General features: G+C 48.6%; 1 protein-coding gene across 1 annotated transcript; it reads right to left on the bottom strand.

Moving 5' to 3' along the window:
• Positions 1-14060: 14060 nt before the first annotated feature.
• LOC113995248 (helix-loop-helix protein 13-like) lies at positions 14061-16447 on the bottom strand. Its single transcript, XM_027735124.2, has 2 exons — positions 15899-16447; positions 14061-14249 (listed from the first exon to the last, which is right to left on the bottom strand). Exons 1-2 carry the CDS (start codon positions 16347-16349, stop codon positions 14212-14214), a joined length of 489 nt encoding a protein of 162 aa, XP_027590925.1. The 5' UTR covers positions 16350-16447; the 3' UTR covers positions 14061-14211.
• Between the last annotated feature and the right edge of the window lie 49662 nt (positions 16448-66109).

Below are 66109 nucleotides of genomic sequence, written 5' to 3'. Positions count from 1 at the left end.
CCTGTTTTACACTCTGTCGAACTAAACAACATTTTCTTTGGTTACAACACAGCTTTTAAAAATCAGAATTTTAATCCATTCAACTAATTCCTTTTTCTGTATTTTATTTAATTCTTATTTTCACTCACTTTTGGGTTTTCTGCTTTGGGGCCCCTGTGAGGGTGACCTATTAGATTAAGGACTGCAGAAGGATGCTTTCAAAAATTTTAAAAAAAGTCTTAAAAAGGGAACATTTTCTGGAATGGGGGAGGGAAATAAGTGGGAAAAATATTAGTGGGTTATTTGAGCCTCAACAGGGGCAGATTCATGTCCTTTCACTGAGATAGTCTTAATAGAGAGGTTTGTTTTGATGTTTTATGGGGGTGGAAAGGACATGACTCTTCTCTGACTCTTAATTTATCTTAATTTACCTCAGTTCCATGAATTTTCAGAGCTCCAGAAATTACTGTTCCTTGCCACATTCTTCCACTGATTCCAGCTCCTTGCTGAATTGGAGCTGGGGAGTGATCCCGGTGTTTCAAAGGACATTTTGGTCCCTACCATCATCAAGTGGTGACAGCAACCCTGTGATCCCAACTTCCAAATCAATCCGACTCTTCTCTTGATGGAATATTCTCCAACCATCTCTTTGGCTCTCCCTGCCCTTATCACCATCCACGACGCATTGGGGATGGCTCGTGGCTTCCAGGGCCTCAGCAGTTTTTGGGAAAGCGTTGTGGGGTGTTCCAGGGAGCTGTGGGAAGGCAGGTAATTTGCTGTTGAGACTCAACGACACGACTGGATCGACAAGGAGTTGGGTTTAGTCTTACAGATAATCTCATCCCCTGTTTTACCAGGATTTGGAAGCCCCTGCTGGGCCTGGTGGAAAGCCTTGAGCTCTGCCAGGTGTCAGGACAGCAGGAGTTTGCAAACATTTCACAATCCGTCTCCGCTCCTGTTGGAATCACTGCTTTGGAAAACTCCCGCTTTTGTTCCAACGAACACCCTAAAAACGAGCGGAAAAGACCCGTTTTGCCCCCCTGGAGTCACGCTGGGGGATTGCTGTGCAGCTGATGAGTGGTGGGTGGCATGTCCCCTGCGGATGGACTCGAGTCCAGAAGCTCTGACCCTCCCATCCCCGCTCCAAAGCGCCCCAGGAAGGAGCAAATCTCGGCGACACGAGGTTCCACCTCACGGACACCTCCGATCCTTTTCCAGGGGCAGGTGTAGAAACTGATGGTGCTGGAATTTATTGCCAGCGATCAACCTGTCATTTGAATATGATTTGAATTTTGAGCAGGTTTTTATTTAAAAAATTAAATCAGAACCCACGCAGGGTGGGGATTTTCTTCTCAACGCCGAGCTTGGCCACGTCTCGTTCTTGCCTTGAGTGTCTTTAAGTTGTCCCCCACACAACAGATTTACAACGAAAAATCCTCGCCTGGGAGACAGAATTTCCTCAGGGAGGATTTGCTTTTGGACAGATGGGGTTAAAAATCACCTTTTTGTCTGTCTGAGCAGATGAGCTTCCAGGGCCTGACTTCCATAGGCAAGGCAAGAAATGTCGAGAGGTTGAAACAAGACCCGCGTTTCTGCCTCCTTCAATTTTTTGTCCTCTCCCTGTTGCTCTTAAAATGGTCACTTTTAAAGACTTATTTATTTTTTTCAACAAAACTAAATTTTCTATGGAAAAAAAGTGCTTTTTAGTTTTGGTTTTTTTCCCCCCCCCCCGCATTTTCAGTCCAAAATCGGGGCCATGATATCAGAAAACACTGTTGGTTGTAAACAAAACTAACCTCAGGTTTTACAAAGCGCTTTTAGAGTGGTGGAAAATCAGTGTTTGGCTTCTGAAAATCCAGAGATTGGGCAGGAAAAAGTCACATTTATTTTTGGGATGGGTGCCTCCAGCTTCATTTTTTAGAACTAGAATTAGAAATCTAACTAGACTTCAAATTAGACATAGAATTCTGATTAGAATTTTGATTAGACTTGGAAATGGAATTATAATTACACTTGGATTTAGAATTCCAATTAGACTTAGAATTCTGATTAAAGTTCTTGTAAGACTTGGGCATAGAATTATAATTATACTTGGATTTAGAATTAAAATTCAAATTAGATTTAGAATTCTGATTAGACTTTGACATAGAGTTATAATTACATCTGGACTTAGAATTAGAACTTTAATTAGACTAATTCTGATTAGACGTCGACATAGAATTATAATTATACCTGGACATAGAATTAGAATTCTAATTAAACTGAGAATTCTGATTAGACTTGGACATAGAATTATAATTACACCTGGACTTAGAATTAGAATTCTAACTAGACTTAGAATTCTGATTAGACTTGGATATAGAATTATAATTATACCTGGACTTAGAATTAGAATTCTGATTAGACTTAGAATTCTGACTAGACTTGGACATAGAATTATAATTAGACTTGGACATAGAATTATAATTACATTTAGACTCAGAATTAGAATTTGAATTAGAATTCTGATTAGACTTAGATGTCTGATTAGACTTGAACATAGAATTATAATTATACCTGGACTTGGAATTAGAATTCTACTTAGAATTCTGATTAGCCTTGCACATAGAATCATAATTATAGTTGGACTTAGAATTCTAATTAGACCTAAAATTCTAATTAGACTTCAAACTAACATCCTAAGCAGCCGTTGGAGTAGGAGAGGGGCTCGGCATTTCCCGTGCGAAGGCTGCGCTTTTCAGGCAGGTCGGGGCACTTCTCAAGCTGCAACTTCACCTCTGACCCAGTGAAGGGATGTATTTGAGCCTGGCTTTATTTAGGGTCCCGCTTAATCCCACGCTGAGCGTGGCGGGTGTTAAACCCCCGCGGGCCGGGGTGGCCGGGACCTGGCTGAGGGTTTGATCCCTAACTCTGCACCACGACACTCCCCGGGCTCGGGGAGCTGCTCCGAGGGAATAAAGCGCTGCCTTATCAACCAAACGGCCGCGGAACTGGGTAAAGCTCAGTGCTAAGCTTTAATGCTTTCCAGGCTTGTGGTCTCAGCTACCACCGAGCACCTTTTTAACCTGTTTGGACTCTGGTGTTGCTTCTAAAATGCGGGATTTGGGGAGGAATATTTCCTCCTTCTTCCTCCTTGGAGTTTCGGAGTGGGAAGGTCAATGTTTATTTGCACAGGGGTGTTTTCTCTTTCCTTTTTTTTTTTTTTTTTCCCTCCAGGTGTTTTTTTGGCACAGCTGTGATGTGCTTTAAAAGAAAAATCAGTCAAAACAGTGCCAAAGGTTTAAAATTCTGCTGGCGTGGCTCTCACGGGGACCCCTCCCCACGGCACCCCCTCTTGTGCCGCTCCCGGGACGAGCTCCCATTTTCCTCTCAACTCCAGCCCGCTGCATTCCAGAAAATTTGCACAAAAAGTGGCTTTATTCTAAGGGAAAGCTGCTCAGTCAGGTACTGCACATCCTGGATCAATAAAGATTCCAATGAACTGGCTTCCCCTTCTCCGGGAGAGCTGGAGGGGTTGTGTGAGACATCCACGGAAGATCCTGAGGGCTGGTTTACGGTGGAGGTAGGAAAGGGAGGAGAGAGTCTTGGCTGTTTGTTGTCTCTGCAAGGAGATGCACAATATGGACACATCCAAACAGCTTTATATCCACGTGCCTGGATTTATCCAGGCTTTTCCTTGCGAATGTGAAACTTCAGGATCGCAGCGAGCCGCGCGTTAAAGCCTTAAGCCCCTAACTCCGCTGATAAGAGCGTTTCCTGTGTTTAGGCACGGCTTAAACGGAGCTTTCCATGTGAAATAAAGGCTTATTTCCCTGGGAAACGAATCCTATGTCGTGATAAAGCAAAAGATCCTGTCCCATGTTCAAACAGGCAAAAGTCAGTTCCGGATTCGGGCGTTTTCCGGGCTCAAACAAGCGGGTCCAGCCACAGGCATTCCAACCTGGACCTTTGGGACCACCAGTCCTTGGGACTGAACCCTGGGTTTACGTCTCCCAAATCATCCTGGTTGAATTCTCGGAGCAGCAGGTGTGTTACTCCAGCTCTCTCCTTTAATTTGGTGCACAATTACATTTGAAAGGGTGTCTTCTGGTGCGAGACGTCGGAAAAGGGCAAAGCGTTAAATATGAGAGAAGAATAAAAGGTGTTTTATTTGGGCTCTTCCTTTCTGGAAAGGTCTTCTCCCAGACAAGTATTTTCTATGTTAAACCCAATTTGCGGCACAGAAATCAAACGATGCTCCCCAGCAGCGGAACAAAACAAAATTCTTTTGTGAGCTTCCCAGTAAAATCTCTATTTTTTTAATTTAATGAATTTAATCCTTGTTTGTTTACCTTCTTGATTATATTAACCAGCAAGGTAGTGATTAAAGGCAGGCGTGGAGCTCATGCTAATTATATTTAAACCCCCTGGACCTGGTTCCTTTTAGTCAGAGCTGATTGCAATAAACACACCTGCAGGATTTTACAAGCAGGCTTAGGATGGAAAAGCCAGGACTTAACCCTCTTTGGGGATGGCTTCATCCAAAGTAGGGGTTTTTCCAGCATTCTGGGAGTTGTGGAGTGGAGGCCAATCCTGGAGGGACCGGTCAGGTCTGGATTGAAAATTGGGAATTGATTAAACACTCGAATTAAACTCATCATATCCTATATATTATGAGCAAAGCCTATATGTGCTTAAATGTGTGTTCATCAACGTCAACTGGCTCTACAGGACCCATTTTTAGTCTTAGCGTAAACCAGTACAAACCACTGCTCCAGGAGTTTATCCTCAGGAGCTGCTGCCTTAATCTTGGAGCACATAAGTATTTTCCTAGAAAAGAAATTCTCCTTCTGCGCGCCGGGTTTAGACTGAAAGGTGGGGGTTTGAAAGAGAAATAATCGTGGCAGAAGTTAATTCACCACGGCAGAGTGGCTTGAGGAGATAACATCTTCTATTCCCGCTGTTTAATTAAACCCACATTTTTATTTGCTATACCTTTTAATTAAAGAGGAACGAGATATTTGCCCTTCTGTGGCATCTGGTTGATTTTACGAAATCTGGGGGCTTGGGGGGTTTTTTTTGGTTGTTTTTCTTTTTAGTTGGAGATTCAAAAGCACCGAGCTGCTCCCGCACGGGTTGGGTCGAAGGCAGTTTAGGCAGATTTTTCTCCTCAGCTCTGGAGGCTGAGCCCCAGCCCCAGCCCCGAGATTCCCCTCCGGATTCGAGCTGATCCGCTCGCAAAGCAGGGACTTCAAAAAGGAAAAGCCCTCCCTGCAGCTGTGAATTTGAGCTGGGAATAGGTAGCAAGGTAACAGAAATCAGAAAGGAAGAAAGTGGAGGGGAAAAAAAATAAATTCAAATAAGGCAAAAATCACTTCCATTGCTGAGGCTCAAATTTATTTTTAAAAATATTTTTAACAAGTGGGGATTTTGTGTTCACGTGTCAGTGAGGAACGAAAAGGAATTCCCTGAAGACTTTTTTAACGCCTTTTTTTTACCTGCTTCTTCTAGCTTGGAAAAGATCAGTATTTATATTGTTATGAATTTGATCTCCCTATTTATGCTGAACACCTCTAGAAGGGAGGCTGCTTCCATGGCTAATATGGAATTTTATGAACCCCCTCCAAAGATCAGGGCAGCACATTTTAACCTCGAAATAACCAGGGCTAAGATCACTGCAGAATGTTATTTTGGTAGGGTGCAATTCTTTTCCCTCACCCCTCCCATTATTTAAGATATCTCGAAAACTGATAATTCCTAATTATTTTTCCTCTCAGCAAAACCTGCAGGGCTTCGCCAGCTCCTTCTGCCGAATTAATGCTGCAGTTTTATGGGATTGTTAAGTTGCTATCGATTTTTAACATTATTAATTCCCTGTGAAGGCACCAAGCACGGATTGCTTTCATTTTGCAGAGCGGTTGAGTTTCAGCTCTGGCTCAGAATCCCGTGTTTTCCCGAGGTTTTCCCCCAAGGAGAACTGTTGAGGAGCCACACCGGGAGCGGTTCGCAAAGATGTAAGGAAAATATAAGGTGGAAAAGGAAAACCAATTTATTGAAAGCCCTTTTTTTTTTTTTTCCCTGGTTTTTGTTTGGCTCGGGGGTTTCGCACCCCCTGGAAGCAGATCCATCATTCTGCCGGGGCAGGGTAGTGTTTCTGAGCCTGCAATTCCTGTTGGGATGCGGCAGAAATCCTACCCTGTGGTGTCAGGAGGAGAGTCGGATAGTACCTGTTGGAAATGGACTGATAATATGGAATTACCTTCCTGGAAGAGGGGGATTTAAGAGCCCAGTGCATATTCCAAGAGCAGAAAGGAAAACTGAGAAGCTCCTCGCTGGGAGGTGTTGATCCATCCCAACACAGGAGTTTATCCTTCCTGCTAATCTCAGCCTCCTGTCAGCTCAGCCTAATTTAAACACAAGCCATGCTTATGTTTAAACATGTGCTTTGTTGCTTTCCTGGGCTGATAAAGTGGGATTAAGGAGCAGAAATGCTGCAAATCAGCCTGTTCAGTGGGAAAAAAATCAGGGAAAAAGCTTCTGCTGGCTGAGAAATTCTACTTTCCTGGCAGGAGCTTGTGTCACCCAAGACACTTAACCATGGTGGTGACTTTTGGGGGGTTGGTGTGTGAGGAGGAAACCATGGGATGGAGGAAGTAAGGGAAGTAATAGAAGTGTCTGGTGTGTTTTAGGCAGCACGAGGAGGGGGCTGTTTGCAAGTGGAAAACCTTGGGAATCGCGGGGCTGGAATGCAGGTATCTGGATAACAAGAGAACTTGATGTTTGTTGAAAACCAGGTCTGGGCTTAACTCCCTGGCTGGGTCTAGTGCTATAACATCCAGTAATGGTTGTTCCAGTTCATATAACTTTATTACCCTCTGGAGAACGGTGTAACTGGGAGCTTGGGAATCTCTTCTGCCGCTCGGTGTCAGGGCTGCCGGGATCAGGTTCCCTTCTGAGGAGCTTTGTGGTCATTTAGCAAAAGTGCCTCTTTGGGAATGCCACCTGAAATCCATGACCTGGGAAATGGGGGTTTGATAAGACTTCTCTGTGAGTGTGGCTTGTCACTGGAAAAGCAGGAGAGAGGAAAAGCTGGGAAAACACTGGCTGTGGGGAAAGGTCCAGCAGGCTGATGTCACTTTTGTGACTGATAACAACTGCTGTTCTCTGTGGGTGAGGTTTGATCATTCCCTCTTTCCCTACCCCACATTTCCAAGAGAGAGGGAGGCAGTCACACACTCCGAAGAGCCAGACCTGGGATGGCCCTTCCCATTGCTCCATTCCCTCTGTGCACAGCAGTGTCCAACGGGAACGGCTCGGGCTCACATTTTCCATGCTCAGTGTCTGCCTCAGCTTGATTATTTTTGGAAAGTGCTTTTGGAGGAGATGGCTTGGCCATCCAGGAGACTGGGATGAGAGGAAGAGGTGTCTCACTGCAGCACAGCAGCTTCCAGGAGGAGAGCAGGGTGCAGAGGGAATGCTGGGCTGCTTCCTGAGGCTGTTCAGGATCAGTGGATGCTTTTCCCAGGAGCTTTGTGTGCCAACTCACGGCCTCTTGGCTCCCCTACCCCGATATTTCAGAGCATTCAGGAGCTGCAGAGGGGAGCGTTGTGAGGCTAAATAACATTCCAGGCTCTCTCTGGAGCCCTTGTGTAAACAAGGACATGGAGAGGGGGGCAAAAGATGCATAAAAATGGCTTCAGAAAGATAAACCGCAAGGATTTGGGGCATCAAAATCATCGAGTTGCAGAGCTGGATGGCTGTGCATACCCTTAATATGTATTTTTTGTGTTCTGTTGCCCATGTTCCCATTTTCCTGAGGCTGAGCCGGGGCAGGGATGCTCTCAGGGATCATCCCTTGCTTTCGGAAGGGCGAGATTTGAATCCTGGACCACGAGAGGGCAGTGCCTGCAGCTGGATTTCCCTCTGCTCCAAGACCCTCCCGGCTCGTCGACTGGGATTGCCAATCCAAAATAACATTATCTGCTCTTATTCCCTTCCCCCTTTCCCCCCCTCTCCTGGCAAGGAATTATTTGGGAGATTGGAATGGCTTTGGCGCTGGAGTTTCCCTGTTCAGATGACTTGAGCAAACAGACTGGGTGGGAGTCATCTAAAATTAGGCATCGTGGTGGTAATTGCACTTCGATCCCACAAAAGGAGCTGATGTGGCCTGGGAGGCTCTTCTCGAGGTCAGGGCTCACTGGTAACCCCTATGGAATATTCTGGGTGCCTCCACGTGGATTTATTGAGGATATACAGCTGGGAAGGGGGAGCACTGTGCTGGATTGTTGGAAGAGGACTTGCACAAGGTTTTTAGGATGCTGAAGTTTCTCTTGAAACCACCCAACCTGCCTGTTTGCCTCCTTTCCTACCTGTGCAAACCGACTATCCTGCTCCAAGGAGTGTCCATGGGAAGAGTCTAAGGACCAGCTTTGACCCCAGGGCCGTTCAGGGAACAGGTTCATTGCTTCCCTCCCAAAGTCTGACCCAGGAGCAAACACCTTCTGCCCTAGATCCCAAGGTCCCGTGGGACAACAGGAGCTAAAACCAAGCCTCAGGCTCTTGCATCTCCTCCTGCTGTTTCCCTGGACAAGTTTCCTGGGTGATATCCCAACACAGTGAGAACCTAGCCCCCAGCCCAGGAAATCCTGCCCAAAAAAACCATTATTGAGTTTGAAGGTGAAGGAAGGTTGTGATGAAGTGCCTGTAAAATCAACCACACATCAGCTTTTGGGCCAAGAAAGTGGATGTGGAGCCAGGTAATAACCACAAATTGCTGCTGCTTCTGCTTCTCCAGGTGGTCTCACGCGGTCTGAGATTCATTGCAGAGACCTGAAGAGCTGCAGGAGCTGCCACCACCCACCCTCACCCTCCCCAGCCCTGGCTGCCATCCCACCTGCAAACGGGACCAGGCTGCACCGTGGTGGTGTCACCCTCAAGGTGAGGGATTTGGAGCATGAGAGATACAGAGGAACTTTATTCTTCTCTCAGGAAGGCAGTGAAGAAAAGAACACCTGGGAGCTCCTTTGTTGGCTGCAATGTTCCCAAGGAACTAAATATTCCAATTACATCCCTTCCCTGGGAGGGTGGGGAGGCCCTGGCACAGGCTGCTCAGAGAAGCTGTGGCTGCCTCATCCCTGGAAGTGTCCAAGGCCAGGTTGGAGGGGATTTAGAGCAACCTGGGCTAGTGGGAGGGGTTGGAATGAGATGATCTTTAAGGTCTCTTCCAACCCAAACCATTCTGGGATTCTATTACTTGAGGAAAAACATTGTGTTTCCCGACTGACTGATGCTCAGCATCCAAAAAAGGGCCTGGGGTGAAGACAGAGTGTTTGATGTTTGGCTCAGGCCAGAGTTTCCACACCCCCCTTCCCTGCAGTTCAACCTCCTCCTTCCCTCTCAGCAGGACGTGTGTGGTTGCAGGAGCACAGACAGCCCAGCTTGGGGTCACCCACCACGGTGACAGCGGCTGTGGAGCCACCTCTGACCCTCAGGGATGGTTCTCCACATGCAAACTGCACTCGAGGAGCACCGTGCAGTGTCCAACTTCTGTACAGGCAACAGGGGAGTGACCCAGAGGGGTCTCTTTAAATTAGGGCTGTGAGTGGCAGGTCTGCCTCAATAATCCATAATAATTTGCCTTTCAAATCTTGGCCACCAGAGCTCGAGCAGCTTGTGAATCACAAGATCTTCAGTGGCAACATTTAAGGAGCAATTCAGTTTTGTTCAACTTGCCCAGTCTTGTTTCAGGTGAAACATGAAAGTCCATTTTCCATGCTGGCTCTTGGAAATTACAGAATCCCAGAATGGTTTGGGTTGGAAGAGACTTAAAGCTCAACTAATTCCAACCCCCTGCCATGGGCAAGGACACCTTCCACTATCCCTGGTTGTTACTGCTGTGGGTCTGTGGCCAAATAAAAAAATAGAAAACCAAATTGTCCCTTCTGCCCCAACTCTGTCCTCGAAAAAAACTCCCAACACCTTCTCAAAAGAGCAGCTCACAATGGGGATGGGATTTCTTTTGTTCCAGAGTTTCCAAGCTGCTGGAGAACCACGGTGTATTGTTTCAGAAAGGGGCAGGAGTTCAGTTTTGGAAGAAGGAAGGTGTAACAAATAATTCTCACTTTTCTTGGCAGGGACTGTGGTGAGCTGGAAGCAGGGCCTGTGTTTCAAGTGAACAATTCTCCTGCTGCCCATGGGCCCCTGAGCTGCTCCTCGGGGGCTGGAATAGGAGGGTACCATTCTTCAACACCTCCTGGCATCCTTCCACAGGAGGTTTGGCTGTGGAATTTCTGGTGAAAGGGTCCTGCTGCTTTGTTAGACAACAAAGAAAAATCAGAGCTGGTCTGTGCTGTGGTGCAGAGGAAGAAGAGCTGAAAACACCAGGAAGGTGGAGCCTGACTCAAATCAGGCTGGTCATTGGGATTCCCTATTTGGGAATGTGCTGGTGGAACAAGGAGCCTCACACAGGTCTTTGTAAAGTCATTTAAAATCTTGGTCTGGGCTAGAGTGTGATGGGGGCTTCTCTACACTCAGGCTGTGTATCATGGAATTTGTATGATTTATGGGAACCCTATAGCTGGAATAAAATTTCAGGGGTCAAGAGGTGAGATGAAGAAATGGAGAAATGAGGGTAAATAGCAGGAGTAGTTCCCTGACAGAGAATCCCACTGTGCTGCCAGTCAGGCCTGTGAACAGGAGAGCACAAATCTGCCACCAAGTGTGACACAGGGAATGAGCCAGAACTGACAGGAGACAGGATGTGTGGATGTGGAGCATGGATTGCACAGAAATCATTGCCCCTGGGCCTTTCTGCCTTATAGTCCACTCCCAGAAGCTGGAGTTCTGTCAGAAAAAGGCAGGATTGTTCAAGGACAAATATGCCCAGCCCTGGAGCCATTCAGGAACAGTTTTCCTGGAAAAAAATCCTTGAAGAGCCAATTCTTTTTTGGTACTGATTAACAGGAAAAGTGCCATAGGCTTGGCTTCCTTCAGCCAGAGAGAGCTGATACCCTCCTTATTGACTCTGATTCGTCTGAAATTAAAGGGATCACCAGGAGCTGATCTGATGCTGTGACACGCTCACCATTTTAGCAGCCAGATGATTTAATGACCCATCACCCAAAAAGCATCCTTTGGCTTAGCACCTCTGGCTGGAGCATCAACTCTGAGAGCCTGTCAGACTCCAGGTAGCTTGGGGAGAGCAGGAAGAGGAGGACAGTCCCCTCCAGCCAGCAGAAATCAGGATAAACCCAGTGTGGCTGCACTGAAGGTGATGGAATGACACCAGTGTCAAAGCAGCAGCTTCATCAGTTCTGTTGGGGCAATAAATGCCTTGACTCCTAATTACTGACTGCAGAGCCCAAGATTAGAGTCTTAACTCCCAAAAGGAACATTTTTATTCCTGCTTTTGACTTCAACCCAAACTCCAGTCCTTGCATATCCTGCTGCAGGATTTATTTGCTACAGTTTTTCCTAGCTTAGAGTCATCATCGAATTCCAACAGCAGCCTATTCCTCGAAGTCTTACCTCTCAAGGATTCCTTGAGAACAGCAGGTATAGGTGGGTGTGCCTCCATAGCAGGCAGAGCTTGCCAGCCTGCAGACCACAGGCCAGCTGGCAAATCCCGTAGGAACTCCATGGTGGTGCTGGTGGAACTGGGCTGTGGAAAGTACAGCAGATATTTCTGTCTGTGCTGGTGTCACTGTTTGAATGTGGAGCACCAGTGGTGGGTGTTTGCCCCTCATGGGAGGACTTCAGCTCTTGCTTCCTTCCTCAGCTGGAGTCACCACATTGAGGAAAATCCCCATTCCAGGCAGTTCTTCCCACTCCTGTCATTATGCAGAATCCCAGAATATGCTGAGCTGAAAGGGAGCCACAAGGATCATCCAGTCCAACTCCTGGCCCTGCACAGGCCCATCCCCAAGAGTCACCCCCTGTGCCCCAGAGGATCAGCCAAACCCTCCTGGAGCTCTGGCAGCCTTGGGGCTGTGCCCACTGCCCTGGGGAGCCTGGGCAGTGCCCAACCAGCCTCTGGGGGAAGAACCTTTGCCTGAGATCCAACCTAACCCTGCCCTGACACAACTTCAGACCGTTCCCTCCGTCCTGTCCCTGGTCCCCCCAGAGCAGAGCTCAGTCCCTACCCCTCCTCTGCCCCTGCCCAGGAAGGTGGAACTGCACTGAGGTCTCCCCTCAGTCTCCTCTGCTCCAGCTGAACACACCAAGTGCCCTCAGTGTCCTCCCACAGCTTCCCCTCAGGGCCCTTCCCCATCTCTGTTGCCTCCTTTGGACACTCTCTAATGGCTTAAATCTCCCTTGTGTTGTGTCCCCCAGAGTTCCCCACTATTGCAGGGGAGGGGCCCCAGGGCAGAGCAGGGCAGGACAATCCCCTCCCTGGTGCCCCCAGGGCAGGGATGGCCCTCCTGGCTGCCAGGGCACTGCTGGCTCGTGGCCACTTTCCAGCATCACATTCCCAGTCTGTCCATCCATCCGTGGTTGCCCCATCCCAGGGGCAGAATCTGGCACTTCCCCTGGTTGAACTTCCCCTGGTTGGTGATTCCCAACCCTCGGATCTGTCTCTCAACAGGGCCTCCCTGCCTTCCAGGGACTCAACAGCTCCTCCCAGTGTTGTGTCATCTGCAAATCTGCTCAGTGTCCCTCCCGGTCCTGTGTCCAAGTGATTTATGGAGGTGTTGGAGAGCACAGGGCCCAGGAAGGAGCTCTGTGGAACCCCACTGGTGGCAGGTCACCAGGCCCTGTTGGAGGCTATTCCACCCCCAACCATGACAACACCTATGGAAAGCCCTGCTGGGTCTATTTGGACACTTCCCAGTGTGACTGAGGTGGCTGTGGAGCTCTCTCTGCCCTGTGATCCCACGGCTGGGACTGAGCCTTGATGTCACCAGGAAGGTGACAATGTGACAGCTGCTCCCAGTGGTGCTGCAGGGCTGAGGGATGAGGGGCTGGATGGTCCTTTAGGATGCACAGAGGTCCTTGGGCAACCTGGACCAAGCACCAGGTCATCTCTGATGAACCTGTGACACGTGGGTGACACAGAGGATCAGCATTCCCAGAGCCAGGTGGGAAGGAATGACCTCTGGGAGCCATCCCAGGAATTTTTGTCCTGAGTCAGGATTTAAGGTACTTCCCACCTTCCCTGCTGAGCCTCACTAAGCTCAGACTATGAGCCAGGTCTGTGCTTACAGGCCCTGCTGCCTTTCTAGCACAGAAGAGGAGTGGATTTGGAAGAACCAATGATTTCATATCTTACAGGTCGTGGAGATTTATATTATTCACTTATTCACATAAGTATTCACAGGTATTTTTATGGTAAGTTTTTGGGTTTGTTTTTATTTTAAAACGAAAACGAGTCGAGAAGGAGGTAAATGTAGAAAAATGTGTTTTCGGGGTTATTTTTAAGATTTTTTTCATCTTTTCAGGCGCTATTTCCTTTAAAAATTAGCTCAAAAATGTTACAAATAACTGTAAAAAGATCAAAAGACAGAGGTTGTTTTTCCATAAGCATTTGAGGTGCTGTGGAGGAGAGGAGAAGAGGAAATGGTGCCCAAGTGGGGGCTGGACCTTTCCATACCAAAATGCCTCTTCCTCAGACCTCCCAAAGTTGCCTCATTGGGAGGAAGCAACCTGAGGATGAAGAAGGTTCCTGGGGTTGGAACTGGGTGACCTTTTAGGTCCCTTCCAACCCAAACCATTCTGTGATCCTCTGAAGACGTGGGAAATTCTGGATAAACACACAGAAAGAACCCCCTGTCCCCTCCTGGTGGCTTTGACAGTGGTGCCCCTGGACATCTGCAGCCAAGCAATGGGGGTTGCTTCTTTTTCTCTTCTGCTCAGGGGGACGTTTTCCCACATGCTGGAACTGTGATTTGGGCACAGTTCTCACCCAGCAGAAGAGAAACAATTGTTGCTGTGACTGTGTTGACACTGATTTTTAATGGTTTGTTGTTTCCATGCTACAGGAGCTTTATCAGAGGGTGAGAAACTGGAAGAAAGAGAAGTAGAAGGCCCTAAACAGTGCTGACTTAACACCCAAAGGGGCTGGGTGCTGGACATGAGGCGAGCAAGCGATGTGGGACAATAAGTGTAAGTGCCATGGGTTTATTCGCAATCTGTCATTTCAGGGCTGAGAACTGGCTGTGCTCGCAGCCCCGAGAGCGGAACAGCCGCTCCCCAGCGGGCAGGTCCTCATCAGGTTCTGCAATCTGCTGCCTTCAAAGGTCTTCCTTTTGGGTGCCCTTAATCCCACTTTACCCAGGACAGGCGGGCTGTGAGATCTGCAGGGAACAAGGGAGAAAGGAAAACACAGGAAACACTTCAAATCCATTTAAATCAGCATTGAACGAGTCAACTCTTCAGCCTCTCCAGAAGAGGAGCCTCGTTCATTTGGCTCTTTCCAAGTTAACTAGAAGCCTGACAACAGAGGTGATCCCAATGTGTTGTTTAAAAACCTGTTTATCTATTAAAAGCTGGAGAAGATGGACAATAAAATATAAATATTCTCTGTAGTCAAGAGAGTTGTGGTCAGTGGTATATCAGGAGTCATTTTCCCAGTCATGTAGCTGATGGGAATGAATAGGAAAGGAAAAAAAGACTCAATTAACTTTTCTTTTAAACTAAATTATTGCTTTTTCCCTTCAGGCTCTGTCCTTTGGACACTTCACTGGGAAGTGAAAGGGGAATGTTTTTATTCAATGACTTTTCTTGGGTTTTGTGCTGCACTTTTGAAGGCTCAATATGGTTCAAGGCCTGTTTCCAAGATGTGACAAACTCCAAAGGGACAGGGATAGAAAGGGAGTTAATTAACTTATAATGCAAAGTGCCAAGAACTACTGAAAATCCCCCTCTGCTCCTCCCTGCTCTCGGCAGCACAAACACCATGTTGGGCACTTGGGCAATTTCCCATCTTCACATACTGATGAAACAATATATTCTGGAGGAAGAGAGGACTAAATCCATCCCACCTAAGTCAGGATTGAGTACAAAACAAATAAAACCAGAATAACAGCCTTTCACTTTAAAATAGAAATATTTACCTAAGAATAAAAATTGCAAATAGGTGTTTGCTCCCCTATACTTTGGAAATAACCTGAAATTTGAATGCTCTGTTTTGTGTATCCTGCTTCTGTAACTCTTGGTTACTAGAACATATGTATTTTAAGAAATTAAATATTTCATTAAATATTTAAGAAATTAAATGCTGTCTGTGTTCACAGACAGGTGTTTTTCTCAGTCAAGTACAGACTGAAAAAAACTTATAAAGAAAACAAAGAAAATCTCTACAGGCTCCCTCAGCTTGCATCATAAAAGATAAATTTTGCACAGAATTGATAAAAAGAAGTCTAAAAATATATTCAGAGAATAAAAATCATGTTTGTCAAAGGAGCCATTTCCATGAACTTAGTAAGTTGTTTTGAGGGGGGTTTAATTTTTTTAAGAACAAATCCTTCTCCAAAGAAAGTCAGAAGGAAAAGTTGAATTATTTTAATTTTGATTGTGAGTTTACTCAGCTCCTTTTTTTTGCAGGTGATTTCTCTGCTGTCAGAGCCACTTGGATGTGACAAGTGGGGGTTCAAAAGCAATTTGATGCTCTTCCACTGGTAGCCCAAAGCATTGCTCTGACAGGACCTGAGGGAGCGGCTAGAGCTGTGTCAGGGGAGGTTTTGGTGGATCTCAGGAAAAGGTTCTTCCCCCAGAGGGTGGTGGGCACTGCCCAAGTTCCCCGGGGCAGTGGGCACGGCCCCAAGGCTGCCAGAGCTCTGGGAGGGTTTGGACAAGGCCCTCAGGGACAGGGTGGGATTGTTGGGATGCCCTGGGCAGGGCCAGGAGCTGGACTCTGAAATCCTTGTGGGTCCCTTCCAGCTCCGGGTATCCTGTGATTCCACGTGATTCTGCTCCCCCAAAGCCCCCCTGGCCCGTCACTCACCGCTCGTGTTCCAGGCTGCGGGCGCTTGGCTCTGCCAGCCCTTCCTCAGGCACTGCTCCACGTAGGCCCTGGGGTGGCAGCCGGAGAGCAGGATGTCGCGGAGCAGCGCGATGTAGGCGATGGCCAAGCGCAGCGTGTCGATCTTGGACAGGCGCCGCTCGTAGGGGAAGGTGGGCACGTGGCCCCGCAGCCGCTCGAAGGCCGCGTTGATGCTGAGCATCCTCCTCCTCTCGCGCAGGTTGGCGGCACGGCGCTGCCGGCCGTGCCCGGGAGGCTGCGCCGGGCTGGGGGCACCCCCTGCTCCCCCCTGGGCTGTTCTCATGCAGGACGGGTCCTCCAGGCACGGCCAGTCCAGCAGGAAGTTCTCCAGCTGGGCCTCAGGATCTGCCTGGTCCCACAAGAGGAATTCAGTGGGGTCTTCCCACTCGAAGCCGTAGCAAAGCTCCTCCATGAGGACCCACCGGTCTCAACCGACCTCAAGAAATGCTTGGAGCTTCAAGGGCTCTGTGAGGTTCTAATCTCTAATTGTTGGGGAGTCCTGGTTGTGTCCTTGAGGAAGAACATCCTCGAAAGATGCAAATCCAAGCGGGACTCATGATTTAAATACTTGATGGCTCCCCAGTAGGGGAATGATCCCATTCTTCTCCACTGCAAACTAATTAATCCATGTGCTTCTCTTTTTATCAGCTGTTGACTGCAAAACAATGTGAATGAATTGAAGGCAGAATGAGGTTTTTATTGGCTTTCTCCTGGAAAATCCATTGAAGCTCTTGCCCAAGTCCAGTCTGTCCACTTGCTGTTCAGAGCAGGGCTCACACAGGGGGTTTTGTTGTTATTGTTGTTGGGTTTGGTTGGGAAGCAAGTAAATGGAGTCCTTTATCTTTCTGGTGAAGTGTTAATAGCCCCCCCCCCCCCCCATGGCTGGACAAAAAACATGGTATTGTAGTGCTGTCAGAAACACCTGATTCTGCCCTCTCTGGCAGCAGGAGCCCATGGCATCTTCTGCTCTTCCAGCCAGAGGAGGTGTGGGATGTACTGCAGGGTAACATTGGAACACAGGGGTACCTCATTTAATAACCACCACCACCTCATTTGCTTACTGCATGTCCTCATTTGCACTGACAAGACACATTTTGTGACCTATGCAACATTTGGGGCTGTCTCAGACCAGGAAATGAGAGCAACTGGAATAACCACAATAGACACAACCCTAGATCAGTGGACCAGCTGGGAGAGAAGAGCTGGAAACTGGGAGAGTGGCAGGCAAGAGGTGCAAGGCACCACCAGAACTTTAAAGCAAGTGCAGGATATAAGTGTGTTCTTCACTCTCTCCGATTTCCACAATGTTTAAGCCAAGATTTAAATGAATTCAGAAATAGTTTCAGTCGTATTTTAAGGACTTAAATAAACAGAAACATGTTTTAAGTTAGAGCAGACCTAAATGCTTTTCCTGAAACATCTTGTAAAGAACTTTTATAAAGATACTTAATCACATCCTTGAGTTCATGCACAGACTCGTGTCCTGCTGCTGCTTAAAATTTTAGGAGATGTCTCCTGTGAAGTTTGGGAGCCCCAGGCAGCTGCTGACAGGACAAAGCTCAGTAGCTTCAGATAAAGAACTAGGGAGCAGAAAAAGACCTGTGTTTTCCATGGATCCCAAAGGATGATCAGGTTCTCCATCTAACAGTGGGAGCACTCCCGGTAGCTTTGCCCTGGGAAGGGATGAATTGATTTTAGGATAAGGCAGAGGCTACCAATGCCTCTTCTTAGTAACCTGGGATTTGGCCTTGTGGCAATTCTACCTGCTCCAGGAAGTTTAAGGCAATGGAAAACAGGCTGCAGAAAAGATTTTGGCAGAGTAATTGTGAGAGGGTGACAGTTTATGAAACCCTTGGACTCTCTTCTTGTGCAAATTGAACAAGAAATCCATTTAACTGTAAATCTACTTAAGAAAGGGAAATACCAAGTGTGACAGTCACAGAATCCTCAGGGTTGGACAACAGAGGGCAAAGAGCTGTTAAAGAATTAGAGTGTTTTGCCTCCTCTGCTCAGCTCGGGGCATGAATTTTTTGATGGTTTTGTACAAAAGTGAATTGTCATGATGCCAACAACCAAATGTTGATATTGTGAAAGTCTGTAGTGATGGACAGCTTCTGCTCCCGGTGAAGCCCAACGAGGGACAAGGAAGGGATGCAGGATGGGTGAAAGGAATGACCAGGGAGAAAAACTGAGGGTGGAACTTGCAGTTCACTCTGCAGTGGTTTATTTTAAGCCATAGAATCCTTAAAGCTGGACAAGACCTTTAAGTTCACCATGTCCAAGTGTCCACCCAGCCCAAACCTGATCCCTGTATTTCCCAGTTCCCAAAAGGAACAACTCACTGCCTGTTCTCTGTGGGGCTCTCCCACAGCTCCCTGCTCGCTGCTTAACTCAGCACGTGCTTGGGTCAAACCTAAGACACTTGAAAACCCCCAAATCAGCAGAACAGCAGGTCTTCTCCTGAGCAGGGCTCTGGAGGAGACAAGGTGAGTTTTAAGTGCCGGGTTCCTCCTCCTCAGCAGATGCTTCCTCAGCGCTGAATGTTCCCTTCCAGAGCCATCAGTGCTGATGTTGCCTGGGGATATGTCTGGCTCCACAGATGGAGAGCAGATGTTCCAGCAAAGCTCCTTTTAGCATGTTCACGGGCAATTTGGCTCTCTCAGAGAGACTCTGGACAAAGCAGAAGGGGAGGAGGGGAAGAAAGAGGGAAAATAAGGAAAGGTTTCCCCTTAGAAAGCCAACCCAGGGCTCAGGAGAGAGGATGAGGTTCCCATTCCTCACCCTTCCACAAGTTTGTGCTCCCAGTGTTTCTGCAACTTTGTTCATCAGAGACAGAGGGAATGTACCACTAATTGGGCTAATTTTGCACTTGTCTGGAAGCTGCTGGTGAGGGAATCTGCCCCAGGGAATGAGGTACCAAGGGTACCACCCTCCGTGGGGCGGCTGTTGGTTATGACATGTAGCTGATATTTCCAGATCTGCTCAAGTGCTATTTCCTCCCAAGTATATTCAGATCCAGTGGGATCCAGAAATAGCATTTGACTGCTGGTCATTTCTAATCAGTAGGGTCTGATGAAAGCAAATTATTGATTGAGAAACTTTGCCCAGGATTATTGTCCACGATAAGCAACGGAGCCATCACTGTTGGGGTTTGGATTTTCCAGATCTAGATAGCAACATCTCCCTTTAACATTTGCCCTATTCATCTTGGGAACCACCTTCCTCAGCCCTGTCCCTCTTCCTCTGTCACCTACACAAATCCACCCATGGCAGTCTCTGTGACTTTCCCCCTTTCACAGAATTTTGGGTACAAATCTGCTTTTAGGGAATGTTTCCACTACAGATTGTTTTCTTTACAGTGCCTTAGCAGCTAAAAGCTGTTTCCCTGTACCTATATCCCAAAAAACCCAGGGTCACCTGAGGTTATTTGGGAGGAAGATTTTTCTCTCCTCTTCTTGTCCCATTTGCCTTATTTCAGACTCAGTTGGGGAACCTTCTCAATGACATTGAGAAACCTCCCAGTGCTGACAAAATGGCATTATTATTATTATTATTATTATTATTATTATTATTAATATCTTCTCTTTTTCTTCGCTGGGAATTTAGTCTGAATATGTTTCCATCACCTTTAATGTCTTAATAGAGGGGGTCAGTCCTTGGCCTGGACAAAGAACAGATGGAGAAAGGACCAGATGCTTTACTTTCAAGTGAGATGACTCCGTTCAAGTGAGATGACTCCGAAGTACAAGTGCATGGTGTCATAGCTGCTAATCCAACATTACACTGTGCAGCTCAGGGAGCTGCATCCCAGATGGACAGAGAAGACCAGAGGAAAGATGCTAAAAGTGTTGGGGAATGGTTTATCCCAGTGGGACAGTGCAGCTCCTGGTGGGGTGGCTCCCTTTTAACATGTGGTAGCAGAGGCTCTGCCAAAATAAGGAGTGAGAGGGACCTCCAGGACCTGAGTCACCACCCTTTATCCTATAGATCCTGCACCTCCTTTGGTGCTGTCCCTGGGACACCTGGATTAGTAGGCACATTTTTCGGTGAAGTGCTGGGGGCAAGAAAAGTGCAAGTATTATCATTTAACAATGGAATGTGCTTCTTTTTAACCTAAAACAATTGCAAAGGGAAGGGCCTAATGAAAAGCAGTCGAAGGATTCCCAGGGCAAAAGGATTTCAAAGGGCTAATGGCCATTTCTGAGCTGCTGGAATAACTGTGAAACAACACCTTTGTAGGATGTTGATTTAAGTAAAGAAGGTAACAGGACCTTTATTATTCCCAGGGTAGAAACATCAATTGTGTGATCAGATGTCAAAGTTTGGGAGGGAAGGCACCAGTGGATGGTTGTTAATACAACTTTGATTTAGTTGATTATTCCTATAAACTAGTCGAGGTAGTCTTGGCTTTAAACTCTTTGGTGTTTAGAAGTGAACACAGTCACTTCACCCTTCCTGCAGGGTGTTTGCAGAGTCACACCAGATCAACCCCAGTCTCTGGGACAAGGGGGGGATTTTCTCTAATAAAAACACTCACTGGTGGTTTCCCCTTTCTCACAGAGCTTTTTATGGATTGGGGGGTGATCTCTGGGCTCTTGCTGCCAAATAATTCCTAATCCACACCACTGCCCTGTGGCTGCTTGGATGAGTGATCTTTGGGAGACAACGTGGATGTCAGCCTGTGCTGGATGGAAGCGCTCCTGGGGACTCCTGAAGGAATGTGGTGTTCCTTGGGCAGTGGCTTTGGGAATGTTGCTTCTCCTGTGCTTCTCTGTGGCTGGTTGTTCACACTTCCATCCCTGAAGTGTCCAAGGCCCGGTTGGACAGGGCTTGGAGCAACCTGGGATAGTGGGAGATGTCTCTGCCCACAGCAGGAGGTGGGATGAGATGGGATTTAAGGTCCCTCCCAATGCAAACCATTCCACGATTCTAAAATTCTTGAACCATCTGGAACATCCCCTGGCAAGGTTAACATAATGCTGCATCCAGGGATTGCAGGCAGTTCCCATGGATAACCCTGTCTCCGTATCCAACGAGAAATATCTCTAGGGAGAGGAAAAACTGTCGCTCATGTGACATCTTATGCTGTAATTAGAGGGTTTATTTGGATATCTCCAAGTGGTGACTTGCTCCAAGTCATGGGATGGTGACTTGGCTATCAGGAACTGAGAAAATCCTTCTGAGCCTTCCTTTTTGAGGAAAACAGGAAAGTTTGGGTTTGGTTTTGCAAAGTCAGGGTAGACAATATGTTTTCTGCAAGGTGCATGTGCAGTTTTTAAAGAGGTGGGGTTTCCATCCATGAAACCACAGGTGCCCTTTCTCTTGGTACAAGAAACCCTGGATATCTGTTTGTCATCAGGATTTAATGAAAAAAGAGACCAAAACAACCCAAAACAAGAAAAAAAAACAAAACAAAACCAAACCAATCCACTGTCTTCCATAGCTGTACTAAGGTTTTTTTCTTTAGCCTTTCTGCTTTCCCCAAGGAGAGAGTGGATGAGGATACACAGCCAAAAAAGGTGGGACAAAGGGGAGACCTGTGCTTGTGCAGCTCCAACTCGCACCTCTGCCAGAAATCTCATGATTTTTCCCATTAATGTGTGGGATTTGGGAGTCTGGGGTTGTTACTGTGCACCAGAGCCTGGAGTGGACACCCACTTCCAGCTCCCCCCATCCCTGCTCCCTCCTGCTCCCTGCACCTGTGCTGCCATCCCTGGGACTTGTTAATCACACGGGTGGCACCTCATAAACCTGCCTGGAGACCTCAGGTTGGAAACCAGAGTCACCCAGGCAGCTTTACAGAGTGGTGTCTGCTTGAGTGACGGCTGTTCCCACTTTATGGGGAGCCAGCACATGTTTCCACCATAAACCAGGAACAACAGCTTGGGAAAAAGTTCCATCTGTGTGAAATCCTTCAGGCCCGCTCTCCATCTGGGAGGTGGTTTTTCCTGGTGACTTCCAACCACCTTAGATGTGCTTTGGATAGGATTCAGTTCCTCTTGGCCTTGGTTGGCTCCGTGGACACGGTGGCAGGATGGAGCAGCACGAAACTGTTTCTCACGGAGAGCTGTCCCACTGTGTTGTCGTGATGGGGACACAGGAGCTGGTGATGATCCCACTCTATTTTTCATTCTTTCCTTCTTTTTCCAGCATCAAAGCAAAGCCCTGAGAGTCGTTCCCAGCAGGACCAGCACAGTCTCCCACCATAAAAAGAGATTGAGGTGTTTGGATCCACTGTGGAGTCTGCCAGTCGTCTTCGATAAGGTCCCACATGAATTCCTGCTCTACGAGCTCAGCATCAACAAGAAGCAAGTTTTCCTAGGATTTCAAGCCAGAAGGGAACCATTAAGCCCCTCTGGTCTGATGACTGTGATAACACACGCTTTGGGTTGTTGGTGCCAAGCCCGGTGGGGGGATCTTCTTGCTGTAGTTGGATATTTTTTAAAAGAATACATCCAACCTTGACTCAAAGTCCCTGAGTGATGGACCAGCAAAGGATCTGCAGATGTTGGTAGCCTGGTGATATTCAGGCTGCATCCTGAACCCATGTGGAAAGAAACTCTGACATTCCAAATGGAATCGTGGAATCTTTAAGGTTGGAAAAGACCTCCAAGGTCATCAAGTCCAACCTTGGACTGAATATATTGTGTCCTCTAGACCAGATCATAAAGTGCCACCTCTGCTCGTTATTGGAACACATCCAGGGATGGTGACTCCACCACTTCCCTGGGCACCTGTTCCAATGCTTGACCACTTTCAGTGCTCAAATTTTTCCTCGTATCCAACCTGAGCTTCTCCTGATGCAACTTGAAAGGATTTTTCCTTGTCCTGAGAGGAGGGGCTGACCCCCACCTCGCCACCATCAGTAGTTGCAACCTCAGCATAAACCAGTCACAGCTCCAGAAGGCCCTAAATTGGTTGATGGAAGCTGAAGGGGGATGCCAGGGAAATTATTACCAAGAGCAGATTGTTGTGCTCTTCCCACGATCATCCAGTGCTGGGAGAGTGTGGACTCCTGGCCAGGCACAGCGTGAATGCTCCTGTGAAACTCAGAGACAAGTAGCTTTTAGTGGTGAGCAGAACTGGTCAATGAGGTGCTGATTTGACTTCAAAACATTTCCTCTCTCTTCCATCTGAGTGCATTTGGGAGAGGCTGGTTGTCTGTACTCTGTAGGGGTTGTGGGTCCTGGTTTTCCCATCAAAAAAAAAAGGGGGAAAAAAGAAACCTGCACTTTTCATGAAATCTTCAGCTTCCAAAACTTGGCACTCAGAGAGAACTATCAAAAACTGTTAGTCCTGCACTGACTTTTGAGTCAGCTTTCAAGGCATTTGAATTTTCTAGCGGTAGTGAGGGAGACTGAAACGGGAAATCTCAGGAGAAACCTGTGTGCTCCAGGACTTCTGCTACTTCATGGATCTGGGCAGCCAGAGAATTGTGATGAGAGCAGCGCTGTCAGCTGGAACTGAGAGTTGAACAGCCACTGACATGAAAAATGATGCCTGGGGAGATGTTGCACCACATTTTAACATGTTTTAAAGGCTCTGCAGCTTGTGCCATTCGTAGGCAATGGTTGGGTCCTCATTTTCGCTGGAGAGATGTATTGAAATGCTGCTGCACGAAGGCAGAAACACGTGACTGGGGTATTTTTGGTGAGTAGGTCATTAAATGATGCCCTTGGGTCTGGTGAGGAGAGTTCTGCAGCTCCCAGAGGGTCACTGTGCTGTGGTGGCCATGGGACATTCAGCCTCGTGGAGAACTCCTGACATGGAGAACCATATCTTAGAGGTGCTGCATGCAAATCTCATTTTCAGATGGAGAAACTGAGGCACACCGTGGGTAGAGACCATGAGGAGGAAGGATTAAACCTCCTCAGACTCTGTCTGAGAGGAAATGCCATCACTCCATCTCTAGAGCTGAGCTCTTGGCAAGCTCCCAGCAGGCCCTGGCTGGTTTGTGTGTTGGTGTTGTGCTCTCTGTGTGACAGGTCCTTCCAGGAAAATGCCATTTCTTTGACACAGTGAGCCCCATTTTAAGGCCTGATTTGTGTTTTGAGCTCAGCTCAAGCAACAGAACCTTTGGATCAATGTGACGACATCGAGAGGTTGAAAAAAAAGAAAAAAAAATTAAAACCAAAAAAATCTCCTGCCTCGGTGGGAAAAGGTGTAAAGGACAAACATTCAGTGCTGTTCAGCATTTTGGGAGGTGGGGAAATGAGCAGGAAAGATCAGAGCTAAAGAGAAAGCCAAAGCCAATGCTCGCAATTGCCAAGACATCAGCCAAAAGGAAAACACAACTGGGATGGCAGTAAAATCATGTGTGAGTCATGAGGGGCCAAGAACAAGTTTGCTTTCTTTTCCCCTTCATTGAACAGATGATGATTAAAAGATAAATCATGCTTGGAGTCAAATCAAGTGATTGGATTAAAGTTTAGTTGAGTATTTAGAGGCTGTTTGGGACACAATGGAAAGCTAATTGAAAACTTACATTTGTGAGACCCTTGAACTCTGCAGCTCTTAATAAAATACTACTGCAAAGTACACAAGCGTTCCCTGTGGGAGAGATCCCTCTCTACAAGTGCTTTTGTTCCTCAGGTATGTGGAAAAATGGAATTAATTTTCTTTACAAGCCTCACCAAAGGAAGGTGTGTTTGTGATCGTAATTCAGCTTGCGCTCGCGGTGCAGTAACTTAATCTGTTCAGCTCACTGAAAAGCAGTGAAGCAAGACAAAGGAAAGCCACTTCTAGGAAAAAAAATGAGAATTTAAACACTTCATCCTTTTAATTTGTGTTTGTTCTCCTGAGCAGTTGGTATTCCAGAGTGGCTGCCTGCTTCGGGCTCAAGTGGAGTCTTCAAAACTACGTAAAATTCCTTCTAGATGTGCTGTAGTAAGGCATGTCATGTTTTATTTGTCCTAATAGTATAATTGCATTCTGGAATCACCCCCAGTTCTTAAGGAACATGCCCAACCTCCAGCTCCAAAGCATTCTCCTTTTTGGTGGAAATACCAGTGAAACCCACAAATTAGGAGAATAAACTTCCCTGTGTCCATGCACACATGGAAAACCTGGCTCTTCATCTGCCCTCTGTGTATCCAAGCATGAGTATTCCTTGGTTATCCTTAGTGAAGCCTCAGAAACTCTGTGGTCGGGTTTCTTTGCCCCCTTTCACTCTCAAGCTGTGGGAGTTTCACGGCCCGAAAATGGGTGATGAAGGAGTGCCAGGGGGAACGTGGAAGAACTGCCTCCTCTGTGTGGAAGATGTTATATTTCTCCAATTCCTTTGACCTTTAGGACAGCATTTCCTGCAAAACCCTGTATGTGCAGAGACACAGGGGAAAAGCTGAAGTATGGAAGATCCGGGGAGCAGAACGGGAATAAATGGTGCTTGTTTTAACTTGTTTTAGATGATCCATGTAGGAAGCCATACAACCCCTCTTCTTTCCCTGACATGTGACCAGTGGCACCTTCCCAGTCCCATCCTTGCTAATAGAAGACATTTCCTAATAATCAAAGGGCTTTTTCCCTTGTTTCTGCTGGGATCTGTGACTCCACAGTCTGCCTCCCTGTTGTGTCTTCACCTTTGCCTTTTACTTAGTTGAAAGGCTTAACTTTGGACTTCTTCCCAAGGCTCTCAACCTTCTAGAATTCTCTTTCCTCGGCTACATTTTGGACCAAGGGGTCATATAGACATGACCTCACCTTTGCTGAGGTAAGAAGGGGTATCTCTATAGTTCTTGGCTGTGTCTTCTGGAGACAACTGAGACAGGTGAAGACAAGACATGTTTGGGACAATTCAATTCCCAACTGACTCCAGTGGAGCTTTCCCCAAGTGCATCATTTTTAGCTCTGGTGTGCCAAGTACATCAAACAAAATGAAAATATTGAATTAGTAGTGAATAAAGGCCATAATAAACCTTCTGTTTGTGCTAATTAATGTCCATTAATTGCATGAAAATGGGCAGTTCACCCCTTGGGCAGTGCTGCTACGAGATATGCCCATGAAAAAGCAGAGATTGCTTTTTCTCAACAGCTGTGGTTTGTTCTTCACTGGAAAGGTTTATTATGTCTCAAAGTGATTAATGTGTTCTGGGAGGAAGCCATCAGTCACAAATTATAGGACACTCCTTGGCAGATTAGATGGATCAGGAAGGTTAATAAGTTTCTCTCCGTTGTTGCAGATTCCGAGACCTTTCGCCTCAGAGCTGGAGAACGTGGGGTGGCCATGGCCCTGGAGGTGACACTGTGTCCTGCTCAGGGTCAGTTCCATGTGTGGGGGTTCTCTGAGTGAGGCTGCCAAGAGGGTGTGAGGAAGGTTTGGTAGATGGAGAAACAGCTGCTTCGGGGGTGATGGTGCTCACAGAGCATTGGGAAGAAGTGAGAAGGCTCAGGATCTAAAGGGGCTCCAAAGGAGCTGGAGAGGGACTTTTTAAGAGGACCTGGAGTGACAGGACAAGAGGGAATCTCTTCCAACTAACAGAGAGCAGGGTTAGATGGGATGTTGGGAAGGAATTCTTCCCTGGGAGGGTAGGGAGGCCCTGGCACAGGTTGCCCAGAGAAGCTGTGGCTGCCCCATCCCTGGAAGTGTCCAAGGCCAGGTTGGACAGGGCTTGGAGTAACCTGGGCTAGTGGAAGGTGTCCCTACCCATGGCAGGGGGTTGGAACAACATGATCTTTAATGTCTCTTCTAACCCAAACCATTCTGGGGTTCTGTGGTTTTGTGATGCCTGAGATGACAACAGTGTGAAGGAACATCCTCCCATCCGAGGAACCTGTGGCTTATCCTGGCGTTGGGTCTGAAGCATGAAGGGAAGGTACAACAAGACGTGATCATCTCAGCTTCCACATGGCTACACCAGGAAACAGGGACACTTTGTACTGTGTTGGCTGGGGGATGTGAGAGACTGAAACAGCACTGGAATCCATATGGAAGCAGCCTGAGAAATCTGGAGCTTCCTTGGAGTACGACAAGTTATGTTTTTCCTGTGCCTCTCCAGCCATGGGCAGATGTTCCTGTTGCTTACCCTGACTCCTCTCATTGCAGCAGAAGGCAGGGATCACCTCTCCCACACCCCCATCTCTGCAAAATCCGTCTACTGGAGCAAAGCAGAGCGGGTTTGGTGTGCTTTGGGCATCATTTCAGCAGCTGTGGGCTTTGTTTAGTGTAATAGATACACCAGCTAAAAAAGGATTCACTTCTGGGGTGGAATATCTGAATGGACTGAGGTCACAGTGCAAAGCCATGAGGGAATGAAGAGCTGAGGGGGGTTTTGATCTGGACTTGATCGAAAAGGAAATTTAGTGTGTTGTGAGCTTGGAGTGCACCCCTGAGTGCTCTGAAACAACAAGCTGAACACAACCTGAGATCGCAGAATCTCAGAATGGTTTGGGTTGGAAGGCACTTTAAAGCCCATCCAGTCCCACCCCCTGCCATTGGTAGGGATACCTTCCACAATTCCAGGTTGCTCCAACCTGGCTTTGGACACTTCCAGGGATGGGGCAGCCACAGCTTCTCTGGGCAACCTGGGTCAGGGGCTCCCCAGCCTCTGAGTTCCCATCAACTCTGCATAAGAGCCATGGTGGGAGTAGCTTTGAAGTGCCCCATGTCCAATACCTCATACCATGGTATTTTAGCCAGTAATTTAGAGGTCTCTTTTCACTACTGCTGCTGGATTTGATGAGATGGGCTATCTGAGGATTGGGACTGGGCCCCAAGTTTGGATTGGGTCTCATAAAAAAGGTATGCATGATTTCAGCTCTCCTCCCCTCCTGGATCTCTCATCATCTCCTCTCCTTTAATGAAAGTAAGAATAATTATAACAATAAGATGATATACTTTATCCTGAGGGCCTCTACGTGGCGTGGTAAGCCAGGAGCCTTTGGATCCCCCCAGAGCTCTTCTGTCAACTGCTCTTAATATTCCTGGGCTCTTTGGTCAGAAAACCTCCATGAGGGGGAAACTCCTTCAGCTACGTGTAAAAAATATGACCAAGAAGCTGAGTAGGATCGCTCTGGGTGGAGCGTGGGGACTTGGAGCCCTGGATGGATGTTTGGGGGATGGCACAAACATCTCCTTCCTCGCCTTGGAGAACAACTGGGTTCGATTATGTGTTGCACAAACTCGTTCTGGTTCGGTTTTCTCCTCTCAGGGAGAGGGCAGATGTTGTCTTGGTGGCTGTGGTGGGGTTCCAGCTCACGGCCCTGGGATGCCTTTCAGACCCAAACCTCCCAGCTGATGACGCTGAAAAAGGGAATGAAAGCTGCTGGATGTGTTGGCCACGAGCCAGCAGTGCCCTGGCAGCCAGGAGGGCCATCCCTGTCCTGGGGGCACCAGGGAGGGGATTGTCCTGCCCTGCTCTGCCCTGGGGCCCCTCCCCTGCAATAGTGGGGAACTCTGGGGGACACAACACAAGGGAGATTTAAGCCACTAGAGAGTGTCCAAAGGAGGCAACAGAGATGGGGAAGGGCCCTGAGGGGAAGCTGTGGGAGGACACTGAGGGCACTTGGTGTGTTCAGCTGGAGCAGAGGAGACTGAGGGGAGACCTCACTGCAGTTCCACCTTCCTGGGCAGGGGCAGAGGAGGGGCAGGGACTGAGCTCTGCTCTGGGGGGACCAGGGACAGGACGGAGGGAACGGTCTGAAGTTGTGTCAGGGCAGGGTTAGGTTGGATCTCAGGCAAAGGTTCTTCCCCCAGAGGCTGGTTGGGCACTGCCCAGGCTCCCCAGGGCAGTGGGCACAGCCCCAAGGCTGCCAGAGCTCCAGGAGGGTTTGGCTGATCCTCTGGGGCACAGGGGGTGACTCTTGGGGATGGGCCTGTGCAGGGCTGAGGGTTAGACTGGATGATCCTTGTGGGTCCCTTTCAGTTCAGCATATCCTGAGATTCTGTGAGGGAATCTCACTGTTTGATGCTCCCCATCAAACAGTCTTTGCTTTGCCCCTGTGGACCATGTTTGGAAAGAAGTGAAATACTGGACCAAGGGACCCCAAAATGTGAATATAGGGCATGAACACCAAGGGAGGTCCATGTCCTGAGCTCTCCATGGAGTTTCCATGGACTGTGCAAAAGATGGGAGTGTTACAAGACACCAATATGTGTCTGCCTGTGGGAAAAAAAAGGCATCTCCAAGCTGCAGGAGCCCAGAGTTTGTGCTGCGTTCATGGAAGTGCTTTGAGAAAGCCAAGCACGTGTGCTGGCCTTGCCCTCAAAGCAAATACTCTCAGTGAAAGCCAATAATTTTAGCAGGGATTCCTTTCTTCCTCCTGAGGAGTGTTAAAGGAAGTTGTGGGTCAGTGAGAGGGCATCTGTACAGCACAGAGGAAGAATTTCCAAAGCTTGAGTGTAGTCCCTCCATTTGGAGAAGGCCTGGTCAAGCTGGCTTTCCAAAACATTTCCTTTATTAAAGATTTTATGAAGGCTTTTGCCTGGTTTGCAGGGGCTCTTAAGCCACTCTGAATTGGTAGGACCCAATAGATGGAACTGATAGGAAGCTTAGGAAAGTTGTAACAATTTTCTTTCCCCAAAAGATGAACTTCCTAGTAGTTTCCATCAGACTTGTCCAAGTTTCTCAATACAAATATTGTGTAATTTCCAGGTGTGAGGGGCATTGTTCCTCTCCAGTTGATAAAAGGGCTCAGGAAATGCCAGGACAGATCCACTATGCCAAGGTCCTTCTGCATTTATACTCTCAGGCTCACCCCAAATCCTTTTTCACAGAATCCCAGAATATACTGAGTTGGAAGGGCCTCACAAAGATCATCCATCCCAACTCTCAGCCCTGCACAGGACCATCCCCAAGTGTCACACCACGTGCCTGAGAGTATTTTCTTCTGAGCCAGGAGATAGAAATCTCTCTGAGCAATCTCACTGATAATATTCAGACCTCCTGTGTGCAGGAACTGGGCAGGCAACAACTCTCCTTTGGGCTGTAATATCCTCACTCAGAAACCACTTTAAATCAGCATCGGGGCTCGGTGAGGCCTTTACATTCACAAGCGAAATTAATAACTGGCTGTTGAGTTTGCAGCTCCCTTGAAAAGGTTGATTCTTGATGGGAGAACAGGGGCCAGAAACTGAAACTGATCTTAATGAAAAAGGGTATCCAAGGAGCCGCAGGGCTGTAAAGTCTGCCTGATCAAATCTCCACCGGCCCATACTTCCTTGCAACCCGATTTTGAAAGCCCAATTTCCTGCGAGATTGCATGATTATTATTTTTTAATCTAAAATGTATGGCTGAAAGGAAAAAAAAAAAAAGCATTTAAGAAAAAAAATTAAAAAAAAAAGAAGAAAAGAAATCTGGCAACGCAAACGAGCTCGACGAGAGCGGTTTGCTGGAAATGCCGAACATTGCGTTGCCCAAAACTTGGCTTTGATGGAAGTGACCAGCAGGGATTGTTCTCATGGCTGGTGTCAACTTGGATCGTCGAGCCACACCGCAGATTTGGCGTCTCTGATGGAAAAGGGAGGCTTTCCAGGCCGGCACAATCCCGCTCCACAGCGTCAGTTGTTGCGTAGGTTGGGGTCGGAGAGGACTGACAACTGGGAGGGACAGCATTCTACGAGTCTGGCACTTTCTTGTCTCGGATTAATGATCTTCCAATCTGGTTTTCAGGCACACAGGCTCACTCACACGTAAATAAAAAACAGAGGGAAGCTTTTTAAGAGACTCAGATGCTTGGTATTCCCAGCAACAGCCTTGGGAAGACATCCCATCGAGCGGGAACATAGCGGGCCTTTTGTGCCTTACCTTTTCCCTAGGACATCTCTGAAGGGATGCAAAGCTCCTCTGAGCTCCCCTGAACTCTTGGTCCTGGTTTCAGGTTAAGATGTAGTCCTGCTTTAGCAGGGTTCTTCAAAAGACAGGTGTCTCTGGAAGGTGGTGCAGCCCCCCTAAGCTCTGGCTTAACCCCTGGGGGAGTCTCTCTTTGGACAGATGAAATCTAAGGCAGCTTCTCCTGCTGCTTCTTAACTCTTCAGCTTCTCCTAACTTGCCTGTTGTGGAGAGGCACCTATAGCTGGGGAGGATGGACCCAGGGTCAGCTCCCTGCAGGTCTCAGCTTTTGTGCTGCTTGAGGACGGAGCTGTGCCGAGGTGCAGGAGGCTGAAACTCATTCAGCCAAGGGCCAGAGGGTGAAGCTCTTGTCATGTGGCCCCTCTCGTGTTTGACATTTCACGAGCCTTTGTTGGACCAGCCCCACCTGGTCTGGGCAGGCTGTGCCAGCACCTCAGGCCAACATTCAATAAAGTTGTTGTTTCCAATTAAAAAACCTCCCTGAGAGCTGCAGAAACTTTGAAGGCCCCAACTGGGCAGGGGATGGGCTCGAGCACCATCTCATTGCAGCAACAGCACTAAAGCCCCATCCTGTTCCCACTGAAGTTGGGGGCAAAGCTCCCATTGACCTCAGTGGGAGTAGAATCAGCCCCCCCATGCACGGTTAGGATGGTTCTACCAGGGCCTTAATCTCGTTCTGGGCTCTGTGGATGTCTGTGGTGCCACAGGTCAGGCCAGGAGTTGCATCTGATCAGTGCCCTGTGGCTCTCCGTGCATTTATCAAATGGAATTTCAGGCAGAAAACAAAGGGATTGAAAGGTTGAAAAACAAGGAAGGAATGCGCTCTTGGCAGCTCTGCTGACCAGATGTTTGTTTCTCTTTCCTTGTTCTTAACAATGACTAAAAAACTCGTGAACAGTCCCGGGCCCAGCGCAAGGTCAGCCCCAAAGTAGGTAAGAGGTGTCGCAACAAGGCGGAACGAACATCTGGGAATGGAAAATCTTAATTTGTCCCAGGACCCGGGCCTGGGGCTCAGAAATCACGGCAGAGAACCTTCAGAAGGCTTGGGGACATGTGTGCTCTCCCTTCCTGCCGCCGGTCGTGCGAAGCTCTCGTGGAAGTTCGCAATATTCCCGTCGTGCTGTTGTGTGAAGTCCTTCCAAGGGCAGCTGAGCTGTTGTGCTTGGAGTCAGAGCAGGGGGAAGCCAATGCTGAAATGACTATGTATGCACTTACAAATACATGCATCCACCTCGTGGAAAATGCGTTCCGAAACAAGGGAGCAGCACGCTGTGCTTCACCGAGATCTCAAGGGAGAAAATGGCAACTTCAAGAGTTTTATTAAACAGAGTTTTCATTACACTGCAAGAGTGGCCTCACTGAAGCATCCCGAGGTTTTTTTGATCAAATCAATCCAAAAAGAGAAGATTAAGGAGTGGGAACCAGCAAACCAGCCCTGAGGTTGCAGGGCAGTGAGTTGACTCTCTGGCCTCTCTGCTCTATCACCCCTGACAAAATATGCACTTCTTCAGCAGCATCTCCTGCAGGCTGTTCCCAGCACCAGCGTCCTTTTGCCTTGTTTCACACAAAACCACCTAATTAATCAGTCTGCAGAACATCACAGCAGAGCAGATAAATTTAAAAAAAGCAGAAAAAAGCAAAGCTTATTCATTTTTATCAGTAAGGCAGCTAAGCCAGAGAGGTAGAAGTGACCCATTTGTGACTTACTTGTTCATTAATGATGGGATTAAGAGCTGAGTTCTTGTTATCTGACCAACTGGGTTTTTTTTAGATCACATCTGTCCAGTGGTGCCTCCACAACCAAACAACCTGTTTGTCCAGGAGGCAGAGTTGTATTAAACCTGGGTGCCTGATATTGTGGCTGCCTGACCTTACTCTGACTTAAATCATCATCATGGACAAACCATGTTTTAACAACTGGTTCTGTCAGGTGCAACCAGCTGGGGGGGGGGGGGGGGGGAAGAAATCAAGTATATTTATGTTATCCAGAAACACTTCCTTGGGCCATATGGGCAGTATGTGACAGTGAATCAGTGGTTTGGATTTGTAAGAAAATCAGTCAGGTCAGAATTAGGGTTAGGACCAGGCTTAGGACCAGCAGCTGTTCACTAGTAAACTCACTAAAATCATGCAGCTCTGTGCTTGTGAGCATGACATGGACTAATCTGTGAGTAAAACTGCCCAAGGAGCACAGCCCTAGACAAAATTACACTGAAATCCCTGGAAAAATAAGCTGGGAGTGTGGTTGCAGAGTGGCAGAAGGCTGGATAAAGGCACTGAGGATGCTCTGACAGCAGCAACAATCCCAGCAGCTTCCAGAAGGAAGAAAAGGAGGAAACTCTTTCTTCCTGACCATCTGGTAGCTTGTGTAGAGTTTCCAGCAGGGAAAACCTGCCTCACACAGGCACTGGAGCTCTCACAAAGAAAGGCTTCCATCAAACCTCTCCTATTTTCCTTGCCTTACCAGCACAAGGTCAGCCCTCACCTCCTGAGTAGCTACCCATGATCCCACATCAGGATCCTGGTGGACAGGAGGCTGTGCTGAAGTGGGACCCAAATGGAGGAGATTTTGGGGCACTGAATTCATGTTGAAGGTAACCCTGGGTGCAGAAGTTTCTACCAAAAGCTGAGGAGGACTTGCTGGGCTGAGCCTTGGAGAGAGAGGAGAGGTCCTCCTTGGGAAACCTCTCTGGGAGGACATCCCAGAGAGCATCAAGGAGCTCCTGCGGACCCACAAGGGACCCAGGGGATGCCTCCAGGAGGCAACTGGGGGCAAAGAAACCTGCTCTTTGCATGCTCAACTCATGCCAGCAGAGATGCCCCTCTCTGACTTACAGCTTCAGTGTCACAGGCACGTGGAGCACCACGGACACTCCTTGTGCCACCCACTGGGCTCAGGGACACAATTAACATGCTCAAGGAGGAGCAGATGTTGTCTGGAACACCTCAGTCTGTAGAGAGAGTAGAGAAAAAGTCCCTTCTAGAGGAGCTCCTGCACAAGAGTCCGACTTGCTCTGTTTCACCCGTGACCCAGCAGGGATGTTGGATGTGCCTCCGCACCTGGAAAACCACACGGTTGATCTGCTCTAACATATCCAAGTCTGTCCATCCTTCCTAGTGACATGGAGTTTAGAGGGGTTCAGGTTGGATCTCAGGCAAAGGTTCTTCCCCCAGAGGGTGGTTGGGCACTGACCAGGCTCCCCAGGGCAGTGGGCACAGCCCCAAGGCTGCCAGAGTTCCAGGAGGGTTTGGACAACACCCTCAGAGACAGAGTGGGATTGTTGGGGTGTCCTGGGCAGGGCCAGGAGTTGGACTGGATGGTCCTTGTGGTTCCCTTCCAGCTCAGGACATTCCATGATTCTTGTGGCTGAAGCAGCACCTTTCCTCGGGTTACCAGCACTCCCTAATGCCCCCAGGGGAGGCAGACCACCAAGCAAACACATTCCATGTGCTTTCCAAGGGGTGTCTCCCTCACAATTGGATCACCTCATTGTCTAAGCTGAATGAAGTGATGGTGTGAGGTGCAGAAGAGGTGCAGGCTCCGTTTTGTTCTGTGCTTGGAAGAAGCACTGGCCAATGCTGAGGCTGAAATCCCCCTCCTTCTGCTCCCCAGAGCTCTGGCTCTCTCCAGAACCACATCGAAAAGAAATCTTGGTTTGTTTATGGAGTTTCTGGGAGCCTCAGGTTTGTTTTCTTCCATCCTCCCTCCTGCCAACACTGGAAGTGCCAAAACATAAGAGAGAGTCATTTCCCTTGGAGTTGCCGGCCATGGTTGGAAGGAGCAGTGCAGGAGTCTCAGGAGAAATCTGCTCCTGGAGTGAAAGCCAGTGCAGATCTTCGAGTCAAAGCCTCCAGATTCACATTTTGGGCCACTTTAGTGGCATCATGGGCTTCAGTGCTGGGCTGCCTTTGCGATGTGGTGGCTGGTCTTACCCAAACCCCCTCTGCCACCTGACCGGAAGGTTTCCCCACACCCAGAGGCTGCTTTGAAAGCAAAGCCTCACTCCCCCTTTGACCTGAGGAATAGGGGTGACCCAAAACCCAAATTTGATGCTGCCTTCGTGGGCTTCCAGAGTGGAGTTAAGCCTCCTTGTTCCCAAATAGGCACTGAGTCCTTCCAGGAGACTTGTGGCCGAGCTGCTGTTGTGCTGAGGTACCAAATTTCCCATCAGAGAGGCACAACACGGGGAAGAACTAAATTTTCTTGCAGTCCCATGTAGGTGGTCACAGAAGGCCTTGGATTTCCACCTGGAGCACATGGATGGGACCAGCTTGAATTTAATATCTCACGTGCCAAAACCAAGCAGATCTCTGCTCTTGCCTTGGTGTCCGTGTCACTCTGGTGGGTGGGAAGGGCATCCTGCAGATGAAGGAGTTTCAAACTCTGGCATCACAAAGTGATCCTGCACGGAAAAAAAATCTGCTTCAGGCCACTGAGAACTTAAAAGCATCTCCCAAGAGATGAGATTTGATATGTGGTTTGTGTATCCCGGGAGGAAGACACTGGGGAGACTCGAAGTTGGTGACAACTTGGTCTTCTCTGGGACACAGGGCATCACAGCCTCCTTGTGCCCACCAGCTGCTGTGACCTGTTGCTGAGGGCAGCCAGGAGCTGACTGAGTTTCCAACTTTTCTTGGTGTCCCTCCATTCCCTGTTGCCACCATCTCCTTTCAGGCCCTTCCTTGGCTGGGGACCCAGCACGGTTCTTCTAAAGAGGGTTTTGTGTAAGCTGAGAGAGGAGCTCTGTCCTTAAAAGTAGGGGTTTGGGGGGGAGTTTCTCCATCTCTTATTCCCTCTACCGGGCTTGGACTCCTGCCTGACTTTATCCCTCTGCTGTCCAACCCTCCTGCTACCTGCATCCCCAGGGACTGCTTTTTTTAAGGCACCGTTCAAAAGACTCAGCAAATCCTGGTTCAAGGCCTGAATTACCTTCCCTTCTAAAGTACGACACAAATAACTGAGCTGCCCCCCTGCAAACTCCCAAGCCTGTGGAAAAAGTAGGGTGAAAAGTTCAGGAAAACCACAATCCATTTTACAGCAGAGCTGCAAAGCACAAATATTAATCCCAATAAAACAAGGAGGGGGGCTGGGGGTGGTGGAATTCAGTTACCAGTGGCTGATTGACCTTCAAATAATTCAACTGTGAGCAAGGCTTTTAAGCCCCACACCATAAACTGTCCTACCTCCAGCATCAGAAGAAAACTGCCTTTTTTTAGGGTGGATTATCACCAAAAAAAACCCCCAAAAAACACCTCAAAAACCTGCCATTGCTGAGCTTTCCTGTAAACCATCAGGCTGGATATATTTTATGATGTGATTTATGGAGAGTTTGTTTCTTAAGACTCAAAACAACATTGCTGTAAAAGCATCAGAGATGTGCGTTTTGGTAGAGGATGAAGGCCACTGCCTTTTTTTTCCCCTCCTGGGGAACCTGTTGGGTGGGTGAACACCACCTGGAAAGAGGAATTCTTCCTGTGTGGGCAGCCTTGGAGCAGCACAGATTGTTGTGTCATCATCCTTCTGCTCGGGAGCAGCGCCACGAGCTCGGAGATTAATTCATTAACGAGTGGAAAACCAAAGGGGATGTGCTTCCTTGGACTTCCAGCCCCACTTTTGCTGATTATTCCCTCTGCAGGAATTTCCACGTCCCCTTTGCAGCACGGTTGGAGTGTTTCAGTCATGGAAGGGATTAGATGATCCCCAGGCCTCTCCCACCTCTAACGCTTGTGGTTCTGCTTAAATAGCTGTCAAGTCCTGGATTTAAAAGGGCAGGACAGGCCAAGGCTTTTGAGGTTCTGCTGGGAGGATTACAACTCCTAACACATTCCAAAGCCTTCCACGAGAGCCTGCAATTCCAGGTTTCTGGACAGAAAGTGTTATTCCTCTTTTTGCAGATGATCTTTGTCGTTCATCACACAGCCCATGTTTTCTTTCTGTAGGAAGATCTCACTACCCTGCTAAAACTGGCTTTGGTGGAAAACTCCCCTCCCTGACTGAAGAGTTTTGTCTTGTTGTTGGAACAAAACAAATTTTCTTACAACAACAACTATAATAATAATAATAATAATAATAATAATAATAATAATTGCATCTGTCAATTCCCTTTTAAACGCTGCTCTTGGAATTTCCAGGGAAGTAAAAGGGCCCTGGGAAGCAAATTGTTGTCTTGTAAGCTTGCCAAATATACATTGAAAAAATGCTGAGAGCTCTTTGACCTCTTTGCTTTCGTTGTGATCCACAGGCTGCACACCAATGTTGTCTCTCCAAGGGTGCAGTTGAAGGTTGTGGAGTTTTTGAAAGAAGTTGAGGAGCTTTTCACCTCCAGACCATTCCTCTGGACTTGACTGGCTGCTGGTTTTTTCGGAGAGAGTCATCACAGTGGAGGAGCAATGGATTTGGGGTCTTGGGTGAGGAATTTCCGGGGCTTGTTGGTGTGGCATAGCTGCATTCAACAGCACCTGCAGCCAGGGAAGCTGATCCTCAAGGGAATCTGATCCTCAAGCCTGGAGAGGTCATCCCAGTGGAAATCCTGGGGGGGATGAGGGCACAGGCACTCCCAGAGATGTCCTGTTTCGGTCTTTGTTCTGCTGGGGTCCCGAGCTTGGAAGCAACGGGTGGCTGTGAATGTGGTGGCAATGGGATGGGTTCCCCTGTCCCAGGGGAGGTAACAAACTCTTGGGGTCAGATCCTTCTCCTCTAGGAGGAAAATCGGGATAATTTGGTGCTGAGCCTTGGTCTTTGCAGCTCTGAGTGTCTGGGGGAAGGTTGATTGACTTGGATTTGGGGTTGTTAATGCACTAAAGGCTGTAGGCACAGTGTGGGCTTGGGGAGGGTGAGGTTTTGTAGGATTTTTTGTTCACCAGATTTCATATTAATTAATACAGGACATGTTAATTATGACATTTACATTATATTGTCCTTTAGGACCCCTGGGGGAGTTAGTTTGCCTGTCACTAGAACCACCCTCTGCTTGTGATGGGACAGCATTCCAGTAATATCCTATGGTGAAAACAGGGCTCTGCGTGTGTTTTCCTGTGCCCAAGGGAGTCAGGAATTTTCTGGGACAGCGTGGGAAAGAGCCATGTGCACATGGCAGCCTATTCCACATGTTTTCCTTAGTCTCTACATCAGCCAACCTTGAAAAAAAGATGTTCCAGGACAACCTTCCATATTTTTATGCCATTCATCAAAATCCATTTAACTGGTTTTGGCTGCAAATCAGACAATTCAGGACATTCAGTGCAGCCAGAAACGGGTTTGGGTGACATCAGTTCCCAAACCTGATGGTAGAGCTGTGAGATGTTCCAAACATTTCCCACTCCCTTCTCCATCACTTAGATGTGAGGACTAAAATTCCAATTCTTCTCTTAAAGCAGACCTGGACTTTTTGTCCAAATTAAGGAGTTTTGTGTAAAAACTTGGGATGGTCTTCCTCAAACTTCAAGCTTTGGAATGGGGTGGATATCTGAGCTAATCCTGCAAGGGATGGGAGTAGAAACATATGTTTGTTAGAAGAAATGTATAGATTTATATACATTTTCCTTTCCACACAATTTTAATTTTTATATCATTTTGACATCTATATTATTTGAATATTTATATAACATTTATTTTATATAAAATTTATTTTTAATATAAATTCCCAAATTTTATATACATTTTATAAACGGAAAGTTAAATTCTAGGGATATCAACATTTGGGGATTATGAAGGCATCAGTTTAGCTCTTTCCCTCCTAAAACCAGTGGCATCATGAACTTGCTTCTATCTTGAATTTCCTTGCTTATATTTGAATTTATTTTTTATGGACTTTCGGGAATGACACTGATTTGTTACTTGGTCAAAAAGCTTTGCCTTCTTCCTTCATTTTCCTTCATATCCTTTTATTTTTCAGCAATCCAGAGGAATGGAGGAGAAATAATTGGCCTTTAGCTTTGCACAACTCAGGGAAAATATACAATTACTGCTGCAAATTGCTCCTGGATGGAACTGGAGAGCTGAAAAATAGGGAAGCCAGAGAGCCCTTGAAGCTGGAAAATTTCCCTGTTCCCCTTAGGATGTTTATGATCTGAAGACATCAGGGTGTTGTTTCCATAATGGAGCATCCCTGGAGAATTTTTCCACACGAGAGAGGTCAAAGCCAAGCAGGATAAGCAACAACTGGCTTGGGAATGTGGGGGGAAAGGTGAAGGCTTTGGAAAAGATGCCTGCAGGGTGGATATCCCACATCAAATGCAGGCTCTTCCCAGCTGGAAAACCAGAGCCCCATAAAACTCTGGGGGATTCCCTTAAGGGGGTTAAAAATCCTTCTCCTCGTTGTTCACTGGGATGGAGCCAGGAGAGCAGAGGGGGAGCAGGACGGAGCTGGATCAGCTGGAATTCCCTCAGGATAACGGAATTGTCCACCAGGGCCACGGCCAGGTGAGAGGGGGAGCGTTCAAAGGAGGCTGAGCAGGAAGGTGCCCGAATTTCATGGAAAATCAAGGCCAATTGGGCAATGATTTGCCTCCGGCTCCCGTGTTTTGGGGTGGGAGGGAAAAGGAGTGTGGGGCGAGAGAAGCAGAGTGAATATGAAAAGCTGAGATGGTGTTTGGACCACCTCTCTCCCTCTTGTGCCGTTGGGTGTGCCCAGCAAACTTCCAACCCTTCCTGGTGTCCTTCCCTTACAATCCTGGTTTGTTCCCTGTGGGAGACCCAACGTGATTCAATCCACAGGGAGCACACGCGAGGGGAGCAGTTCCTGTGGAGCCACCTGGAACAGAGGCTTCTGGAGGTCAAGGGGCTGGGAAGAAGCCCAAAGGATCACAAGTATTGATCCACTCGGTTCTCCATTTGTACTCTTCCGTGGTGGGAGATGCCAATCCCACCCCACCCCACGGCAGGGAATAAACCATTCTCTGACCTTGGCTTGTTCCCTGGTGTCAGCAGAACACACCCAAAACCAGCTGGAATGTCCCTTGCTCTCAGTGAATGCCCCAAAAACAACCATGGGGAGCTGAAACATTGTATTTCTCACAGAAACCGAGTTCTGGGAAAACTAAGGACCTGCTCCCAGCTGGAGCCAGGCCGTACCTGATTCCTTGCCCCACTGGAAATCATCCCAAAGTATAACTCTTTTTTTTTTTTTTTTAATTCCTCCTTTATTTTTTTCTCTCTCAGGAACAAATTCACCTGGCAGTGGTTGGAGCTATTTCATGGCATGATTTTTTTCCTTTGGTGGTTAATTCCTTCTAACCCAAAGCAGGGGTGACCATCAGAATTAGTTTCCATTTTCAGGCAGGAAAAGTGCCTCTGGGGAACGAGGGAGAAGAGGGGTTGGCCTGGCCTGGAGTGATGAAGTGCTGGCAGGATGGGAATGGGAGTAGATGCGTTATGAACACTTAATTTCACTGCTCCAGCAAATTCCAGCTCTGAGGAAAAGGGTTTCTGACCGCATTAGTTTTGGGGAGGTGAGTGAGCAAACACTGAGTGCTGGACACTTCTGGATTGGAGCTGATGCCAACAACAGGGAGCCGGAGCCAGGCTCGCTGGGAATTGCGGCCTGATATCCAGAATTCTGCAGGAAAAACGGGAGTGGTGTACTTGGCACAAGGCAGAAGTGTGAAAACCCCAAAGGCATTGTCCTAAAACAACCCTTGTCACTTAAAAATCAAATCCCAGCCACCCTCAGGAGCTCCCCCAGAGATGCTCCCTCAGGAGCATTTCTCCTCTTCCAGCTCCACTCAGGGCTTCCTCAGGAGGGAACTGTTGCTCCTCAATGCACATCCAATTGGGACTTTTTGGAGGAGCCAGTCCATGATGGAGCAGTTTACTGTGGATTCTGCCTCAGGAAATGAGAATGTTGCCCCTGTGAGATGGGCCTGGGCCAGCCCCAGCCCTCAGCTCTGGGATCCAGGGCCAGAGGAGGAAGGAGCTCTTGCAAGGCACATGGAAATGGTCATCTGGGCCCAGCAGCCACTGTGGGGGGCATGTTTTGGGGTTTTTTAAATGATGGAGAGGTGGGGGGTTGTTTCATTAGCTCCAGGCTGGTGGAGTTAAGCTGACTGTGGTGTGACAGAAGTCGCTACTGGGAGGTGCTGGAAAAGTCATTGTAGGAATTCAAGGGTTGAGAAGCTGCTTGGAGGTGACGGCAGGAGCTTGGGACTGGTTCTTGTTACCAAACTCCTTGGACCTGTGTCTTCCCAGCTTGTGGGCGGAGGTCAAAGCTGCCAGTAGCTCCCAGCCCTCCCTGGGAGCAGGTTCTGTGTGTTCAGCAGGGCTGTGACCTGGGGCTCCTCAGCCCATCAGCAGTGCAACACCAGTTAACCACCAAATCCTGCCGCTCCCCACCTCTGCTTTGCAGCTCTCCGAAGGATTTGGAAAGCCTGTGGAAACGACTCCATGTTGGCATCGTTTAGGAACAGTGGGCTTGGAGGTGTGGGAGAGCCTTGACTTCAGGGGGGATCTGTCTCCTCTGGGGTCTGTTGGACCACAACGAAGAACCTGGACACAGATCCTGCTTCCTCTGGACAACAGCAGCTGTGTCCTACGGAGCTTGGAGCATGAGGAACACCAGGGGAGGCCAGGTGGAATCCATGCATTGCTGGTGGGATGATCTTGCAGCTCACTGTGGCTTTTCCTCATTAAATTCTGCTCCCCCTCACCCCAAAGGAAGCTTAGGAAGCTGGTTAAGTTTTTGTAGGTGAAGTCAAGCCTTGAAACTCTGGGAAATGCCTCATTTTATATGCCTTCTCAGCTGCTGCTCTTCATGGTCAGACAGTGTTGCTTTTTATCCCTCTTGCATTTCTCCGTGAAAAGAACAAAAATTCCTCCTCTGTATCTTGTATTTTTGTTGCTTTTGTGTCCAAATGGGTCTTTGCACACCTTTGCATGTCTTAATTGAGTTGGGTTCTTTCTTCTTCACACATTGCTGGAGATAATCGACCTTTTGCTAAATGTACTTTGCTAAAAACTGTATGTCCTGAATCCAGGTGTTTCTACAGTAGCTGTGCAGAATGTGGCCTGGGAGGCAGTGTGAGGAATATTTTTGGGATAACTTCTTTTCTCACCACTCTTGGAAATCCTCTGCAAAGCAGAGAGAAAGAAAAGGAACCTTTTTTTTTCTCTTGATGGCTTCAGTTCCTTCCTTCCTTCCTTCTGCAAAACTTTTGTCCATCCACAGAGGGTTTTGTCTAGAAAACGGGAGAAATCTTGTGCTGAGATGCTCCACGAGCAGCTTTGTCCCTGCAGTGACTTTAAAACAGATCCCACCCCTTGGCTTGGCAAGAGACAACTCTGAACCAACTCATGGAGCTGCTTAGGAAGAAAAACATTGAATGGGGTGCCAGGGTGGTGTGGGGTCACTCTGGACTTCCAAACCTGAGGTGAACTTCCCTCAGAACCGCAGGGACTTGCTGCAGGAGCTCGGGGTAGGAGCCACAATCCCGATTCATGGCCAGGAAAAATGAGACATCTCTGGAGAGGAGGAATGAGCTGAGTAGCTCAGGGAGCTGGGCATGGAAGTGAATCAGATGGATTCATCGGAAATTCCTCAGAGAGCTGTCCAAGCACAGTTCAGTTGCCTTCAGAAACTGGCCATTTGAAGCATGCTGTCAGGAGAGCAGTTGGAACTGGTCTGACCTGGTGTTGTCCCAGATCTGAAGGCTGAAAAATTGTGTGCTTGACCTAATCACGCAAAAATCTTCACAGAAGTGACTAATAGAAATTCCCCTCTTCAAGAAAACAGCTGCAAGTTGCAAAACTCAAAGGTTTGGAGATTCCCAGTTAAGACGATCCCTGAAAAAGAAGTTCCCTGAATTCAGAATTTTCTTGCTCTTTGTCAATGATTTAGTTACAAAGAGTTTCCTTTTAAGTGGGATCCAGTTCAGGACACGCTGGAAGATTCATGTCTGGTATTTAACACTGGTGCCCTTGACTAATTCTGTCACAGGATCCTTTCATATTCCTAATTGTCTCTCAGCAGTGAGAGTCCTCTCAGTTGAAGAAGCAACAAAAAGGAGAAGGTACGGGAAGACAGATGAAAGCAGACTTTCCTTGGAAGAAAAGCAAGTGTTGACTCACTTTCAATCCGTAAATACCTCTCTAGGGAGACAGTTTTGGATAGGAGAGAGTTTTATGCAGAAGGTGAAGATGTGGGGATGTATCAGCTCAGGACAAGGCTGTCAGAAATCCACGATTCTACAGCAAGGAAGGTAATTCCCGTTCTCACCATTCCCATGCTGCTCCTGGATTGCACTGTGAGCACTTTGCACGTGGGAAACAAATCTGTTGTTGTTTTTCAGACTCATCTTAGTGCACTTTAGCACTGGATGGGGAGAGAAAACAGGAGGGAGAGTGTATTAATATGAAAGATTAATATCCAATATTAAATTGGATTGGACTATGGATTTGGAAGCAGTTCCAGAGAGAAGCTGCCATCAAGAAAATGCAAATTTTAAACTGATGTGCTCTAGAGGGGCTGGAGTCACTGGAACCATCAGTGTTAACTGAGGAGTTGAATCAGCCACTGCAATATTTTCATTGCAGCATCATGGGGGGATTTTTTCCCTGAGATCCATTTGCCTGGAGTTCAGAAATGAACTGCTGGGCTCACACTGCTGGTGTTGTATCCCTGGTGTCTTCCTGGGTTTACATCCACAGTTGGATGCACATTGGGCCTGATCCAGGGAATTCCTGTGGTTTGTGTGATGCCCCAGGCTAGGGGAGGTTACCCCACTGGTGAGCTCTGAAACAGAGGAATCTCTTCAACAAAAGGAATGGACAGTGGGAATTTTTTGGCCCAAAAGGGAGATAACAGAAGTCCTTGTTCCCTGACATCTTTGAGATCTTGGAGAGGAGAAGCATGTGGTGGACAATGGGTAAAACATGGAAATGGAGAGGAAATGCTCCATCAAAATGAGTCAGGGAGCAAAATTCAAGTCTGGAATGCAGCTGGGATTTAGTGGGGTCAGCACAGCTGTTTATCCAAATTCCAAGGGCAGGAGTGGTGCCATGGGCCAGGAGGAGTAGGGAAAGGAAATCTTGGTGCATGGAGCCATCAAACTCCTTCCCAACACCAAAATTCCACGTGCTCCAGCTAATTATTCCCTTCATTCCCATACAAACAGGGACAGGCCAAAGCAAATGAGGGCTCCAGGACACTGGAAGAAACTGAGATCGGGAAATCCAAGGATAACCTGTGGATGGAAGGGTAGGAATCCAGGTTCCCAAATCAAGGGGTGATTATGGGAGCAGTTAAGGAGGGATTAGAATTGGAGGTGATAATAGTCAGCAGCTGGAAAAGGAGGCCAGAAAGAGCCAGAAATAAAATAAAAAGCAGATGATAAAAAAGAGAACAGATGAGAAAATGTGATGGGAATTCTACCCCAGTTAAAGAAAGGAATGAAGTGCTCTGATGCACCTCATATCCAAGTATCAGCATATAAAAATATGCAATGAGGCACCCTGTGAGGTGCCAACTGATACCTTGGCTTCTTCTACATCTTCCTGGATCCTGGTTTGGGCAGGAGACAGTATTCCCTGGAGAAGGGATCTTCTTCTGAGGTGCCTTTGTGATAAGTGAAGCCTTCGAAGTCTTCTGAAATGTCCCTCTTGTCCTGCAGGACTGTGGTCGGGTGCACAACCATTCCAGATGCTTCCAGCAATCCCTTCCAAGATGAGGATTCCTTCTTAGCCAGGTACTGGAGCCTTGGAGTTGCCTGCTGGGATTTGGGAAACTTAGGACACGACTGTGTTGAGTTGGAGGGAAAAAGCCTCCCAGATCTTGTTCAAGGCACCGAATATCCTCTGCCAGGAGCTGCTTTCCATCCTTGCCGGAGGCTGGGAGCTGGGATTTGACCAGGGGGTTTTACAGCTCATACAGTCGTGGTTCTTTGAGCTCCAGCCCATCATTGGCCTGGGATTTGTCTCAGGCCCACAGGAGCTGGGTGTAAGTCCTTAGATCCCCCGCAGAAGGGGACTCTTACAGGGCAGCTGAGCTGGTTTGGCCATTCTTCTGGGGCTGGTCCACACATAAAGTTCAGGAAAACGACTTTCATGTGCAGGTTGGACCCATCTTTGCCCTGAAAAACTAGAGCTCCACAATTCCCACTCCTGATCCTTCTCAGCTTTCACATGGAGTCCTTGTATTCCCTTTTCACTGCTTAGAAAACTCCTGGAAGCTAAAATGGCAGAAAGGAAAGAGTAAAGCCAGGTTTAATTTAAATTTACTTTGGTTTTTCAGAATAAGAAGCTGCCCCAAGCCCTTCCTACTGATCTTTTCATTCCTGCCCTCTTTGCTGGAACTCTCCTCTTTTTTCTTCCCCCTGTAAGAACTGCCAGATCCGTGGATGGAAAACCAAGGCATGTGTTTAGGACACAGAGCAGGCACCTCCAACCCTAGTCTGGGGCTTTTTGGCTCTGTGACACCCATCAGGAGCCCCATGAAGAAGAGGAGGGAAGTTTGTACTAGGAACAAACTCCCTACCATGTTGGGAGTTCCTGCCCATGGAAGGCATTGGAATGAGATGGTCTTTAGGGTCCCTTCCAACCCAAACCAGTCTGGGATTCTGGGATTCTTTAATAACACACCTTTCAAGGCCAGGGGATCAAAAGAATCCTGAAGTTCTTTCTCCTGCTCCACCCTAAAAATTTCTAAAATATTCTCTTAAATGAAGTTGAAACCCCATGTTTGTCCCCAACCTTCTTGTCCCTGTGAATGCCCATGACAGAGTATGAAACTGTGTGATAAATATCTGATTTATAGTTTGAAAGAGACTGATGTAAAGGGCTTGAAGTTGGAGAGACCCTGTCACCCTGATCAGATCTTCTGCTGGGCTGGGGAAGGAACGGGCAGGTTGGCCCATTTATGTTGTGGGAATAAAGGAACATGAGCTCCAAGTAAGGGCAATGGTCCCATGAAGCTGGTTCGGGGTTTGGGAGATCACAGGTCACTTTTTGGCTCTTGCAGTGTGAATTTGGGCTGGTATCCAAGCCATGACAAGCAGCCAAAGATTGTTCACACCACTAACTTGCACCCAGGGTCACCCCCAGCTCACCAGAGGAGTCTGCTCTGCTGGGTCCCTTCAACTCGTGAAAAGAAAAGAAAGAGAAAATAAAAGACTCAGCAGGGACAGGAAATTTCCAGGCTTTCAGTCTCTGGAGACTTTTAAAATTGTTTTTACTGCTTTGCTTCCCCTTCACATGTTTCAGGCAGCCCTGGAAAGTGGTGGCTGAAAGGGTCCAGTGAGAGAGCCTGGGTGTGATCCACTGCTGTGCTTTTCCAGTTTGAATGTAAAAAGGTGTTGGATGCTTGAAGAGAGTCCATCCATCTGCCTCTTGTTTTAAGCTTAGACTAACAATTAATCCGGTATTTGGGTTGTTCCAGCATGTTTTGGACACTCATTTTCCTCCTGATTATATCAAGAATTGCCTTCTGTGCCTGCAAGGGGTTTTGGTAACACCATCCTTAGTGGGGATTTTTCTTTAGGTATCCTGGTGGAGCTAAACTGAAGGAAGCAGAGAGCAGGAGAGAGATAAATCTCTGTAGGTTTTATGTGGTCATCCCTCATAAAATGTAAATTAGGGCTTGATTTACCCCTCATTAATATCAGTGCCGGTATCTCCACTGGGTTTAGCTTGCACTGTCCATGTCCATATCATCCATCCTCAGGGATGGATGGATGGATGGGCTGCAGTGATGCAACGTGTTGCCTCCCCCACCACTTCCCCAGCTGCTTTTGAGGGGTTTTAAGCACAAAAAAAAAAAATAAATAAATAATAAAAAAAAAAAAATTCAGCCACTTATCCTCTTGTTTTCTTCCAACCCCCAAGGATCACCACCCTCTGCAAGGTCAGTTATTTCATGAAGTTCCAGGGCAGAGTTCCAGTGAACAGTGACCTGGTGCAAGGAGGAAGGAAATGATGTTGGAAGGGTGACGTGGAGCACATGGAAAATGATGCTGGAAGGGTGATCTGGAGCACAGCAGGACTGAGGGAAATGAAAGCAGGGGTGAAGGGTCAGGCTTGAACAGCCAGGAAACTTATCCCCCAAGTTTCTCTCCTGCTCCATCCCTATGGTTCCAGTTTGACTCCTTGGCAAGTGCCCCTTGCAGCCCCAGCTCTGCCAGTCCCTTCCAGTGGCAGTGAAACAACTGGTGAAGTGACTCAAACTGGGCACATCCCTTTTTTTGGCAGTTGAAAAGGGAGTGGGGCACTTTGGAGAGGCTCTGAGCAGGGAGAGCTCGGGAACGGGCAGCTCCACCATCATGGCACAGGCTGGAGCCACGTTCCCAAGGTGATGAGGTGGAGGAACCTGCTGGGCTGGGTTCGGTCCCTTGGTTTGGTTTTACACTCAGTTTTTAGGAGAGTGGTGGGAGCACTGGGGTAGGACACCTGCTTTCTCCACCGGGGAATTCTAGGGTGCAAACAGCTGGAGAAGCTGCCAGAGGGAGCTTTGCTCCAGGGATGAAACCTGGCTGTGCTTGAGGGACATTGAGCAAATGGCATTTAGGCATCTGCTGCCTTAATTGCTTCACTTCCCAGCTTCCCCTCCACATCCCCCCAGCCTGGGGCAGTCTGGGAGACACGGGAGGCATTTTTAGAGGATTTGGCAGTGAGGGAAGTGTTGGGTGAAAGATGAAGCCAGAGGTACCTTTCCTTGAGGTGTGAGCCCAAGATTCCTGCAGGTTTGGAGTTCTGGGATGCCGATTTCGCAAGAGGATCTGGTTTGTAACTTTTCATCTTTTATTGTTTCCTCTGCAGACAACAGGCTTGGCTGGCTCATTACAGCACTTCCCAGGAATTTGTTCTGGGACAGGATTAATTAATTAGGCTGTCAGCATGTCAGCTTCCCCCACAGTTCTCTTTCATGGCCTCCCTTGGGAAAAAAGCATCTGCCCTGGGGAAAATGCTTACGATGATGGGCAGCCTCCTTGTCCTCAGGAGCCACAGTGATTTTTGGGATGAAAAGATGTTTTTGGTGCATTTCCAGGGGCTTTAACCTAAACTTTTGAGAAGTGGTTGCAGTTTGGGACACTTGCAGCAAGTATTTTGGTTCCCTGTTGTTCTGATCCAGGGAGGTGCCTGGAGAAAATCTTTGAGAGGAAACAGGAGAGGTTGTTTGGGTTTGACTGTAGTTGTCCTGTACAGGGCCAGGACTCGGTGATCCTTCCAACTCAGGATATTCTGGGATTCTTTTGAGTGATCCTTTCAAGTGATGTGGCTGAGGACAAACCAAGGCCCAGGAAAAAGCAGGAGTCAGCGTCTGGGAGAGAGGAGGGCACTGGGACAGCTGGAAAGGCTGTGATGGGACTGACTACGGAGCCTGAGAAAGGCACAGCTTCTCTTTTCACGGGGCACAGGACACAGGGAGGCTGTGAGTTTGCCTTCAGCCTCCTTCACCTCTGGAAAGACAAACTCGGGAATCAGAGCAGGGGCGCTGCGGTTTTGGGGAGCACGGACGGGAGTAGAGGCAGGGCAGGATGGCCTCTGACCTGGACCAGGGGGTCTGGGCTGCAGTTTCTTCTCTTTCTTTTTCCTAAACTCGAGGGCTCTTGCTCCAAACATTCTCTAGGATTTGTGTCCTGACCTCCAGCTTCCCACTGTCCCCAGGAGAGGTCCATGTGTGTCATGCTCGGTGCACACACCGGCCGAGGAGGATCCCACAGGCAAAGTGGGGTGAGGAGGTAGCAAAGCAAGTCCCTGCCGTGCTCCTGCCTTCTTGTGTGACTGAAGTCCAGGCAGAGAGGGATTTTCCAACCCCTTCCTAGCCAGATTCCCGCAGCTGAGTCCTTCCAAAATCCCACTCCTCACGCGCAGCTTTCGCTCTCTACCTACAAATGGAAATACTCTGTCTCTTATCTCGAAGCTCTTTGTGACTTCAAAGTGGGTTTTCTCGGTGTCTGGACAGCTCCCAAAAATGTTGGTCCCCGTCAGAGCTGGGTTTTCCTCGTTTTCTCACTATTGTGTGCAACCAGGAGTGTCCTGCTTTCCTTTGGCTGTGCTGAGGAGGGGAGGGAGCAGCTGGGCATGCCTGGGACTCGTGGTCCTGCTTGCCTTTGAATCTGCTGCCGTGGACGAGGGAATCTTTGGGAATGCCGCCTGTTGGAGGTTGTCATGCTGGAGCGCCCTGTGCACAGATGTTGCATCCAAGTCTGGAATGTTTAGGAGCCTGACAGATGTCTGGGAGCAGCTGTGCCTGGGATGGGACCAGTGGAAGCTTGGAAATCTGGAATGAGAGGCTAAAAGTCATTAATTCTCCCCAGCTTCAACTTCATGGAGGGCAAAGAGGACATTTCAGGATCACACAGTCTCCAAACCTGCCCCTTGGAACAGCTCCTGGGAATGATGTCACTGGCACAGCTGCTGGTGCCTGGGCTGGGACCTGTCCCATGGCCATCATTGTCCCTTTGTCCCCTTTTCCCCTTCATTTGTAGTATCATGGAATCCAAACATTCACTCAGCACCACTAATCCCTATCCCACATGTCTTTGAACACCCCCGGGGTTGGTGACTCACCCCCCTCCCCAGACAGCCTGGTCCAAGGCCTGACTGCCCTTCCAGGGAAGATTTTTCTTGGAATATCCAATCTTTTCACCCAACTACCCCACTTCTTTTCCGCTGCACACGCTCTCATCCACATCTGGCTCGCAGGAGCTGCAGGGAGAGCTCTCCGTGCAAACCTCCCCCTCAGCTCCAAACGATGGCTCCTGGTGGACAGGATAATCTCATCCATGTGCAGAGCTCCTCCATTCGCCTCAGGAAAATTCAGGCTCCTTGACTTCAGATTAAAACTCCAATTTAAGATCTCCTCTGTGGGCAGCAGGTGCAAATGGGTACTGCTGCAAAGGCTTGGATGGCCCAGGAGAGGAGAGATGGGTTGTTAAGGGAGGAGGATCCCCGAGGTGACGGCTCAGAAATTCCCAGCTTTTTGGTTTGGCTTTTCTTTTTAGGAGCTGAAAAGATCCAAGGATCTGTGTGTGGCAGATGTCTTCCTTTCTGGGGGTGTGCACAAACTTCTTGCATCTCCTGCTTCCTGCAGTAGGGTAATCATGGAATCATGGAATCACAGCAGGGTTTGGGTTGGAAGGGACTTTAAAGTCCGGGAACACCTTCCACTAGCCCAGGTTGCTCCAAGCCCCATCCAACCTGGCCTTGGACACTTCCAGGGATGGAGCAGCCACAGCTCCTCTGGGAATTCCATCCCAACCCTTCCCCACCCTCCCAGGGAAGAATTCCTTCCCAGTGTCCCATCTAACCCTGCCCTCTGGCAGTGGGAAGCCATTCCCTGTGTCCTGTCCCTCCAGGCCCTTGTAAACAGTTCCTGTTGGATCAAATATTGTCCTTTGGGAAGGTTTGGGAAAGGGAAGGGAAGGTTTGGGAAAGTTTGGGAAGGGAAGGTTTGAGAAGGTTTGGGAAGGTTTGGGAAGGTTTGGAAAGGAAAGGGAAGGTTAGGAAAGGGAAGGTTTGGAAAGGAAAGGGAAGGTTTGGGAAGGGAAGGTTTGGGAAGGGAAAGGGAAGGTTTGGAAAGGAAAGGGAAGGTTTGGGAAGGGAAGGTTTGGGAAGGGAAAGGGAAGGAAAGGAGAGGTTCAGAGAGGAGAGAAGAGAGGAGAGGAGAGGCACATGTTGAGGCTGAAGGGATGATTTCTAGGCTGTGGCTTCGCTCCCTAGTGATCCGTGAATGCTGGGGGCAATTCCTGTCTTTGTGTAAATCCATGTCCTGCCTCCCTGGATTTCTCAGGATGGGAGGTTTCGCACATTCCTTCCCCTCAGCCTTTCCAGACTGAGAACAAATGATGAACTACCAATCATCAGAGATTGGGATTTTCCACAATGACATCCGGGGGGAAGAACAACTCCCTCTGCCCCAGAGCACCGGTGATCCAGAGCAGGAGGGCTGAGGGAGCAAAGGCACAGCATTCCAAGGGCAACACCAGTAGCACAGCCTACAACCCTGGGGCAGGGAAAACAGAGGACAAAGGACCAGCTGGACCATGGAAAATGTAGGAAAAATATAGAACAACTGAGACAAGAGACACAGCAGAGACTTGGAGCAAGTCTGAAGCAGCAGGGACAATTCCATGGACAGCAGGGACAATTCCATGGAAAAAGCAGTGACAATTCCATGGACAGCAGGGACAATTCCATAGACAACAGGGACAATTCCATGCAACTGTGACAATTCCATGGAAAAAGCAGGGACAATTCCAGGTACAACAGTGACAATTCCATGGACAGTAGTGACAATTCCATGTACAACAGGGACAATTCCGTGGAAGAAGCAGTGACAATTCCATGGACAGCAGGGACAATTCCATGGAAAAAGCAGTGACAATTCCATGGACAGCAGAGACAATTTCATGGAAAAAGCAATGACAATTCCAGATACAACAGTGACAATTCCATGGATAGCGGGGACAATTCCATGGACAACAGTGACAATTCCATGGAAAGAGCAGTGACAATTCCATGGACAGCAGTGACAATTCCATGGACAGCAGAGACAATTCCATGGAAAAAGCAGTGACAATTCCATGCCTCAGGATATCAGGAATCAGTTCAACTTCCCGGTGGTCCTGCCTGTCACGGAGTAGGGATTGAGGATAAAACATTCACTCTCAGAAGGAGAATTATTTTGGGTCCAGTCACCCCTTGGCATGGCAGGGACACCTCCCATTATCCTGGATTGCTCCAAGCCCCATCCAGCCTGGCCTTGGACACTTCCAGGGATGGAGCATCCCTAATTTTCTCTGCTTTACAAGGTCAGAGCTGCAGGAAAAAAACAGGAGTTTGGGGAAAAACCAGTTTTGCCCCTGGTGTTTGCCCAGATTATTTTGGGGAAAAGGGGAGGAGGAGGGGGAATGAAGGGCGAGATGTGCCTCCCTCCCAAACTCTTTGGACACCTCCTTTTTTTATTTCTTTCTTTGAGCCATATTTAGAAAAGTCTCCTCAGAAAACACTTTGGACTTGTAAAAATGTCCTTTCCCAGCGCAGTCACCTCGGGGCTGCTCCGACTCTGAGGCTTTCCCACCCTTGGTTTGGAAGAAACTGTTGCTAAGGAGCATCCATAATGGTTTTCCTTTGGACAAAGGGATTACAGGGAGACCGAATCCAGGCACAATCAGCCTGTGTTACACTCGTGATGGGGGCGGGGGGAAGCAAAATCAATAAAAATTTGAAGGCCAGCAGCTGCAACCAGGATTTTGAGAAGAATATATGGAATTTATTTTCCTGCTGTGCATTTTCTAGACAATCCTGAGCCAATTTCTGGGCACCTCAGAGGGCAAAGAAAGCTGAGAAGGTTAAAACCCCCCATATCGAGCTCCTGTACCCCCAATTTCCCACTCTCTCTGGACCAGGAAGGTCAAATCCCAGCTCCATCCTTCTCCTTTTTCCTACACATTGATTTTTTTCCTGTCTGGATAACACCAAGCATTTCATTGGCCTTGCAGGGTTGCGGCTCCTCTGTGAAAGCTGACTGAAAAAGGCCAAAAATGCCTTTTTTGATTGGCTTAAGTCAGTGTTTTTAGCATTTCTATTTAAACATAAGGTCAGAAATCAAGGCAGGTAATCACAAAGTTCAGCCTTGAGTTCAATTCTTACAGCCAGGCTATAAACCCACAGGGATTTGGGGAACAAAGTCCCAAGGAATCCCATGCCAGAGCCGGAACAAGGAGCCCTGGGCTTGACTTTAGGAAAGAGTAAACTGGGCACTGCTTTAAAAACCCGGCAAGTAACATGGAACAAATTAAAAAGGGAAGCAACAAACCCCTCTGGGATTCCATAATAATTTAAACATCCCTCTGGGACATCTGAAGTTCGGAGGGGAAGGGAAGGGGGTGGTAAAAAAAAAAACTGTTTCTAACTAAGAAGGAATGTTAGCAATAAAAAGGGGGTGCCATGGCCGGGATTAGTCACAAAGCAGATGTTTGCTCCGCTTTTCCCCCCTCGTTTTCTCTTCTGTTTCCTTCCTCCCTCTCCTTCCTCTCCCTCTTTTTTTTTTTTTTTTCCCAGCAGTTCCACCTGTGTGATGGAAGGAGCAGGGAGGGAGTGCAGAGCTCGGAGGGTTTGGTGTGTTAGGAAAAACAGCCCCATAAATCCATTTGGGAGTGGACTGGAGTGTATGTGGGGGGGAGGAAATAATCCAAAAATAAACCGTATGTGGGTTTTATTTATTTGTTATTTGGGATTTGGGAGGGGGGTTCTCTTTCCCTGCCTTCTCCAGCGTTGTGAGCCAGGTGGGTCCTCCCCTCGCGTTGTCCCTTCCCTCTCTGCTGCTTGAACCCCTTGGAGGAGCCACTGGGAGATGCTGAGGATGTCAACAGGAATTGTCCAGTTAGGCCTAGACCAATCTGACTATTTAGGATTCAGATTGCTTTTCCTCCACCAAAAGAGCTGCTGGGAGATGCCAAGGGACCCTGGTATCCACAGGAACTGTCCAGTTTGGCCTAAACCACTATTTATTTAGGATTAAAATTGCTTTTTCTTCACCCAAGGAGGTAGGGCAGCTGCTGAAAGGCCTGGAAAATTCCAGAGGGAGCCAAGGAACCCAAATCCCTCTTGCCTGTGAGCTTTGAATGGCTTTCACCCCCGGCTGCGAGTGTGTGTTTGGGGGGTGAAGCCAAGGGGGTCTTCCCAGCCCTTAACACCAAAGTACTGGGTTTGGGTTTATTAAATGAAGAAAAAGGGAAGAAATAAAAAAAAAATACAAAACAAGTGCCCCAAGCCCAAGTGTGACAGAAGGAGCCTTGAGGCAACTTTCAGCAGGTTTTTAATGTGGTTTCCTTCATCCCCCCCGTTCACTGGAGCAGATTGTGTTCGGATGATGGATTTTCCAGATCAATATGAGGATGAACCCCCACCCCACCAGCTCCCCCACCCCACAACTGCCCCAAACCGGAACAAAACAATCCCAGTTTATTCTTTAAACATCCAGTTCTGCAGCACAGTGTCTTTTTGTGCTAATTCCACACCCCCTGCCCCCCCCCAAAAAAAACCCAAACCAACGTTTGGCCTCATTACTCATCTCTGGAGACGAGTTTGATCCCTAAAAGATGTCCCGAGCCTTCAGAAGCACGAAATTCCAATTTCAGCCTCAGAAGTTTGCATGTCAGTCCCGAAAGGAACAAATAAAAGCCTCCTCATGCTGGAACAACGTTGATGCTTTCCAGGTCAGGTTTTTTGGGGAAAAAAAATGCACCCAGCAGAGCCATCTTTGCCAGCATTTCCTCGGTGGGATGTACCACGTGCATCCCAGCCCTCCAGAGCCTCCCTCAGGCTCCCCCTGCACAGTTTGCCGTGGACACACGTGCAGATTATTTTTCCTTTTGCCCTCATTAAGGAGCAGTGACTCATTTGCAAGCCATTCCCAATGAATCCCAGTTTTCTGCTGCGTGAGAGGGAAAGCAGGAGTGGTAGCTGTAACCTGGCGGTTCTTAACACTCGTCTGTCCTAAATCTCTTGTGAGGTTTATAAAGGTGTGGACCAACCACTCCTATGGAATAATAATGCCTTGGCCTTCTCTTTCAGGAAGCTGAGGCAGCTGTGAAGGAGTTTTGGAGCATTACCTGGATTTTTGCAGAGGGGAAAAGAGAGTTACAGGGAATGGGGAAGTGGAGAGCGTGAAGTAAAATAGCCTGAAACCAGGACCAAGGGCTTCCCAGTGAGGATTCAGGGAAACACTGGGAAGGAAATGACTTCTTGGAGGAGTTAAACAAGGCTCCCAGTGGCCCCAGGTAAGATCCTTTGCCACGAAATCCCAGCAGGGAAGGTCTGGAATGCAGCAGGGCTCTTCCACCATCACGAGACGTCATGTGGAAGGGAGTTGTGCCATGTCTGTGGTCCAAGGGGTTCACTTGCAGCTGGTAAAGGATCCTTTAGGTCATTTCCAGGTGGATTCCACAGATAACATTTCCTTTCCAATGGGCTCTCTGTGCTCTGGTGGAGCTGGGCCAAAGCAGAGCTTTGTTGCCACCGAAAGGAAAGGGAACCTCTTTCCGTGGGGATTTCTTTTTCAGGCCACTCTGAGGCACAGATGGGTTGACCTGGCCAGGCTGCAAGCCATGGGCAAAAATTTGTGTCGGGTTTTCAAAGGCTTGGATGCCCTCAGCTTGGCAGATAAAGCCTCAGAGCACACGAGGAGGTGTTCAGAATGTCAAACTAAGGTTCACGGGAGAGACCTTCCTCGTTTGGATCAGACAGCCCGGATGTGTCCTTTGGAACTGAGAGGCTGTTATTCAAACATGAGGGTGAAAAGGAGGGATTGGAGATGCTTGGGTTCAATTTGGGCAGTTCTGCTCAGCGTTGGACAGTTGTGGGAGCTTTGGAAGGTCTCCAGAGCAGGTGTTTGTCCTGCTTTGAGCCCAGCTGTGCTCTGCAGAGCCGGTGACTTGGCTGAAGCTGCCAACAGATGACTTCACTGAAGCCAACCTTCCGTCCAAGATGTGCTCAGCCCAGCTTGCCTTGAGCTCCAAAGCTTTGCCTTCGTAGCTTTTCAGAGCGAGGAGAGCCAGAGGAGCTGCTGAGTAGAGACTTTTTCCCTGTTTTTCACTGTTTCAGTGTTGCCACACTGCATATGTGGCAGTTGCTGGATTTGGTGTCCGTCCACCTCAGCTCCCTCCTGGTGATCTGCTGGGCACCTCCTGGTTTTCTCCTTCCAGCTGCCACCTTAGCTCACCCTCTGCAGTCACCAATTCCAGCTCTCTTTCATAGAATCCCAAGTTGGAAGCGGCCCATCAGGATCATGGAGTCTGACTCTTTACCTGGGAGGAGATCTTTGCTCCCTAACCACACACATAAAAAAAAAAGGACATCCAGCAGGGTGCCAAAACCCCCAAGGAAAGCTCTGAAGCTCCAGAAGTCGTGCCAGTAGCAGGTGTGGAGTGTTGATCACCGAGGTGCTCCAAGGGCTGGAGCCCCTCTGCTCTGGAGCCAGACAGGGAGTACTGGGGGTGTTCAGCCTGCAGCAAAGAGGGCCCTTAGAGCCCCTTCCAGGGCCTAAAGAGGCTCCAGGAGAGCTGGAGAGGGCTTTGGACAAAGGCCTGGAGTGTCAGGACAAGATAATGGCTTCGTGCCAGAGGGCAGGGTTAGGTGGGATATTGGGAAGGAACCTTCCCCCTGAGGTGGGGAGGCCCTGGCACAGGTTGCCCAGAGAAGCTGTGGCTGCCCCTGGATCCCTGGAAGTGTCCAAGGCCAGGTTGGAGCCACTTGGGCTAGTGGAAGGTGTCCCTGCCCACAGCAGGGGGTGAGACTGGATGAGCTTTAAGTTCCTTCCAACCCAAACTCTTCTATTCTATTTCAAGGCAAAAGTGTTGGAATATCCCGGCCCCTTCCTGCCTGGGAAGGGAACGGGCTGCAATCTGAAGGGAACGGCCTGCAATCAATAAACCAGAGCCCTTGTTTTTCCAGCAGAAAACAGGTTGTGATGGATGAGGCGTCAACTGTCCCCGCAGCCCAGGCGTTGGGAATGCCATTATGGAAATGCCATTATGGAAATGCCATTATGGAAATGCCATTATGGAAATGCCATTACGGAAGTGCTCGTAAAAGCCTGGCCGGGTTGGAAAACTCGGCCTGCCGTTGCTGTCTGCCTTCAGACCCCCTTCTGTTTGGGCCTGTTCTCCCTGCAAACATCCCAAGGAATCCCTGGGTGAGCCAACAGGGGGGTTGTCACCACAGACACCCGAAAGCAGCAGCGAGGGTTGTGCCGAGGCCCCAGTTGCTGCAGTTGCTCCCTGGGGCTGAGCTGGTGGAGAAACCACAAAAGGTAGGTGCAGGCCTGGGACAGAAACGGCTCTGGAAATGCTGCTATGAAGCAGAGAAATGAGAGGAACAAATCCTTGTGCTCTGCTCCCTGGAGAATTTCCAACAGCCGAGCTCCACTCTGCTCCCCCACCCCAAGCACCGCTCTGAGCGCTGGGAGTGACTGACCACCCCCTGGAACTCCTTCTCCGGAGTGTCCAAGGCTCTGCACATTGTCTGGGAACCACAGGGCTGTGCAGAGCTATTCCAAGCTCTCCTGTCTCACCGAACAAGCAGGGACTCATGTCCCAGTCCTTCCCTTGCACATCTTTACCTTAAAAAAAACCCCAAACCCCTTCTTCAAGCAACTTTTGTTGCCAAGCCAGAGAGAATCAAAGACCCTCCTTGGTCTGTAGCTCCTTTTGCAGCTTCTGTTGTGACTTTTGGGGACCTCTGTGTTCCCCCAGCTCTGCCAGCAAAGCCAGGGATCGTCACAACAAGAGCTCCAGTTTTATGGCTCCACTCATGGGAACGACTCAGCACTCAGGGTGTCCTTGGGTATTTTTCAGGAGGCTTCTGGGGTCAAATGGTGCCTGAAATTGCATGTTTTAAACCAGACTTTTAGAGGTTTTTGTTCTGTACAGGTCTCACATCCTGGCTTTCAAATCGCCTGGAATCCAGCAAGTGCCTTTTCCACCTCCCTGGCCAATCCTGAACCTCCAAAAGCTGCAATTCCAGTGCCTGATGAAGGCCCTCCTGGCTGAATTCTGGGCTCCCAGTTCAAACGTGGAACAGTGTCCATAAAAGTTTTTATATCATCCCCAGTAATATTCCAGTCATATTCCCTTGACCGTCCTCAGGAAAACAGTTCTTGACACACTACTGGGATAAAAGAGGGGGAACACATGGTCCCAGTAAAAACTGAGTTAACATGCCATTCCAAGCAATAACTTTACACTATATAGTGTAACAACAAGCCAAGAAATCGTAATTATTGGGAGTGAGTGGAATCAAGAGCTGCCCCCAGTGCTGCATTACGGCCCTTGCAGTGGAAGAACCTCAGGCACTGAGTGTGTAACAGTCCCATTGTCAACATAAAAACCTTGACAGGACCTCATTGAAAACCTCCCTTCTCCCTGTCAGACGGAGCGTGGCAGGGCTTTGGGCTGAGTGGTTTGGGATGTGTCCAGGAGGTCAAGACCAGCGGGTCTGGTGCTTCCTTGTGGTGGCTGAGATCCTCATCTTGGGCTCTGCTGCCACTTCCCTGTGCACCCCGGGGGCTTGTCCTGCTCCTCTGCTGGATTCCTCCCCTAGGACCGGCCTGTGGAGCAGGAGATGATACCACCCTGCCCTTCAGGAAGGGATGCTGCTCTGGATGGAGCTCAGGGTGGTTGAAGCCAGCAGAGGGTACATCCCGAACACATTTCCTGGGACTTGAGGTGGGAACCAGAAACGCTTGACCTTCCCTGAGCTGGAAGGGACCCACAAGGATCATGAAGTCCAGCTCTTGCCCTGCACAGGACAATCCCAAGAGCCCCACCATGTGTCTCTCTCCTGACATGCAGCAAGAGCAGGTACTTGTGTTGTTCCTCTCCCATCACCACCTTCCCAGCTCTCCCAGTTCCTCCCCCACCCTTTGGCCCAGCCCGGAAGGTTTCCCATCCTCAACTGGCCACCCTCCAGACCTCTTCCTTGGAGAGCAGCCCCCCAGGCCCCTCTGTGAGCCCCCAAAGCTGGGGATGGAGGGGCCCACCCCAGAGGGTGACTGAGCCAGTTCGCCCTTTCCCGTTCTTCCCCTTTCCATGAGTCATGATTTCCCTAATCCATGGGTTGGGAAAGGGGATGATCCCGCTGTGCTGGCCCGTTCCCCAGCACATCCTCACTGCAGGAGAAACGGGGGGCTTGTGCCTCACCCCTGCTCTCCAGGGCCCCAAAAACCCCCTCTCTTTCCACAGCCACGATGGATAACCGTGGGTTCTCCTCCCCTCTCACCTGCCCACGCCCCTCCTTGCTCAAATTCCCTCCTTTTCAAGCTCCGAGTATGTTTTTTCCCCCTTGGCAAAGGTTGGTTGGGGGAAGCCAGGAATGCAGGGTCGGGTTTTGCAGGGTACAACAAACCACTTGGCAGCTGCCTCCCTCATCCCCCTCCTGATTGGAGCCATGGAGAACAACTTCCTGTCAATAAACAGGAACAAAAGCTTGGAAGCATCTTCAAAGCAATGAGTTATGTCGAAAATATGTTTCAGAGCACTTTGAATGTTCCTGTAAACCGGAGGGAAATGATTGTTCATGACACTGGCGTTGGAGGGCAGCTTATAAATATCCCCCTCAGGTTTGTGGGAGTCGGTTTTTGCCACCAGGAAAAACGCGACGGAACCAGGAGGGAGAGGAAGAAGAGGGGAAAGGAATTAAAAAAAAAATCCCCCAAGTCCAAAACCTGGGGAATGGCATGAATTTTAAAGGTTTAAAATCAGCATCAGCCCCGTGTCAGGTGTGAGCTTTTGGGAGAGGGTCTTCTCCCCACATCCGGTCTGGGAACTGCTGGAGTGGGGCATGGAAGCACCGCTGACCTCCTCACTGCCACGGGCCACGGAGAGAGGGAGAAAGCATAAGGTTCCCATTGGTTTCCCAAAGTGAAAACATGTGCTGGGAGCCCCAGCCAGACATGCTCCTCGTTATTTTAATGAGAAATTCCATAATTAGTGGCAAAAACGAAAAGAGAAGCTTCGTTGCAAGTGAAAGAAAACCCCTCTCTCTTCTCTCCGGGCTCCTCAAAGGGATGTGGGGCTTTTACAAACATATATTACTTGACAGGCTGGGATGTTCCTTAATCTGTTTGCTCGAGGGAATTAAAAAGAAACATTGGGGGAACAGAAAAAAACCCACAAACAACCAAAACAACAACAAAAAATCCCCCCAAACCAAACCCCCCCCCCCAAAAAAAAGGCAAGTAAATAAAAATGACAGTTTTTTTTTGCTTAAATGGGCAACGTTGTCTTACCAGGGCAACACTCTCCCCACCTGTGATCCATTTGTCAGCACTTAAACATCATTACAACATTAACAGCCAATCTGAAAGCAGAAGAGCTGGGCTTTGTACAACCATAAACTACAGGACATCAAACTGCTCTTTACGTGCTGGGGGCCAGGCAGGAGTGACCCCTTCGAAACTTTTACAGTTCTCTGCATTCTTCTGATTACGGGCGAGATTTATTTGCACTTTGATATATATATGTATAAAAAAAAAGGGGAGGGAGAAGAAAAAAGAGGTTTTTATTAAAAACATTTCATCCAGGTTCTTTAGTGGGAGAAGGGAGAGAGAAGAAACACAGTAAGAGGTTTGAAGCTGGTGGATTTTATTCCTCTCGTGGAGAGGGTTTGGTTGGGGTTCCTGTTCCCAAATAAACACGTAGCGTTGTATTAAGCCCCTTTGCCACGCTGTGCTCTCCAAACGTGTCTGACAGCTGATTGCACAACTCTTTGGCAAGCTGGGACACCACGGAAAGTGCAGGAAGGGCTCTGCTGCAAGGCTTTTATGGAGGAGAAAAGGTGCTTTGGTGGGCGAGCGCTGACAGCCGCCCCCCTCCCCTGCCATGTGCCAGCCCTCTCGGAAAGGCCTTTAGCAATCTGCGTCTCCGGCTCCTAAAAAACTACCCTGAAAATCGAATTGAGTGTTTTCAGCTTGTTGTTTTCCAGCCAGAGCGAGGATGGGAAAGATATTAAGGTGGTGCTGTGCAGTCAGGAGAAAGGGGAAACTCCTCGGGCTTTCCTCCTCTTTTCCAGGAGTCTCCTGTGCTGGTGTCATGTCAGATGGCTGCACTTCAGCACTCAGCCGTGGACCTGTGGAGCAGGGAAAAGGTCTGGATGCTGTGGAAGTCCTGCCTTGTCAGGCAGCAATATTCCCCTAGGATGGAATGGTTTATATTCTTATATATCTTAGATAAGTAAATGTATTTCTGACTATAAAGAAATGGCATTTTCCACACTCACACAAATAAACACCTGGAATGTGTGTCTAGGATTACATGACTTTTTACAGAAATAGAAGGACAAGAAAAGGAGTGGGATGGCATGGCATGGCATGGCATGGCATGGTATGGACTAAAGGGTTCAATGTCTGCTATAATCCTATTTTAGGTCTCAGCCTCCTGATGTCCAAGGATGTCCATCCATCGTGTTGTTTTGTTTTTTTTTTTTGAAAACATCCGCTGAGCAGGGAGATGGATTTAAGGACAAATACAAGAGCCATAAATCCTGAGAAAGCCCCCAGATCAGAGCAATGGGCTTTTTGGAGGTTGTGCACGATGGAGAAGTGCTAATGAGACAGACTTTTCCAAGGAAACTTGCCACTTCACAGAGTTGCTCTTTCCCATGAGGGAAAAATACGATTGGACTGAAAACTTGCAGTCCTTCTTTTTATATAGATATTTTTTTTTCCCCTCCTATTTTATTCTGAAGGGCTGGGGGAGACAAACCTGAAATGAAACACTTCATTTTGGTCAGTTTGACCTGATTGGGGAATATTTTCTTCTTCTGATTGGATTGGTTTCAAATCAAGTCAGAATAGGCTTCGACTTTCCTCGGGGAAAGTGCAACTCCATCCCTTTCTCCGTATGATGGATGTGCTCCTGGGAGGACCTGGATGCCCAAGAGGCCAGGAGTCTGTGCAGGCTGGGTCCATGGGGATGTGTTAATCCAGAGGCACGGTTGCACGGCCCCAGGAAGAGCAGGAAGACAGAAACTGGCCCATCTAGTCCCTAATTCCTCTCAAGGGCTCCACAAAGGAGTGTGATAAAGAGGGGAAACTACCCTGAGACCCTGAGAGCCAACAGCAAGGTGGAGATCCCGTGTTCTCTCCACCAGACAGGTAAATTAGGTTCAGCTCCTCGAAAAGAAGCATTTTGCAAACCATTCAGCCCCTGTTCTGCTCTTCAGCACTTGAAACCACACCCAGGTCTCAACAGTTGTGACATTTCTGTAGGATATCTTAATTTTTTTTCTCATTAACAGACCTGGAGCCTCATTTGGAATTTCAATCCGTGCCCTTTTGAAGCACGAACGTTCCCTAGCGACAGCAGCTCCCGGTGTTGGTTCCTTCCAATTAATATCTGGGCATGAAACTTCCTGGCTGAGGTAGGGAAGACAAAGAAAAGCTGATGTGAGCCATTAGTTGCCCATATCTTTGTGCTGAAGAGCTCAGGGATCACCATTTCGAAGAGGCTGTTTTTTGTTGTTTGGTTTGTGGGGTTTTTTTCCATCTTTTCTCTCCAAATTTCTCCCGCTGCTTTCTCCAAAATGGTTCTGTTTTCCTCACTAGAATTTACAGCTCAGCTCAAACAGAGCAGGTGGTCTTTTTTGCTGCTCACGTTTTGAGAAAACCAAAACTGGCGTGGTTTGAAGTGGAATTCTCGTCTTAAAAGATGCTGGAACCCCGTTTGTTTTCAAATGCACGGGGTTTTTTTTTTTTGTAGTACAAACAGTTGAGAGGATGCTGTTTAAATGCAGCTACTAATGATGCTAGTTAAAGCAAATTAAAATAACAAAAGAGGGAATCAGGAGGTTTTCCTGGGATTGGGGAATGTTTTGTCCGGGAGCCCTGGGCACAGCGGGGAAAGATCATTTCCCTCCCCAAGGTTTGCTCTCTGTGTGCATTTCCAGAGTTTCCGTGGTGCCCGAGAGGGAGCTGGAGACATGAAGCTCCCCTGGATGTTTTACTCCATGAGTCTGGGAGGAGAAAGGGCAGCACACGCTCCTGGTTTGCCTCTGTCCCGTCTGGGAGCAGCAGGGAAGAGATCGGTCCGTGCACTTGGCTTTGCACCAACCCCCAAAAAGGCACAGCACACCTGCTTTCAACATTTGCTCTCCTTGCTGAACCTTGGCAAAGGTTCCTGCAAACCTGGCCCAAGTGTGGAGTAACCTCTGCGAGGAGAGATTGATGGCTCTGGCCCCAAACCAGGCACCATTCCGGCCTCTCGGAGCCCCCCCAGCTGCCCCCGTGGCTGGGCTGCTGCAGCCTCCTGGGCTGGAAGGGCCCCCCAGGAGTCATCTGCTCTCCCTTCCCCACCCAAAGCCTCGGGGGGGATTTCTCCAGGGGCACAAGGCTTCTCCTCCTCCTTCCTTGTGAGACTCTTCCTTGCCAGGCTTCCTTCTTACCTCTCTTTTGAATGTCCTTACCAGTCAAAGCAGTTCTCGGCTCCCGAGGTTTCTGCATGTTTGCCGGGAGCTGGATGGAAGCCTCGGTGACTCTGTTGCATAAAAAAGACCGGGGGGAAACCAGGAATAACAAGTTTCGTTGCCATAACAAAGGATGATCCAATACCTTGAGGTCTAAAAATAATTCTTCCCTATTAACCTCTCCATGGTACCTGCTGTTATTATTTTTTTTTTGTTAAGAGAGAGGAAGGAAGAATTAATTCCTGCACCAGGGAGCAGCGTTCTGGCCTCGATGCCAGTTGGAGCAGTGAGCACAGCAGGCACTTCCAGAAGCTGGAATGAGGAGTGGAAGGATGGTTTTCCAGTTAAATATCTGGGATGAGACCTGGAAAGGCTCAGCTCTGCCCTTGGCTTTGCAGCGTGTTCCTCACATGGCACTGGGCTGATCCTTCCTGGTTCTGCTTCCTTCTGGGTTCTCCCTCCCTTCAACGTTTAGCAGAAGTTTGGGGGCACAGAACTGTTCCCAAAACACTCTTCTAAAGGGTTATCTTACTCCAGCCTCAGAAAGAAAAGTCCAAGGAAACACTTTTTAAGGCCTCTGACCCCACAGCCTGTCTGGCCTCATGCTCCATGCAATGCTCACCACCAGCCTTTCCCGGTAGCTGGGAAACAGTTGGGATTTTCTTCCTGAAATTCCTCAGGAAACCCAAGGACAGACCCCAGAATTTGCTTGGCTTCCCTTTTTTTTGCCCCCTCTGACAAAACACACAAAGTTGGGAAGGAAGGGGAGACCTAAATGGATGAAAGACTTTCCAAAATTCCCAGTTTTGGAAAAGGGCTTCCTATTTCTGAACGTCTCCAGGGCTCCATGAGAAATCCCTGGAGTGGGTGCCAAGGCATGGACAGCTTCCACTCCTCCCCTGGGCAGCAAGACTGATTTGGGCTAATTGCCCTCTCCTAATGATGTCTGCAGGCTACGAAGCTTGCGAGAAGTTTGGGAAGAAGCCACAGCTCCATCCCACTGCTCGGAAGATCCATGTGTTTTAAAGAACAAGCCCCAGCGGAACACACGGAGCAGGGCTGGGGTCTTTGCCCACTTCTTTTGGATTTTTCTGCCAGAGATCTCATCCATTCCTATTTCTGAAGTTCACGGCACAGCACAGCCAACCCCGAAACTGTGGAAAGTACAGTTTATTTGGAGAGCAAAAGGGCCTTTGGCTCTGCAACTGCTATAAACTCACAGGAGAAATTCTTTTTTTAACAATAAGTGGGAAAGTCTCATTAATTTTGCCTGGCTGTTTCTGGGCTTTTGGGGTATTCCAGCATCTGCCTCTGTGAAGATTAGAAACCCTGTTCCTGTGAACACTGGGATTCTTTCCCAGCAGTAAAAGGCAGAGGTTATTTTTAGTGGAGGGCTGAACTTCCCGGGGCCACGAGAAAACGGAGACAGATGGGAAATGTTGGTTGAACTCTTGTTATGGGAAACCACTGGAAGATGAGCCCTACCTGCACTCATTCCCTAGGGATGCAAACCCCTGCTCTCCAAGGCTTCGAGTGTCCATGTGGAGCTAGTTGGGATTACCTCGTCCATGAACTTCTCCACTGTAAGAAAGGACCATCCAAAAGGAATGGTCAAGGAATCATCAACTGCTGTTCTGTCTCCTTGCCCTCGCTGGGAAGGACTCCCAGACTTCTCCAATCTGCCTCCAAGAGACGATGGGTGATGAGGGCTAAACAGAATCATAAAATCACAGAATAGTTTGGGTTGGGAGGGATCTTAAAGCTCATCCAATGCCACCCCCTGCCGTGGACAGGGACACCTCCCACTATTCCAGGTTGCTCTAACCTGGCCTTGGACACTTCCAGGGATCCAGGGGCAGCCATAGCTTCTCCAGGAATTCCATCCCAGCCTCTCACCACCCTCTTAGGGAAGAATTCCTCCCCAGCATCCCATCTATCCCTGCTAGCTTTCAGTTTGCAACCATTCCCCCTTGTCCTGGCACTTGTAAATAGACTTTCTCCATATTTCTTGTAGGATCCCTCCAGGAACTGAGAGGAGCCCCCTCAAAGACTCTGTTATCACCCTTCTGCTCATCCACCACGTTTTTAGCATTTTAAACAGAAATAGTCCCATTACAGCTGGAATTTCAACCTCTTCCTTAGTAAGGAAGCTTTGGTTTCACTAGTTTGCATTAAAGTGTACATTGAATGGCACCAATGGATACTGGCCTGGGTCAGGAACAGTGTGGCAGCAGGACCAGGGAGGTGATTCTTGGCATCATTCCACGGCATCCTGGCCTGGATCAGGAACAGTGTGGCAGCAGGACCAGGGAGGTGACTCTGCCCCAGGACTGGGCACTGGTGAGGCCTCACCTTGAGTGCTGTGTCCAGCTCTGGGCCTTCAGATCAGGAAGGACATGGAGGGGCTGGAGCAGGTCCAGGGAAGAGCAACAAGGCTGGTGAAGGGACTGGAGCACAAATCCTATGAGGAGAGGCTGAGGGAGCTGGGGGGGCTCAGCCTGGAGAGGAGGAGGCTCAGGGGAGACCTCCTCACTCTCTACAACTCCCTGACAGGAGGGGGGAGCCAGGTGGGAGTCAGGCTCTTCTCCCAGGAACAGCAGTAGGACAAGAGGGCACAGCCTTGAGCTGCACCAGGGGAGGTTTAGGTTGGACATTGGGAAGAAATTCTTCCCAGAGAGAGGGATCAGACCTTGGAATGGGCTACCCAGGGAGGGGTGGAGTCCCCGTCCCTGGAGGTGTTTAAGGACAGACTGGATGTGGCATCAGTGCCATGGGCTGGGAACCACTGCGAAGTTGGATCAAGGGTTGGACTGGATGATCTCAGGGGTCTTTTCCAACCCGGTTGATTCCTGCTCTGGGTGAGGAGGTGATAAATTCCAAATGGCAGAGTTGGACTCAAACAGGCTTGATCTCCTGGTCCCCTTCACTTGAGCAGGACTTTGAGAGCTGTTCCTGGATCACTCTGGAGAGCAGACACTCGGGCACATGCAAGAGACCATTGGTGCACCCTAAAGGGCCAGGAGGCCACCTGAAAGGGGCAGGAAAACTGCTGGGATTGGGAAATCCGTGTCCCTCCTTCCACCGGCACAGGGTTGGCAGGACCTGTGCCATGGAGCTTCACTCCTGCTCCATCAGGAAGAGCCACTCAGGTAGTACTGCAGGCAGTTGGCAGATGTTGGGGGCACATCCACAACATCCCAGGATTTGGTTCCAAGGTAGAAGTTTGCTAAAAACTGTGAGATCTGCCAGGAAACAGCTGCCTTCCTTCTTTGTCTGCTTATGAAGTTCTTTTCCTAGGCATCTCCTCTCGACAGCTGGAATGATGGGAGTCTGCCTTTGGACTACTGCTCCTACTGAGTGTATCCCAGCAGAGTTGGGAATTATGTTTTGAGCTTCCTTTGGTGAAAATGAAGCCGAGGCCATTGGGTAACGTCAACCTGTAGCATATTCCAGTTGAATTTCCCAGTTTGGAGTCACCAGGACACACCTAAACT

Source organism: Pipra filicauda, unplaced genomic scaffold (genome assembly GCF_003945595.2).
Source record: "Pipra filicauda isolate LSUMZ 115617 unplaced genomic scaffold, ASM394559v2 scaffold282_size1924045_pilon, whole genome shotgun sequence".
Classification (NCBI taxonomy): domain Eukaryota; kingdom Metazoa; phylum Chordata; class Aves; order Passeriformes; family Pipridae; genus Pipra; species Pipra filicauda.
This window is presented reverse-complemented; position numbering and strand designations above follow the sequence as displayed.

Coding starts and splice junctions, on each gene's coding strand:
- LOC113995248 (XM_027735124.2), bottom strand. CDS start 16,349: ATGGAGGAGCTTTGCTACGGCTTCGAGTGGGAAGACCCCACTGAATTC. Junction 14,250..15,898: donor CGCAGCCTGGAACACGAGCG/GTGAGTGACGGG, acceptor TGTTCCCTGCAG/ATCTCACAGCCCGCCTGTCC.